The following is a 72,089-nucleotide window of genomic DNA, read 5'->3' as shown; positions in this document are numbered from 1 at the left end:
TTAGTTATTTATTATAACATAAGTATTAAAGTCTTTAACTCTTACAATACCAAATTACAAGTGGCAAGATCCAGGATTATCCTGTTTGTCTGATCTACTTGTAAGACATCCCAAATAACTAGCATGTGCCTTGTTGTGTCTATAAAAATCCTTGCCTAAAGTCACTTACTTCTAATAAAAGTTATTTCAGCTCTAACCTAGCAATATCAAATAGAGAGTAGTCACTGCTTTGTCCTTTCCATGGCAAGGGAAACAGAAGATTAAATTAGCTTTATAAACCAAAGTGGCTTTTTTCAAAAAAAAGAAAAACTTTCTTCACTTTGGTTCCCCAGGAAGTCTACCCTGCCCTTTCTGTACACATTAGCAGAGAAGAAAATTCTCAGTCTGCAGGTGAAATCTTTACTTTCCTCAAGGTGATGGCAAAATATCAACCAAATTAAGACTGTAGCTTCACTGTTGGCACTTACCAAGAAACAAGAGAGAAGCCCATAATGAACATCTCTGCCTTGAAAGTCCCTGTCTCTGACACCTGCATTTGGATGGCCATCTACTGAAGATACATGTCTTTGCCAGCTGCTTTGTATGACTGAGAGCAAGAAGCATCTTTTGCTAGAGACAAAAAAACTCCCACTAGTCCTTAGATGTCCTTGCTTTGATGCAGCAAACACTTTTGGGCTAGGAGTAGTGTGGTACTTGCTTGCAAAGTCTGGAAAAAGGAAAACCTGGGGGTAAAGCTAGAAAATTCCTCTTCAGCCCCTGAGCTTGAATGAGAAGGTAGAATAATTTTTCTTTTACAAATGCTCATGCCAGTTCAGAGGAGGTGTGGCCTAAAGGGCATGCTGATGACATTCAGTTTTATATTTCTACCTCAGAAAGCTTGATGGATGTGTTTGAGCACCTCAGGAAACCTCTTGTTGAGGAACTAGGTGAGAATGAAGTGACACAAAGGTAACTGAGAATTTGAGGAAGCATAAAAAGGACATGAAAAAAACAAAATTGTTTTATGTTGTCACAATTGCAGTCAGTCATCCTCCTAGTGCTGAGAATTCAGTTTTTGATCCTTGAAGCCACAGATTTCAGTGAATATTAGGGACCTGGTTGCCTTTTCGAGAGCCTGTTCTCTCCTGGCAGGTCCAAAACATATTCTTGCTTGGAGACCCTCACCACATGCCACAAAGTTTCCCTAAGAAGGACGCCTTGAGGACATCAGTAGTGAAGCTGTCTTGGTGTCCTTAAACTTTCTCCTGGCAACCCTTGCCCTGCCTGTTCGTTAACATTTGCTGCAATACCACCAAACTCAGCAGCTCCTTTTGACTGGATGCCCCAGATAACCCTTTCAGATTTCCTGCTTTAGCTCTACAGAAAGAAAGTGAGTGATGAACACTTTGTCATTCCTGCTGACAGTGGAGATGTCAGAAAAAATAAAAGATATCTTCACAGCAGCCATGTCATTTAAACTTTAATAAACCTTTTGTCTCTGCCATGCCCTGTGACAGACCCATGCGCGGCCGGAGCCGGGAGCGCAGCTGGGCTCAGAGCTGGGACTTGGGCACAGAGCGGGGACTTGGGCACAGAGCGGGGACTTCTGCTGCACACAGCACCAGGGCTCTCCAGGAGCCACAGGCACGCTGAGCAGCACCCAATAACAAAAAAACAAAGAAATGCAATAGTAAGGGATTAATGGATGAATGTGGAGTGAGTTGAAATGCTTTCCTTCCCATCAGCACATCGCTGCATTTCACTTCACAAAAACTGGTTTGGGGGTCAGACAAACATCTCTGAAAATACACTTTGGCCCTTATCTGGCAAATAATGGGGGTGGAAAAAAGTATTCCTCTGTTGCGGTAACCTTCTGGTCTAGATGCCTTGAAATGCCTTTATTATTGCATTACTAGACATCAAATTAAGTCTAAACTCTAAAGCCTATGGCAGTGTGTGGTGTTTGTGAGGGTCCCCAGGATGAGGTGAGAGATGAGAATCTGACTCCAAGTTCTCAGAAGGCTGATTTACTATTTTATGATATCATATTAAAGAAATTATATTCTAAGACTATACTAAAGAAAGAGAAAGGATACATCAGAAGGCTAGAAAAGAATGAATAAAAAAAACCTGTGACCCCTCAGAGCCTCAACACAGCTGGACCATGATTGGCCATTAAGAAAAAAACAATTCACATGGAACCAATCAAACATTCACCTGTTGGTAAACAATGATGTCCAAGCCACATTCCAAAGCAGCAAACACAGGAGCAGCAATCAGATAATTATTGTTTTCATTCCTCTCTGAGGCTTCTCAGCTTCCCAGGTGAAAATACTGGGCAAAGAGGATTTTTCAGAAAATATTATGGTGACAGTAGTGCTCACATGAAACAAAATGTCTTCCTCTGCAAGATAAATTCTGTAGACACAGAGAAACTTTTAGATTGCAAAGATTCCTCAGCAAAAATCACCTGGCAAGAAAAACTTGCTGATAAAGGAGAATATTCTTTATCAAATTGCTCTAAAAATTCTGTGACCAGTAGAAAAGAAATGCAGCCAACTGGGTAGAGGCAGAGATCCACAGGGAAGCAAGAACATGAATCTGACAGAAGCCTTGCATGGTCCCAGTTCTATTTGCTTTGAAATTGCACTTCATATTATTTCTGCTAAGCCAGAGTCAGATTACTGCCACTTTTTAGCATACCTGGTGCTGACAACTGTCAGCATCTCATTGATTCTTGCAATAGTTTATGGTTTATCTCTGGAAATATGTGACTCAGTGCCAATCTCAGCCCATTTTGTTAAGAGAAAAAAGGGCAGCCACAAGGTCCATCTCTAATGGTCATCCAAAAATTTAAGAATGTAACATTAATGCTTCTTACTACAGGGTTAGAAATCAGATAGTAAATATAATAAATCTCACCTTTCATTCAGTTACGTGAGTTTCAAGCCAGTCTCAATATTTGTAACTCCATGCATGACTTTGGGGATAGTCAATAATAAAGTCTCCTTGTCTTCTTTGACAAAAGGTGTAGCCCTTCTGTCCTTTTGATTCTTCTGAGGGCAATTTCTCTTCCAAGCTGGCAGAATCCTTGGCCTATGGGGCATTTAATGCAAAAACTACATTAGAAAGAATCTGGCAATTGCATAGGAGAGACACATTTTCCTTCTTCTGAATTGATTTCTTCTCTCTTCTTGCAGTTTCCTTCTTCTGGCAGTCAGGCAGCTCTGCTCACACACGAAGCCAGACCAGGATGAGTGGCCAGTTCTGCTGTGGTGGAGAAGGTCCTCATCCCATTCCTTCTGTCCATGCTCCTGCCCTTTGCAGCTGTGCAGATCCCTGCTCCAGGGCTGTGTAACATTTCCCTTTTGGGAGTGTTTTGCATGCCTTTAAATCTTCCTCACAAAACAGCTGATGATTAAGCTAATATTGGACACACCAGATTTAAATGAGGACTGGGAGAGACTGACATTTATGTTTACTGCAGACTGACAGCTATGATTCTGGATATTCATGAATAAATTCATTGCTACCTTTTTTTTGTATATGTCAATTTCATATGTTTGAATTACACATATTTACTAAAATTGGAATTTACCTGACCAATGAAGGACCGAGGAATGGCAGAATTAGTCATAAACTTTCTGAGAGGAATGGACAAATTCCTGACATGGATGCCATGGGCACAGCCAGACCATGTACTGGCAGGTCAGGAATTGAATGTCTTCAGGAACAAAAGCCAGCTCATTTTTTCCAGTAATGAAGTGCAGTTTTCCCTCTATTTTCTGGTGCACTTTCTGCCATGGAGATATTATGTGTAATTTTCCTTTCTGAGGATTGCATCAAATTGTACTCATTAGCACTTTGTATAATTCAGCATCTTTCAACATTTGAATTGAATCTCCTTTCTAAAATACCTTTTCTCCAGACTATTTCATCTTTCTGCTGTGTCAAATACTGTCTACAAGATTGTACAGAAGCTGCTTATTAGTTTCCTTTACACTTTCTATTACTTGGAGGGTCTGCCTTTCCATTTGCAGGTGTACCTGGAGAACAATAAACTGAGCAGGTATTTGCTCTGCTGGTGATGATGCTGCCCATTAATTATAACTACAAGGAGAGTGGCTGTCTCCTTATTTCTTATAATTTTTGATAACAAAGTAGAAAGCAAATTATCCCAATATAATTCTATTTTTATCATCACTGAGCACATGTTCAAGCTTCCTCACTTTTTGCACACATTGGCTGTTTCCTCTGGAAAAAAAAAGGCAAATCTCCTTGTTGGTGTGTGTGCATCATGCTGACTGCATCAGGAAAACCTTTGCTACAGCAGAGAATATGCAAATTCTTTGTGGTAACATCATTCCCCTAACATCAAAAAAGGAACGTTTTGTTGCCTGAGCAGTCTTGGATTTCATCAATGAAAAACACAACAAACACACAACAAGGGAGGATGCTCTTGAAACTGATCTCTTACAAGATCCTGTGTTCTAGGAAGTTTTATGTCCAAGCTGTGAGACTGACCAATTAAGAAATTTAATAGTATAAGGCTTTGAATATGAAAAAAAAAGCTGTTCATGATAAGACTTTCAAAATCTCAAATATGTGTTGGGAAGAATTATAAAAAGAACACATTCTATACCAAAATAAAACTTCAGAAAATTTCTCTGAGGTTTGTTTTTGTTGCTTGGGATTTTTTTTTAAATTTTAAATGAAAGAATGTAATGAAAGACATAAATGTACTAATTGACTGTGAGTGATTAAAATGGAAACCCTTGGAGTGTGCTTGCATGTCCCAAGATGTACAGACATGGTAGAGAGTTGGTGTTCACAGCATTCCTTCACTGAGGAATTCCCAGCAATGCAGGGAAGGACACACAGCCACTTCCAAAGCTGAACAATTTCAGGGGATGTAGCATGGTTACTTCCATGTCAGTCCATTCATGCCTTGAATATGACTTGCTTTATCCTGCTTCATGTACATAATTCAATACTTTTATATGTACAGGTGTATGTGTATGTGTGGGGGTTACATGGGAAAGGATGAAGGCAAACATTTTGTTTAAACATGCTATTTAAAACTGCATTGATGCAAACCAAGGAAAATTGAGGAAAGTCAGCATTCGCAGCATTATTTTATTGGCATTTACTGAGAAATCAGACCTAATACAGACAGCATGATGCACTCCTGCCAACTGTGGTCAACCAGAGCAAAAAAAATCATGTTCACTTCTTCCAAAAGACATTTTATCCTTGATAAAAGATTGTGTCACAGCAGCAAAACAAGCATAGGAGAGAAATCAGAATGACCAAACCCACAAATCAAAGCAGACAGTAATAAAACAAACAAACAAATGTAAACCCAGGAAAGATAGGGGTTTTTCATCTGCATGGGTATCATTGGCAAGGAATAGCCTGTCTGATTGGCACTTGAGCTGCTGGAGATCCCCACTGCAATGGGAGGGTTGTTCCACCCCCAGGATGTCAAACTGGCAGTGTGGTGCAAGGGCTCTGGCAATCATCAAGCAACAGTGATGGATGGACTGCTGCCTACAGATGACAGCAAGAAAATAACAAGGAGATACGGCAGAAAGCAGCAACTGAGGTTTGTAATGACAGAAGCTGCAGAAGCAAGGATGCCTCATTCCCATATATCATGAAGAAACAGGAATGAGGCTGGTGGCTCCATGGGACATGTTAATGTTGAGTGCTTATGCAGTGTCTTAAACCCATGCACACCAATTTTATGTAAATATATGCCAGCATAGATCAGATGAAGTTTAGAGTTCTGGATTAAGGGGGTTTTGAGTGTGGATTTAATTTCATGACAAAAATACAGGCTTTGAGGGAAAGCAGATATTTTCTGTGAATGTTTACGTTGCACTAGAAAGCTATTTTTTAAAAAAGGAGAGACATCAAGAAAGAATCTGCTCAGGACTGTTGAAAAAAAAATCAGGGGAGAAGATTATCTTGCAGATGCATTTCCTGTAGTGAACAAGGAACAGTTTTTGAAAACACATATTTGCATAGAGGAGACATGCAATAGAAGAAAAGTATGCTGACATCCAAGTTCAATTATTTTTCTTTTTCCAAGATTTCCAGCTATTACACATGTATTAATGCTTATTACACCAAAATGAGAACACCTCTGGAGGTATTGCACCTGCATTACAATACTGGAGCTTTATTGGAACTGTTGTGTATATTTTCAGAACTTTGATTGGAGAGGAAGGTGAAGCCAGACAAATTTTCCTTACACCAGCACATTATATTTTTTCTCCACTGCATTGCAGTATAACAACTGCTTTGGTTGGCAGAATGACATTTCATTACCCAGACATATGGGAATTGATTCAAAAAATGGCTAAAGAATTAAGGTATCCAATTAATAGCAATAGTTGAGCATTAATTCCCATTGAATGGCAACCATGGATGGACAGACAGACAGACAGAGGAGGAAAGCAGAGCCACAGAAAGGAACCTGGGGGTCCTGGTCAATGGCAAGTTGAACATGAGCCAGCAGCGCCCTGGCAGCCAGGAGGGCCAACCCTGTCCTGGGGACATCAGGGGCAGCATCACCAGCCAGGCAAGGGAGGGGATTGTCCTGCTCTGCTCTGCACTGGGGCAGCCTCACCCCAAGTGCTGAGGGAGTTTTGGGTGCCACAATATGAGAAAGACATTAAACTATTAGAGAATGTCCACATGAGGACAGTGAGGATGATGAAGGGCCTTGAGGGGAAGCCAGTGGGGAGCAGGTGAGGTCACTTGGTTTGTTCAGCCTGGAAAAGAGGAGCCTGAGGAGAGACCTCATTGCCGTGACAACTTCATCATGAGGGGAGCAGAGTGGGGAGAAGGGGCAGGCACTGATCTCTTCTCTGTGGTGACAGTGACAGAACCTGAGGGAATGGCCTAAAGTTGTGTCAGAGCAGGTTTATACTGAATATTAAAACAAAGGTTCTTCACCCAGAGGATGGTGGGCACTGGAACAGCTCCCCAGGGCAGTGGTCACAGCACCAATCCTGGCAGTCCAAGAACCATTTGGACAGCACTCTCAGGCACATGGAGTGACTCCTGGGGATGTCCTGGGCAGGGCCAGGATGGCCCTTGAGGGTCCCTTTCCAACTCAGCACATTCTGTGATTCTGTGAAATCTTTTCTAAGTATTGTAAGTATGAACTGAATATAAATCCATGCAGACAACCTAGCTAAACTCATCATATGAAGAGGTTTCTGATCTATTCTTTTTTATTGCTAAATCAGTATTTAGGCTTTTTTTTTACCTCTTAAAAGGAGATAAAATTTCTTTTCATGATGCAACATTCCTGCTGCAACTTCAGAAACAGCACAGGTCCCTGACAACCAGATTCCAGGAGTTTCCATTTTTCTGTGTACAGCTTTGAGCAGGAGGGCTCCATCTCAGGGAATTCTTAAAGGGAGCTGTCAGACCAGTATTTCAGATATTTTGAAGGGTAGGGAATAAGAAATTATTTCCCTAGCTAAAAGTGAATTTTCTTACTCCTTTCAAGTGTGTCTGTGGGGCTGGGAAAGTGAAAATAACGTTGAAAAAGAAAAGAGATCTTTTTCAGAAATTGGAGGAAAGAGGTTGGACAAATATATTAACAGCAGAAAAATAATTTTCTGTGCATCTGCCTTGAATTTGCATAATGTTATCTTAACTACTGTTCAAATCAAAGCCAGTTCAAGTAAACAGAAAAGTCCCTGATTGAACTAATTAGAAATTTCAGAGATTAGAAAGGCTAAGCAGCAAGTATTTGCAGGTTTACTTTGCAAGAGCACTGCAGCATATACCACAGAGCAGTGAAAAATATTCTATTCATGCATGGTTGTGTTATAATTGCCAAAATGGTTCAGTATCATTTTAGTTATTAAGGCACTAATGAACCTTTAAATGCATGCTGAGTCCCAGTGATGTTATAGATTTACTTGCAGGTTAAGGAGTGAAAACCTTTTGCGTGTTTGCTTTTCCCAGAATAGAAATGTTAAGATTTTAAGTAAGAATTAATATAATTTGACTTTAAAAATAAGGCATCTAGTCTAAGCTAACCTCTTCAGTGCCATATAACATCAGTGCAAACAGACAGAAATTCCAGAGGCGATTCAGGTTAATCTTTAATTTCAGCACAAATAAAGTTCTATTTTTCTCCTGTACTTTTTGTACAAATGAACCCTGGTCAGCAGAAAAATGTCTAGCATGTTATATGTCTCTATGCATTCAAAAAAATCTTACCAGATGTCTGGGAATCAATAGGAAGGTGCTGGATTCCACTGGAAGTATCCAGACACCTGAGTCTTCTTGTGGGATCTCAGTGGTCTATTCACAGATGGCTGTGTGAACCAACTTAAGATATCACTTTACAATTAATTCTGTTTTATTCTGACAGAAAGCTGAAGTCTTTTAGCAAATCACACAGGGTAAATAACAAGCAGGCCAGGTTTTTTTGTTATTATAATTAAAAATTGCATCAGCCTTCAAATTACAGTTGTTTTTAAAAGTGTACCTTTGTGTGGCTGTCTGCTGAATGAATCATGACCTGATCCTGGTGTCTTGGCAACTGCATCAGTTACTTCATACCTGGCAGCTCACACTGCTTGAGGAGATTGAAGTGATTTTCTCTCAATATCCAGGCTCATTTTCCAGCACCATTCTGATTGCCACATGTGTGGCACCTGTTGCTCCCATCACTGAACCTAACAATTGCAAGGACTTTATTTCTTGTTGCTGGTATTCTGAGATTTGGAGGAAAACTACCAGGAAACAAGGATTTGTTCTGTTAGGAAAAACATCCATCCATTCAAGGCACTGGGAGACAAAGATGAGTAAGTACAGTAGTGTCCGCAGTTTGTCATTTAAGAGGAGTGGAATTTTTAAAAAAGCAAATGAATAAAGAAAGAAAGAAAGAAAGAAAGAAAGAAAATATTTTTTTCCCCCCCAGTTCCAGGCAAAGCATCACCTCTGTCTCCAAATCACTCTCAAAACACTTTTCCTGCTGTCACCAGGAGAAAGAATTATTTGTCAAATACAGGTCTGAAACATCTCAGATCCACTTTTTTCTCTTCTAAATGATGAAGGCAGTAGAATGGAGATTAACTGCCTGCAGCTAAGAATCAGGCTGGAAGGGAAATAAGCAGCAAAAATCTAAGAAAAGCTTTATGTTTTAAAAAACATGCAGGGTTAACCTGCTATTAGTTTTCATGTGCAAATGGCAGTTCTGCAATTAATATTTAATTAAATCTGAGGAAGGGGCTCAAAGGTATTGACTTTATAATCCTATCTACTAATTAGCTCTTTCTGTCTACAAAATAGAAATACTTTCTTATCAAAGTTATATCTACTAATATTGGATTTGATCTAATGTTAGAGAAAATCTAATTGCTACCTAAATAATAGCTATGTCATCTCCTGGAAGAAAGTTAGAAGAAGGATTAAATAGTGTCATATCCACTCTGGAGATAATATGACTAAAGCAGACACAGAGAAGGAAAAGAAGAAAAACCATTTAGCCACAACACATCTGGACACAGTGCAGTGAATGTCTTCTCCCTTCTCTGACACTAAATGCTGAGATATGTTTATTTTTTCAAAGAGCTGAGTCCACACTGGTGATGCCTGTACTCATAAATGAATTTGTGCCAAAGGTTCCTGGAATGATAACCCATTCATTTATAGAGGCAAACTCTTAGAACCAATCTCTGGAATAATTTTGCCCAAAACCATTTCGCTCCTTTCTAAATATTTCCCAGGCAAGGTTCAAAAGTTGGCACGGCAAACATGGGCAATGTGCACTTGGCTAACCTGCCTTGGGACTGCTGAGTGCAGGTGACAGCAGACATAGGGACCTCAGGACTGGAGAATAGGCCTGGACATATTTAATTTACCTGTGTGGTCACAAACTCCTCAGGGAAACATGACATTCTCTAGAAATGAATGAATTATAAATTTGATGGATAGCATTAAGCAAGTTCAAGATCCTCTCACTCACTGCAGAAGCCACAGACACATGAGGGTGACAGAAAGGACCTATTTGTACTGGATCCCAATTAAACATCTCGTTGAAAGTGGGTGCCTATTTCTAAATGCCTTTTCTTGTAATGCTGCAGGTTTTCAGCAAGACAGAAACTGCTGTCAAAGATCTAGTTGCTTTTTTCTTTCCCATGCAGAATCCTTTTAGCCTTTGAGTCAAACAGTAAAGATGGTATTTTTCTATTGTCAAATACAATCCATTCTAAGTCTAGACCTGAATTTATTTTGTGACATGAAGAAAATTTATTAATTTTCCCTTTATCTCTGCTTCTGGAAATGTATCTCTTCTTAAATTAAAGTGTCTAAAATTTGCTAGCACCATTTGATTTATTCCTTTGGGAAGAGAAGAGGCACCCTGATACATTTTTAGATCTAACCACCACTGGAAGTGTTGAGTGCATAAAAAAACATGTGCAGAATGTGTAGAGAGAAGTAATAGGAATGTTGTGACTGGTGTGAATGGGAAATGAAAGGAAATGTCAAATCATGTTTTGAAGACACCTAGAGCTGAGCAGCTCATCACAATCCTAGCATGCAGCAAAGTGCAACTTCACATGTCACCCAGGTGGCAAAGGACTGTGAGTAAATCCTGACACCCGCAGAGGAGCTGAAGTGCAGACACAAAGGACCACCAGGCCCAAAGAAGTTCAGAAAGGCACACACACAGGTCAGCACAGGGTTCCCAAACCAGGAGACAAGATGAGGAATCAGTAGATGGTGTCCTGTCCTCCAGTAGGAACCCTGGACAGACCACTGGAATTCAGGGGTCTTTGATGCTGGACAGACCACCAGTGTATGTTGATTCTGGTGCTTGTGTGTGGAAGTGTGAGTGAAATCTGCAATGTTTTCATGTCAATCCCCTTCTAGTCCCATTTCCAGGGGCCAGCAAGAGCAGGGCAGCTCCATAAGCCAACAGGAGCTGGTAAAAGCAGCAAAAGTCCAAAGCAGCCATGTGAAATATGGGTCTCCTTGAGGCAGGGGTCATGAGCTCTTGGAGATCTATTTCACACCCAAGATAGCTCAGCTACCTTAGAAGGCATAAAATCAGCAGGATGGCTTCTGTGGTAGTGTTGGAAACAAAAAGGTTTTAATAAAGGACAAAATAACAAAATTCTTTACAGAAAATAACCGAGCCCGGTACAAAAGGTCCTTGCCCCTGGTAAAACACCTCACAAAAGCAATTAGTTTCTTTGTTCTATTCTTTTTCTATTAAATTGCTCAGGCAGGACTTTTTGGCTTCTGTCCAATTGGCCATCCTTAAGTTTGAGGTGAAGTCCCCCAGGTCCTATGAGATGTCTTTTCATCTAATTGAGGAGAGAAACTTCTGGGCTTATTTCCTTTTTAAGGGGACAAAGGACAGTTTTATCACTCCATCAACAGGGGACACACTCCTGTAGCCTGCCGTGGGCAATGGAATCTGTATATTTTCTTATACAGGCATTATGATAAAGCTCAGGGGAAACCTTATCACTCTCTGCAATTACTGGTCTCTGCAAGTGCCTGGGCACAAGTCACATCAATATGGCCACAAAGATGCTCAATGGATGGAGCAGCTCTGGGTGCAAGCTGAGGACAGCTGGGGTTGCTCAGCCTGGAGAAGCAAAGGCCTTGGTGAGACCTCACTGCAGCCTTACAGTATCTAAAGGGGGCTTGTAAAAGGGAAGAGGACTTTTTGTGTGGGCAGAGAGCGACAGGACAAGCGGCAGTGGTTTTAAACTGAATGAAAGCAGGTTTAGATTGGATATTAGGAAGAACACCTACTTACCATGAGGGTGTTGAAGCCCTGGAACAGGTTGCTGAGAGAAGTCAATGCCTGGAGTGAGTCCCCCTTGGGTAAGACATTCAGCATGACAGTGCTGCTCTTCCCAAGTCATTGTTCCATTTGTGGGAGCCCTGCTCTCCTGGAGCTGGCTGAACACCTGCCAGCCCATGGGAAGCACTGAATGAACTCCTTAGTTTGCTTTTGCTGCATCTGATAAATTGTTTTTATGTCAACCTCTGAGTTTTTTCACTTTGCCCATCTGATTCTCTCCCCATCCCACTGTGAGGGGAGTGGGTAAGAGGCTGCATGGTATTTAGTTGCCCTCTGGGCTTAAACCATGTGTCCGAACTCAATACATCCCTCCAGGTGTCCAGAGTTGCCAAAGACCTCATTGTGGGGCTCAGAAACTCTGGCATGCTGCCCAGAACACCTGGGGATTTGATTTTGACCCTCGGAGCAAGTTGCCAGCTTAGTATGAGGATGTGAAAGTCACACAGGTTTGAATGGTGTAATAACAAAATATTCACAGGGTGAAAATGTAGATTTTAGGATTTTTGGTATGGGGGTTATGGGGACAAGGTGGAGGGATCTGGACATGTCTAGCCTTTCTTCTTCTTCTTTTTCTTCTTCTTCTTCTTCTTCTTCTTGTTCTCCATTTTCTGCTGTGATGTTGGCACTTGGGGATTGGTTTAGAGTAGAAGTGCACTGTCTAACATAGGTGAGAGGTATTAGGAATTAAGAGTAAATATGATATACGTAGTTTGTAGTATAAAAGGACAACACCGCCATGGGGATGGTCAGAGTGCCTGTGGCTGCCCTGCAGAGCAGATCTCGGCTGGGCAGAAATAACAATTTTATAGATAAGAATTAATAAACAACCTCAAGACCAAAAAGTGAAGAGTCCAGACTCATTCCTCAGTTTCACGGGCCGAAGCAGAGACATCCTGCACATCTCAGGGCAGCAATTATCAACAGCAACCCGAAAAACCATGACAGCAAAACAAAGACCATCAGTTATAAGAGGAAAGCTTATTATTAGCAATGCCAGCAACAACAAAAAATCCCATAAAATAAGTAAGATGAAGATTAAAGAGCAAGCTATTATTACAGAGAAAATAGAAGTAAAATTCATCACAATTTTGTTCTGTTATCTATTTTAGAACTTGTATTTCCAATTCAGCAAATGTAGAAAAAAAATTCACCAATATACAGGGAAATGAATATAGAAAAAATATAATCAGAATTATAGTCAGAAACTGGGAGGGAACTGGAGACTTTAAAAAAGAGTAAAGAAAAAATCATGTACTGCAGCGTGTGAACATATGCTTACATACATTAACAGGCTGAGTGTGGGTGGTGGCTATGCCCATCGTAAACATGGATAAACAATATGCAAAGCAAAATAGGTTAAATCAGCACAAGATGTCTTAGCAAACAGAATAGTCACTTATTGTATAAGGCTTCAGTATAGGAATAACTCATAAAAATCCTATCCAGAAAGGTCAAGGTTATGAGGAAAAAAAAAGTACTATTGTACTTATATTAGCACATATTTTTATGGTTTTTTATGGAATATTTTTAGTAGCAATATTCAAGTTTTTATCAAATATTAATTCAGTCTTTGATATGTGAGGAGCTGTTAACATTCAAGCATAGTATTGAAATTACTAACATTTTTCCTTTTGATTTGTTTTAGGAAAATGAGTTTTCTTCTTTTTCTTTCCCTAGAATTCATTTACAAATCAGATATCACATCTGTCATTTTCTTGTACAAATTATTTTTACAATTTTTATTTAAAATTGATTATTTGGGCTGGGGTTTTAACTAGAACTATTCTTCACCTAAGATTTCAGTGAGGTGGCAAGAGAATTCATTCTGAGCATGAGCTCTGTAGAGTTCATTTCAATTTATTATTCATTTTAAGTGAACTAATCTAAATTAAAATCTCCTTGAATCAATACCTCATTTTTATCGTACAATATTCTGACTATATCACACAAATCATTCAACTGCTCCTGCATCTGGCAAAGGTAAAATGGCTTTGTGGTGAAGATGGGCTTTTTTCCACCAAGTGGACTTGCACTCTAATTCCACATGCCCAAGCTCTGTCTCTCTCACAACATTAGTTCTTTGTCTGCTCATCAGCCAGCATGCTCTTACCATTTATCTTTGCATCATTATAGGATTATTCAAATAAAATAGCAGCAAAACACTAATGATGTACATGAATTTATGCTTGACATGGAAAATAATTTTGTACCCTTTCAACTTCCCAATTTAGTTAGCAAAATGAAGAGCCAGTTTGTGTTGTTTGTGATCACCATCATCGTATTCATTTTGTGACAGATTCTAATGCTTTTCTTGTGGGGATAGAGTGAGAGAACATTCTGAACAGATTTTGTTCTAATATTGCATCTTTATGTGAAGATAATGACAGTTACAAAGTAAGGTGTGAGGGGCTGTTCTGACAAAGGCCATAAAAAACTCTTTGGAGACTAATTTGTATCTTGTTCTATTCATTATTCTTTTATGTTTTGCTTGTATTACATAGTCTACAGTCAATTCATAAAGTATAATAAAAAAACCTATTTTATACACACACAAATTGGCATGGCTGCACAAAATATTTGCTGCAGGTATTTTATGTCCAGAATCCTGAATTCCCTATGTATTTATTTCAGAGTTTATTTCTTGGCCTTCTCAGCTCTGCTTATGATTTTTCAAGTGTAAGGCACGTGAAAAAAAGTATTTCAAAATGCCCTCATTCAGAAAACACTTCAGGGTGGAGGTACATCATATAAATGGGTCCTTTGAAGTCCTTTGGGCTTACATGCTGAGCTGTTGAACTTTGTGTCAGTGCTGTGGGGAACAGAATCCTCTGTGCAGCAGCAAGACTTGAGCATGTGTTTAAGGGTAACTCTACTCTCTTTCCTGAAACCAAGCTCACACCTGGGGAGCCCAGAGGAACCAGAGGCTGATGCTGCAGCTCCATCTCTGCCATGAAAGTTTCTCCCAGGGTCTGGGCATGCCTAAGTGGGATCTTGCTGCATTGAGGAAAAGCCAGCCCCATCCTCGCTCCCACCTCATTCACCCCAGGAGGTGTTTTCTGACTGGTGAGAGGGCACAAAACCCTGCTCACATCAGCAGATAGACGTGGTCACAGCACTGAGTGCCAGTCATGTTGCTGTCAGACAATATGCAGCTGTTAGAACGAAAATAAACTGTGACACATGGATTCCCAGGCATGAGATTACACAGAGATTCACAGGGATTGGCCACAAAAGGCATGAGAATGAGGAGATCCCCACATGCAAGAACATTGAAGGCTTCATTTTCTAAAATGCCCCTGTGCAGCCCTGAGTCAGGCTCCTTGCAGAGTCACTGCTATATGGCTGTGCTTGTGCCTTCAGATCTGAGAAGGCAGTGCTCTGTAAATAGATGTGTGACTGTGGCCACATTTTTAAAAAATCACTTCAAAATAAATCAAAATAAATAGCCGAAAGATTTGATAATGTACCATTCATGTCCATGAAAGTGTCTTCACTCAAAAGCTATTGCACACTTTATCCCTTGAAGTACCATGTACAAAGTCTACTCTTTTAGATCAATTGCCTCAGTTTTTAACTCTTCCCTTTAAGTAGAGGAATGGACACTATAAACTAAATCATGCCATGGTGCTGGTGAGTACACAAGCCTTTAACTGTATTTTGTGTTTCACTGGTTCTCTTTCTTTCCCAAGAGCACATGGGTAGGCTATAAAAGAAAGACTACTCACAGCTTCATGGAGCTTGTTTTGAAAAAAATCATCAGTCTCAAACTGACAGGTTTTATAGGAACAAATCTGGATTTTCCAACACCTTCCACTTTTACAACTGTTCTTCCATACTGCCAAACTTGTCTACCTCCTCTAGAAGGGAAGAGCTATTAGAGCCCAAAATAGAAGCATTTCCACCAGGTTTCTAAACTGCAGTTCCTCCATGTAATTGCTGTTGCTGTAACAACTATAAAAATGTGACCAGTGACAACACTTGGCCACCAATCAAGCTGTATTTTAAATCTGAGAGAACAGGAGTAATGAAATATATGACAAACACCTTGTGTTGGTCCATGGGTATAAATCAGAAGTAAGACCTGGTAGGTCTGTTCCATCTCCAACTGCTGTTATGTTGTAACTAGGAGATTAAAATAAAGTGAAATTAGCACATCTCTGACACAGACCCTTTATGACAGAGCCTGGAAAGAACCACTCTGTGCACTCCACTCTGCTTGTCTCTACCTTGGCATTAAACAGAAGAGATCAAATTATTCAGACATGATATCATTAATATAGAAATAGTGAACAAGTTTGTATGAAGAGACCCTATAGTTCTCCTAAAACCAGCTATGCTTGTTTTCTCAGTCTCTGACTGAAATTCCTAATGCCTAAATTCCAGCCTCCTAAATGTATCAGGAAAAATACACAAAAAGAAAAAATAATATCCTGCAATTTCTAGTGAGTTAAAGAAGGGTGGAGAGATTCCACCTCACTGCTTTTCTCAGAGTAAGGGGAGGGAGCCAGACAAACATCAAATCTTTAGGAGATAAATATACTTGAAACTGGCTCTGCAGAAGGATAGGAATACAGCACATCATGTGAATTGCCACCAAGAACAGAATTCATAGGCATATAGGTTTCTATTTTATACTGTAAGATAAAAATGCTGGTTTATGCAGACATCAGATCCAGGCTCTTGCAGACAATTCACTCTTCTGAGAAAGAAGCCTGACTTAGATTTCCTTCCACATAAAGTTGCAAAAAATAGAATTAAACCTGCTGAGAAAGGTAGAAGTGTAATCTTTCATAACACATAAACCTTTGTCTGTAGCATTACAACTAAATCCTCTGAAGAGCAGATGATGGAGCGGACTGCAGTTTCTTTCTGTGACATGACACACATATTTACCTTTTTTCATAAGTCCTTCTCAAAACCTCTTGGATGATCTGATATGAAAAAGTAATTTATACCAAAGCAATGCATTAAGGAAAGCTCCTCTCCAGCATGGATAATCTACAAACAGGATGGGAAGCATCTTGATTAACTTCAGAGGACAGCTTTCAAAGGAAAGGCACTGTAGGTTACTGGAAAGGTAAGTTTAAAAGTGTTTCAGGTCCTGTGTGTTTAAATGAAGGGTGTCTTTCCTCTTTGGGAACAGAAAAGTTTGAAGATATCTCTATTTCTGTGGAAACCACCTTCACTTTCCTTTCAAAATGTAGTATTAAAAGCTGTCACACAGTGGGAAGAAAAGTGCTTTACAAAGTAAGAAACTGTTTCTCCCTCATCTGGCCTGAGGTAAAAAGAAATGTCAATACACATGTAACTGCCAGCTGAACCTTGAAAGGCTGGGAGCTCTGCTTTGGCAGCAGAATTACTCTAGTTCAAAGAGGCAAATATGTTGTGGCCTTATTGCTTTAGGCAGTCCTATTTATCAATGTTACTGATAGGATCACACGGAGAAACCGGGCAGGCCTTCAAGAATCAGCAAGACATTAACCATATCATCCAGTGGCTCCTGAGGAGCTGTAGATAGGGATCAGTTGTCCTTGCTGAATCTTCTGAGACCCTCCTTGTTCCCAACTGACCACTAAATACTTTGCCAGCTCTGCTCATGGATTGTATTTCTTGCTCTTTTTAAATCATCAGAGAGAACAAAGGTGTTGCTGTTGGGGCTTTGGTTTTATTCTACTGATGTTAGAGCAAAGTTCTGAAATGAAACACTTGACATTTCTGCTTGGTCTGGGAACAAAACCAGAGAGCAACCCAAAACCTATGATCTGAGCCAGCCTTGAGTATGAGCCTTCATCTGCATCAAGGATGGAGCAAAGTCATCACATGTGTGAGGGATGAGGGCTGAGGGCTGAAAGTAAACCTTGTGTTTTGGATGACAAAGTTCAGAAGTGCTCCCATAAGAGCTTTCAGCTCTCTTCTCAAAAGGAAAAAGATAAGGGGTGTAAATTTTCTGATATATCAGAGAAGCCTAAAACTGGTAATACCCTTTGATTATTTGAAATTTACACCTCCTCCATCAAGATGACACCAGAAAGCCAAGCCACCTCCCAGTTCCTCCATTCCAGCCAGAAACCCCAGACCCTGCCAGGGGCTCACACTTGTGCCACCCTTGCTCTATTGCCAATGGTGGCCCAGCCAGGCCACCAGATTTGTCCTATGCAGGACAAAGCCACAATGACAGTTCAGATGTGTGGTTTGTGGTTGTTCTTCCTTCTAGTCAAAATATTTCAACCTGTCTTCAGTGGATTTCAGTCCTAGATCGAGAATGAATAAACAGCCTGAAATTTTGTCTTACACCAAATGTTAAAGCAGAGTTTTTCTGTCACTGCTCTAGCTGTGTCAACACGGTTGATGCTTATTACAGTGCTATTTTTATATGGTTGTAGGCAAGGCATGTATTTCAACTGGACAAATCCTATCAATAGTCAAAATTCTGTATTCTATTCCTTCACCCATTATTCAGTACACATCACAAATCAGCCTCCCAAGTAATTGCAGCCAGACTTTATTTCTTACACAAAGTGTCACGAGTAAAGAACAACATTGTATTTTACTTGATATTCACTCCCTGCTTTGTTACTGACAATTTGCCTCACAGATTTTTTGGGACTGTAGCAAATTATACCAACATCCACTTCTGTGTTTATGTAAGTGAAATTGCTCAGGGACTGAGATGAGGATTGTCAATGGCTGAAATGCTTAAGGAATTGAAAATTATAGAGGAGGTATAAAAACACATTGTTTGTCCTTGAGATAGAGACAAGATGTCCAAGTGACTGACTCAACACACATCTTTCCTGTCTCTCACCTTCCGAAAGTAAGATTTAAGTGGGATTGGCATCAATATAAATCTGACCCTGTTTCTCAGGTTTTATGGGATTTAGAGGATATGTGTAGAGAATGAATGTGATACTCAGGTGATTCTGTCTATGACTCTGCATAGAAGACACCTTTTTTCATCCAAGAGGTTGTAGATGTGGAATTATTCTCCTCAGACAAAGATGGGAATGAAGTAAACATGTCTAGACCAAGTGACCTGAGCAAGGGCTTCCTCCTGCCATGTTTTATGTGAACACTTGATATCCAGCTATTATCCAAAAGGATATTTCAAGGCACTGGAGTATCTTTCTCTTTGGGTCCTCAGGGGGTTTGTGCATGAGCTGAGCCCCTCATCACACTGCAACTGAGAGCCCCAAGTGTAGAAATGCCTTGAGGAAAACTTTGAGCTCTCTAAGACAACCACCAATGACATATCAGTGCCCTCATGGTACATGGCTGCAGAGTCAGAGCTCTGAAGGTATTGACACTTTTGGCAGCGGTCAAGTGGGAATTTTGAGTCTAGCTGTTTTGCAGATGAATTGTCTGTTACAGATTCCTCATAACAAGCAGAACCAACATTTCCCAACCAACAGTTTCTCCTTTTTTTATGAGGACTCAGGAAAAGGCTGTCCTATCATTCTCCACCTTTTATAATTTCCCATGCTGCCACCCAAAGTAATGATGAAAAAGGCAGCTACAATGTATGGTAGGCCAAAGGCTCATCTGTGGTAAGCTAATTGTTTTTCCCCATCCACTGCCATATTTATTTTCTTTTTCGTCATCTCTGTAGCTGCATTTGAACCAGAGGCCATGGCAATCATGGCAACCACCCACACTGACAGCACATGCTTTTATTTTTCTTGGCAACAATTATTTATCCAACTTGTCAAGTTGCTGATGACATTGAAAGAGCATCTGTTTCTCACTGTCTGCATCATTTAATGCAGAAAGACACAGTTCTCTGGCCCATTTTATTGATTCTTGTGACATTTCCCTCTATTAAAGTTTCCTCTTCTTGGCATCTTATATTTTTCTTGGCCTTGGCTTGTTAACTGTATCCTTGTTCATTTTATTACCTTATTTGCTGCTGCTAAGTAACAATATACCAGTCTCCAAATCCCTCCATTGTTCCTTGTGCTGCCTTGGAGCTCTGCAATCTGCACATACTCCCCAGAGCAATGCTTTACTTGATCCGCAGTAAGTCTCTGATAAAACACAGAATCACTTGGAAAATCGTATCAGACTACTGTGCAAAAGACTCAGAACAGGAGATAGTTACCCAGCTGTACCTGGTGTTGCTCTGCTGAGAGGTGTGACCCAGGAACATCACTGTCATCACCTCCTTGTGTTCCAGAGGATCCCAAGAGAATGAGATTTTGTTTAGGCACTAAAGTCCTCTCCTAACAGAGACTGTTCAGTTCAGATGATAGTGCTGCATAACTTGATGCCCATCTCAATCTAAATCTTTTGGGATCTATATTTTTACCTGAAAGACAGTTTCAGGGAAGTGTAGGCAATTGGGCTCTGTGGTGGGCCACATCTTTGTTCCTCTTGGTTCTAGTTTTTTCCCCTAGGAGTTCAGCTTCTTGGAGAAGAGTCTACCTCAAATCCTTCCCAAAGGAAGAAAAAGTGGGAAGAAAATGTTTTCCTGTCCAGAAAAGTATATCAGCACTGATGCTGCAGAAGGGCATTGCTCCTTCCTCTAGTGGAATTGCTTCCCTCTGGGTTAAGTACATCAAAACATATAAACATATGAGTGAATGAATCTGGTTATCAAGGAGCTCACTGTGAAGATGGTGTGGAAGAATTCCTGGGTGTGTAATATAAGGAAAAAAACAACCTGACTGCAATGCACTTCCTGGAACATTTCACTGAAAAATTGCCATGTTACTGAATTTGATATATTTCATTGAGCACCACCTTTGGGACCAGAAGTCTTGTATTTCAGCTGTCTCCCTGTGGAGCACTGGCAATGCTCGTAGTTCCTGGATTTGGAATCCTTACTCATGTTGTCTGATGTAACCTCTAAGGCAGAAACACATTTCCTGAATTCCTGCTGGATCCATTGTATGACTGGACAGTCCCACTGGATTAGCAAATTTGCTTGTACTAACACAGAGTTGTTTGCAAATGTAAGACACTGCAGATGAAATTCTGTTTAGACCCAAACTCAGTTACCCCAGACATCTAGATGCCAATTTGCCTTTCAAACCATAACTTGAAAAATTAACTTTTGGTGTTTTAAACTAATCCATTCCCCTTCTAATGGGATTATATGCCTTAAATTGTCATAAGATAAATGCATTTTTATTCTTTGGAGGATTGCTAGCAGATTAATTTTTTTTTAAATATTAAGCAACAGATGACTAAAGACTAAAAATAAGTGGAATTCTTGCTGAGCTGCATTGTTCTTAGGGAGCAATATTATATAACTACTTGACCTCTGTTCTGCTTGATGTCAGTCCCATGTTCAGTGTGGCATTTAGTATGTGCCTAGAGCATCTGATATTGAACCTGCCACACTGTAAATCACATCCACGTGTGATTCTTGGTAAATTAATGAAATTTTTACTCGATTTTTCTTGAAAAAAATGGCAATGTCCTTGGACTTGCTAAAGAGGCTAGCCCTATTAAATATCAGTCAGAAGTGAGGTATACCACTCATTAATCAATATAATTTGGTAGATTTCTGTGATTAAAACGTAACAATCTCCTGAGCAAATTCCACCAAGAGAAGTGACTCTATTCCAACCCCCTTAGTACATGTCTGTGCAGGAAGGAGCACACTGAACCATACTCCCTCTGCTAACACTCTGAAATGGCCAGGTATAATCTAGCTTGGGTCCAAAGGCAGCATTTCTGTGGCACTGTGCCCAAGCTAGTGAGTCCTGCTGACAACATTAGGACCAGACACAGAAGCAGGCTGGTGCTATGCCAGCACTTTCCTCCCATGGGCTCACAGCTCTCTTCTCTCCAGGGATCTCCCCTTTGCTCCCACATTTTGGCCATCATGGCTGCCAGAGGCTGCGCATGGCTTGAATACTTTGGCAAGGAGCGTGGCCTCAATCCCTGGATTCTGGCTCATGGTGCATCCAGGCTGCTCTGCAGCTGGATGTGCAAGACCAGATTACCTGCATGTACCCAGTGTCACATCACACCCTGGCAGCTGTGTGTGGATGTTCTCTGTGAAGTCACACAGTCCATGCAGGCTGCCCAGTCATGTCTCACACCAGCCTGGCTGCAGCAGCACACAGGGAGCCTTCTCTCCCTCCCTCCCTCCCTCCTCCCAGCTGGCAGGTCCTGCACCAGCTTGCCTTCACTGGCAGGCAATTTTTACAGCTCATCTCCAAGACCAGACCTCCCCCCTGCCCAAAATTCTAACCAAGGTCCTTTGCCAGCAGAGAGAGGGAGCCAGGTGAAGTAGATATTACATGGCCTTTTTGTCACCTTTTTGTCACTATTTTGTCACTAGCACAAAGATAACATTCAAATTCATGAGTACACATATTTCACACAGGATCTGTCTTTAGTGGGAGAGAAAACCTTTTCCTTTCAGAGCCCAACATCAGTGATTTCTCAAGCTTTCCATCTCTGTTACTGCCAACAACTGGACCTTTCATTCCCACATGCTACAGTGCCAGGCTAAAGGGAAAAGAGCCAGGACCCCCAAGGAGCTTCCCCACTCCTGAGCCAGCTCATTGTCTGCTTGAGGCTGCTCTTGCCACCCTCTTTGTGTGCCTTCCCCTCTGCTGCATCCCCAGAGCCAGCCTGCCTTCCCAGCCTGGCATGCCTGCCCAGGGACCTTTTCCTGACAAGGACCTGCTGGGGAAGCACAGCCTGGCAGTGCAGGTATCCTCGTGAGTGCAGGTATCCTCGTCTGGCACTGTTTTCTCCAGATGCCTGCATGAGAGAGCTCCTCCATCAGGAGTTTCCTCAGGTGCAGTTATCCTGAGGACAATACCCCCTGAAACTTGCTGAAATATTGCAAAGCTGTGGCAACAAGCAAACCCCAGCTCTCTGAACCAGCGCCCACGCCTCCAGTGCCCAGCTGTACACACCCTTCCTCACCCTCTCCAAAAAATACAGCCCTGTTTCTCCAAGATTTTGGGTACTTTATGGTCATGCAAATGCTGTTCCTTGGGGACAGACTATGGGGTCTGTTTCTTGCCTGTGACCAGTGTGATTCACCTCACACACCAAGGTATTTATGTTCTTGTCAGGAATAAAGTACAAGTCCTGATTTTGGGCTGTCCACTCCTCCTTTAAGGCTCTTCAAGGTGAGGTTATTCCCCTGTGGGACATTGTATCATGAGGCCACAAAGTTCAAGATGGGAAACCAAGTTTTTGGATGAGGGGCTTCTGGGGTACACATTATGGCACAAGGTGCCCCAAGCATCGTGCCTGGAGCTGCCCTCAGTGCCTGGTGTTTGAACAGGGTAGAGGATTCTCAGGACTGCCCTGGCAAAGCAATGTAATCTGTGATTCTCAAAAATGTGAGATTCTCACAACTGTGATTCTCACAAATTCTAGTAAGAAAAGGGTCAGTTTTGACTAATGCTAGCTTCAATAAATTTAGGTTGAAAGATGTAGATTGTAATGAACTTTTCCAAGAAATCCTTTCTGTTTTTGGCAAATTCATACAACTTTTTGGACTTCTCTGACCACAGATAATTTTATTTTCTTATTATGGCTGTAGAATTAATTAGTTAACAGATATCCACGTACTTGTTTGAGAACAAGATATAATGTCAGGGATTCAGCAAGACCATTCTCCACACATTATGTGGTGAAAAAACAACTGGAGGGATGGGGGCTAGGAGGGAATCAGAAGAGACTGAAAAATGCATTTTAAGAGGCTGACTTGCTAATTTTGTTCAATGACACCGACTTTCCCCTTAGAAAATGAAGTATCAGGGCTTTCTGAGGTCAGAAAATGACCTGGCACCACGAACCCATTAGCTGGAGGCAGATTTTAAATGCATTGGATTGACATGAAGGTGAATCATTATGGTAAAGAAGAACACAGAATAAACTGTACACAAAATCTGAGCAGACACACACTGAACTCTGTGACTTAAAGTTACAAAGCTCCTTTACTGGATGGCAGGGATGGGATTAGCATTGCCACAGACACTGTTACTCTGCTGAGACTGGTGTTCTGGAAAGGGAACACAACAGTGGCAAGAAAACGGAGATGAGAGGAACAATTATGAGAGTAAGGAAAGAGTCCCTGAAACTGGTGTATGAAATTGGATGGCAATGATACATTATCTATCCTGGCAGTGTGGATATTTAAGCTGCCATAGACTTGAATAAACATTGGTCATGATATTTGCTGAAGTTGACTAAAGTCCTGTTATTAATTTCAGTGGCTCATGATTGATCACTGGGGCCAGTTCTGTGCAGAGGAATGTGAATAGAAGGTGCTATAAAAAGACATAAAATAAAACATACAGAAATTTTCTAAGTGCTTTGGCTCATGGGCCTGAGCATTAACTTTGCATCAGTTCTCCACCCACAAGCCTGGAGCCAGCCAGGCCCCTTTGGCCCCCCTCCTGGCAAACAAGGCTCAGTGTCTCATGGCACATGGAAGTTGAATCTGGCCCTCAGAAGGACATTCACTGTGTAATTCTCAGCCCAAATTAGGCCCCATGTTCTCCCTCTAGTTATGAAAAGCAAAAAGCTTCTCCACAGTTTACAGGAAACACCCAAACATAGATCCTGCTCTGTCCTGGAAGGTTTGTGGAAAGCATCCACACTTTGCACATGTGCTTCAAATATAGAATACAAAGAGCTTCTTTAGAGATTTCAGGCCCGTAATCTTTTGCAGAGGCTGCAATCTTTTGCATTGATAAAAAAGGCTGAAAATCCTTCTTATGTTGCATGGCATATATGCTGGTAGTGACTTCTGTGACATGAATGCTAAACACAGAAGAGCAGCATTTGGTTGGACCAGAGCTCTTCCTAGCCCAATATCTCCCTTTTAACAGCAGCCATAAACTGTGACAGTGTTCACAGGGGTCCAAGGATGAGGGAAGAGACAAGAATCTGACTCCATGTTTCAGAAGGCTTGATTTATTATTTTATTATATATATTATATTAAAACTATACTAAAAGAATAGAAGAAAGGATTTCATCAGAAGGCTAGCTAAGAATAGAAAAAGAAGGTATGATAACAAAAGCTTCTGTCTCTGACAGAGACTCCAAGCCAGCTGACTGTGATTGGCCATTAATTAGAAACAAGCACATGAGACCAATCACAGATGCACCTGCTGCATTCCACAGCAGCAGATAACCATTGGTTACATTTTGTTCCTGAGGCCTCTCAGCTTCTCAGGAGGAAAAATTCTAAGGAAAGGATTTTTCATAAAAGATGCCTGTGACAATAAACAGACCCCTGGGGATAAGTAAGACCACAGCAAGCATGTAAGGTATTTCCCACTATTATTCTGTCAGACTCCAGGCATTGTCAGCATAGAACATCCTAATACAAACATGGGTTTGCATGTGGTCCCTTTCTCTTCCATGAACATGTTGCATTCTCCCCAGAATCTAGAGTAATTAATGTTATACAACTATAAAATCAGCACTAGCTCTGCAGAGTGAAAATGTGTCAGATACTGCTCTGGCCAGGAAGCAAAGTTAAGTGGGGATAACTCTGAGCCTTATTACACAGACAATTGCTTATCTGTACTCAGCCTTTAAGACAGACTGTGAAAACCATGTGCTGGTCTACCTCTATCTGTATTGTAAATAACAGTGCTAGAAGAGAAAAATATCGATGTTGCTAGCCTGGGAAAACTGCAGTTCTTGTGAAAATGGATTCCTTTCCATGTCTTCCATCAGAGATGGGAAAGGGGGCCAGCTGGCTAAAGTAAGCAGGTAAAGAAGTAGATAAGGACCCTGTGATAGCTGGGAGTGAAGAGGTCTACGTTCAGACTGAGAAGCTTATTTCAGGAGATTGAACTTCTCTGGTAGCTTGCCAAGAGACTAAAAATCAGGAAATCTTGGAGAGTACTGAAACAAAGAGAAAAAAATCAGGTTACTTCCAGGTGATTGGATAGGGCCATATAAAAAGTACTGTATCAATCACAGATACACACAGCTGTTCCAGAATTCATTGCTTGATTGCCCTGGCTTCATTAATCCATAGTTCCCCATGGTTTGAAATATGAGGGTGTAAGAAATCAGAACAACTGACTCTTATTCTTAGTAATACAGAAGCCTGAAGAAGTGCCCAGCCCAAAATCTTGTAATTCCCTGGAACAAATGCTTTAGATCTTGCAAAGAATTCAAATAACAATAATTGCCAGCATAACAATTCACTTGCACAACTGTAGAAATAAGATAGCAGAGTTGTGCTGTGGTCACTTTGAAAACTAAACAAATTGCCAGTTACTTCACAAAGCTCTGAAATATGTATCAGGAAGGCACAACATATAAAAAAGCAATCCAGGTTTCCCATTAAAGCTTTTCTATCCATAAAGTGCCAGAGGCTAAACTGCATGAAATACTCACTGAAAATCCCCTCATCGGTCTTCTCTTTGTCATAGTCACAAGAACATTGAACTGCAACTGTTTTATTTGGCAAATAATATTAGAACTGGAAGTGAATTCGAAATATCTATCACTAAGACAATTCAAGTGATTGTAAATTGGAGCTGCATGAGCAGGCTGGAGAGAACACTCTGCTGCTGCTGCAGTAATTATTGTACACACGGGTTTCAGCAGGGTGTCAGCTCCACAGGCATGGCATCATTATCAGCCTCTCACTGGTATAGCTGACCTCCAGAACTTGTCACTGTCACTGGTCTATGGAAATAACAGACTTACATTATAAATAAACTTCCTTTTTTAATGAATAACTGCCCATTTTGGAATTCTAGATACATAGGGCTGAGACAGACCTTGAGGGGATCATTTTGTTTCTCCTCTTGCTCTGAGACAGACATGTCTGAAAGATATTTGTTTTAGCTGCTTTAAAAGATCTCCAGTAAATGGGATTTCACAATTCTTCCAGCATGTGAGGCTGCTCTGGCATTTAACTATTCCTATAATGGAACAGCATTTTTCTTAATACATCACTATCAAACTGTTTACTGATTAGAGATAGTCTACATGACTGCAAATTTATGCCACTGTGTCCTCCTGGGTTTATGCTGCCCTGAAGATTATGAAAGTTCCAAGCTGAAGTGTTTTTTTAATTGTCAATTTATGAAACTTGCCCCTAATTTCTGGAGGTCAGGCTGGAATCTTATAGTCACAGAAACTGTGACCACATTAGCATGCACAGTCTGGTGCCATATTGAGAAACCAAATTGGCAGGATGGGGGTTATGGATGATATTGCAAATCTGAGCAAAAGCTCAGTTCAGTTTTAAGATTGGAGACTGGGTTTTAGACTGGAGGGGAAAATCAGTGTTTGTAACACAGATGTAGAGAAAATTGGATGTTATTCAGTAACCTTCGGAGAAATCACTTCTACAAAGAAGAAAAACAGCTTCATGATTTAAAGTTTTTTAAATCCTTAGTTTATCCAAATAATCTCTCATAAGAATTTCTGGAAATATGACAAAAAAATAAGTGTATCAAATAATAAATTGGATAAAATTATCTTCAGCCACTGCATTCTCATCAGTTACAGCATAGGTGGCTTCATTTGCAAACTTCCTGAATACACCATTCTGAAAGTAATCAAAAATGTCCTGAGCAATGCTGCATGCTGTCACACAGGCCAGACCAAAAATAGAGAGCTGATTTCACAGCTTGAAAATAATTCACTTCAATAAGCAGTTTACACAACCATTTGACAAAGACTAACAAATCTGCTTTCCACAAGCACTGCTACTGGTGGCAAGCAGCTGATTACTAGACAACAAACAACCTAGTAACAACCAGCCCATTACTAGGTGTTAGGGACATGAGGAAAAAGCTTAATATTCAGTTGCTGGCTTGTTCTGGGACAAACTACAAGTTAAAGAATGTCTTTTAACTTCCATTTGATGACAGAAAGTAAATTTAATTATCTGTCTTCTTCCTCAGAAATGTTAGCATCTCTCTCACAAGGACAGGTTGAGAGAGTTGAGTCTGTTCATCCTCAGAAGGAGGAAACTGAGAGGGACCTCATCAATGTATGTAAGTATTTGAACAAAGCATGTGAAGATGATAGATTCAAGAACTGTCTGGACACAATCCTGTGCAATGTGCCCTAGGATGATCCTTCCTAAACAGGGAGGTTGGACCTGACCACCCACTGTGGTCTCTTTCAACCGTCCTGTGATTCTGTGACTCTGATGTGGCTGAAGGAATACTCTGTACATTGCTTTTATTCTCCAGAGAGATGGCAAGGTTTAAAGGTGTGCCTGCAGCGTACTGAGGCAGTGCATATATATGAACACAGGTTCTTAAATCTGTGTTCATAATCTCTCATATTGAGAATATGAACACAGCTTTAAGAAACTGCTGATCTAAAATAACAGAACTTTTACCACGTGAGACGTGGCATGAAGCACATGGTGCAGGGAGGAGCACTCACAGAGCTCCAGGCACTTGGTACAAACCAGCTCTTCCCCAGCACAACTGAGCACCCCTCTTGGCTGGAGCACAAGTGTGCAAACAGTGTTAAACAAAATATGGGCTGTGGGATTTTCCCCCTTGAGGAGGGGAATAAGAAAAGTGCCTACTAGCTTCATAGTTTTCTGTGTGATACTTCCTTCAAATTAGAATTCACCAATTTATTTTCTGTCCATAATCCAATGATACAAAAATCTCATATATTATGTGTTTTTGGCTTCTTACTTATTTTATTTCTTGAACAAGCAAGCAATGGTTAGCTAATTCTTGACCAAATAGGGTACCTGCAACTATATTCAAGTCCCATGATTTTTGGTCCTGTTACTTTTTCTAGAGGTAAAGGAATATTGTCTATGCATGAATGAGTGAGCCAGTCAGAGTTTTAAAATGGAAGCCATTCACCCAGGCTTCCATACAGTGCTAATTGCTCCTGATGGAAAGCATGAAAACATGGGACAAATTTCTATTAAGAAACTGCTGCAAAAACTACATTTTTGTCACTCCGAAATTTACTTTAGAAGACTAAAGTGATTGAGAAATAGTCATTCTTTTTATCCCTCCCTTCAAAACTCTCCATGCTGTACAGCCCAATTTATGTCAAAAGCTACCTTAGAAGGACCTCTAGAATATGCTACCAGGTATAGTGGACTTTGAAACCTCCCTTGGCAGAAACTGGTAAAAGTGATTAAAAACTGGGCTTTGTCATTTCATTTCTCTCTTTTTCTCTTCTATCTCACCAGAAGAAGACTGAATTAGAGATACATTTGTGCTGCTAATGAGGATGTCTACAGCTGTATTTAAAGGGATAATTATTTTTGACAGGAGATGAAAGAGCTCCTCTTTGGGGGTGGGGTTGGGGCTAATCTCACCACACTCTGGTGGGACCTGGATCTCCTTATGTGTTGATTCACATGGCATGGTTGAATTCTTTTGACCTGAAGCTCTGCAGTGCAAGCCTGATGAAATTTTACTGCTTTGCTTTAATGTATGCAGTTGCAAGTGAGTTTTCTTCTCCTTACAAATTAAAAAAAGAGAAAGATTGAATAGCAGTACGTGAAAATGGTATTGTGGATATCCATTCCTTGCAGACGTGTCTCACTATGTTATTTTGCATCATGCAGTTATTTGTCTTCTTTATAGTATCTGCCAAGTGATGAACAGATGGAAATCCACCTGTGACTTCATTGCTCTGGATTTCAAAAGGGGAAATCAAGGAAAATTAATGGAATTATTCCTAAAAAGAAAAGAGATTATTTCAAGTAAAAATATTCCCTATTTCTCATAGTACAATCAACCATTTCAACTGCACAAAAAATACAAATAAGTGATAGACAAGCAACATTTGATTACCTCTAGACAGGCCCTGCTTCAGCTGTCACTGAATTTAAGGGCAGTATTTTTTCTGGGTGACTTCAAATCAGGCATTGAAGACCTCTCCCCTCATTGAGACACCTCAGCATCTACCTGACCTACAGCAGGAATCTGCAGCTGTACTCAGCATCTTTGTAAACAGGAAAACATTGTCCACGCAGTCAAAAACATGCCAATACTTTAGAATACAATAGGACAGAATATTTCAATTGAAAAGGACCTAGAAGGACTCTCTAGTACAACTGCCTGACCAATTCAGGGCTCACCAAATTAAAGCCTGTTATTAAGGGCCATGGCCAAATGTCTCTTAAATATTGACAGCTTTGGGGCATCAACCACCTCTCCGCTGAAGTGTTTGACCTCTGAAACACTTCCTCTAAAGTGTTTGACCACACTTTTGGTAAAGAAATTGTTCCTAAGAGTATTATTATGTGGGTTACCTTAAAATAATAAATAAGTAATTTAAACAATTAAATTACTTGACTTTTCCCTGTTTCAATTTTCTTTTCCTGTCCTTCTAAAAAGTGTGTTGAGTACAGACTAAACGTTAACCAGTCCTTGTGACTGGGCTAATTCAGGATAATCTAGCAAAAAAAAAAATCCATTCTCCTGCCCCACTCTTGCATGTGCAAAGCATTCCCCATCACTTTAAAACCCAGAATTAACATAGGCACTCTGACTGAAGGAAATCAGAGTCATCAATTTTACCAGGTCAGCCATCAGGTATCTTGAATCCAATTTTGAACTATTTTCCATTCCCCTGCTCTACATCCAATAATTACACACGCTAACAAATAGCATGACCTTTAAATAGCCAAACTTAAACATGACTCAGCTTGAGCCTTTCTTTCCTTGCTCCCAAAGCAACCAGCTCATTGATTTTTAAAGCATATAAAATAAATGAAATTTTGTGAGGTTAATGCAAGATGCAGAAGGAATTGGCTCAGTTGCAGGAGCACTCACAGCCTCCTCTTCATGCTGTCAGTCAAGGCAATTTGATTCCAGTGCACAGGATTTGATTCCAGTTCTCACGTCCTGGATCCCCATGGGTCCCCTCTGTTCTGGCCACCAAAGGTGTCCATGTGTCCCCCAAGCTGGAGAGATTTTTGTTGATGTGGAAAATCTAGTGGCTTCCCCACACCCCAGCTATTCCTTCAGGGCATTGTCCTTCAAGCCAGATTATCAAACTAGGAGTTTTCTCCCAGCTGAGCACAATTCTGTCACTATGTGTATGGGATAGGAGTGTTGAAATGACCAGCAAAAGGTTATGTGTGTCCCACCTGGAGCTGCCTGTGGCTGGAGCCCTCATTTGAGATGCAGGAGATGAGGGTAGAAGTCCTTATTGTAGTGCCCACACCACAGTCTAATGTGAGCCAGAGTTCCAACATGAATTTTCTTTCTCACCCAGTGAACATTTAATTAATTTACAGATTCGCACATTTGCAAGAATAAAGGTTGTTAGTGAGGGCATTTCTCTGAGACACGGGATCAATCAACCAGAACAGAGATTTTAACCTGAATTTCCTGTGTGATTTAAAAACTAGGATGCTGATTGATCTCAGCAGCATTCTCCATCCTTTAACAAACCCCTCTTAGACATGTCTCAGAATTGATTCTTCAGTGCCTAAATAGCCTGGGAATTAGCCATTACAAAACTGCAATTAGGTTTTGACAAGGCCATTTAAAACTAACCTCCACTGAGAGCAGGGAGCAGGTAAAATGAGAAGAAAACAATGACGCCCCAGTGCTTCAATCAGGTTCAGTTTTAGCTCTAAAAGCTAAACGAATTTGCAGCATGAAGAGTTTTGCTCAAGCTGTTGCCCCTAAATTTCTTAGGCTTTTAAGCAATCCCTGTTTCCTACTTCTTTCTCTCTAAATTGTCTCCCGTGTTTCACTCCCTTGTGTATATTTCCGCAGGTGAAGGTTTGTTATAGAATAGAGTTCAAAACTGAATGCCATAACCAAATATTAATACAGGGAATGTCTACAAATTGTTGTCACAAGAGCTTTGGTTGACACACCATAAACAAGAGTTTTTCCCTTCTCTGTCATTACAGTTCTGACTCCATGTTGCAATCAGGTGTCACTTATACCACTTCCCATGAGTATTTCAACTATGATTCAAAACTTCTTTGGCACCCATGTCAGGAATTTTCAAGCAACTTCCATGTAGCCCTGCATAAATCACATTCTGTTCCACTTCACTGCAGTTTCTCAAGATTTTTCAGTCTCTAAGAACTAGGACTATTAATAGGTAATAGAATTTGCTACTTTAGTTAGCATAATTTTCCTTTGTTCATGTTTAACAAAGTCTCAAAGTTTTGTCTGACAAAAGAAGTTTTCTTTTGCCTGTTAGTCCACTTGAAGTCGGAATGAACAGATGTCCACTCCTGACACATTATGCTGTTTTATTGAGATTTCTTTTTTTCTTTCTGAAAAACGTATTCCTTATTTTACAGCCCCAAATTGGGCAGATGAGTCTGTAATTTGTCTGCATTAATCCTTTCCTGCAGTCCCAGTGGGGTGCTACAGAATCATTCACTACTGTAAACGTGGGGCTGTTCTGCAATCAGTCATTAATAGATCTCATTAACCCTGTTTGTGATAGGGCTGCAGAGCACTGCTACAACAGAGGGAAGTTTGGGAAGCTGTGTGAAGGGAAGTCTTGTGGAGCTACCTAACAAAGTGCTGTGATCAGAGGCAGCAGTGTTTGCAGAAGGGAGCCAGGAGCTCTGCTGAGGGCAGCCTGCATGGGCTCAGGGGTGGTGGTGCCTCACAAGGGATGCTCCCAGCAGTTGCCCGAGCATCTGAGCAGGGTCTTGGCACAGATGAAGCTCCCCAAGGAAGACACAGCCCTGCAGGGGCGCCTGGGGGCTGTTGCTAGGGCTGGATGGAAGGTGGGCTCATGGCCTGCAGCAGCTGTGGGCTGGTGGAGAACCTCTCTTCTCACCAAGAGAAGAGCTGTGGGAGCAGATCTGCAGACTGTGGAGTGGCAGAGGTGATAGAATGAAATTGTACAGATCTTCTCCAAGACTTTGCAGGTACAAGAGCCTGAACATTCAGCTGTACTGAAGGAGACACTGGGGCAGTCTGAGCTTGTCTGGTTGGGAAACGGAGACTCTCACAATGACCGATGCTGGAAGCTTCTGTTTTGAGCCCAAAGACATTGGGACTCAAACAGACTGAAGAAATGGGCTGACAGAGCATTGGCAGCCACTCAGGGGAGGTAATCTCTCTCTCAGCAGTGGTGAGAAACATCTGTATGCTCTGTCCCTCACTGGGCTCCCTGATACAACAGAGATGTGACTATTGTATTTGCCTTGCCCCAGATGAGAGAAGGAATGATGAATCTGTCTCTATATTCTCAGAAGGCTAATTTATTATTTTATGATGCTATATTATATTAAAGAATGCTATATTAAACTATACTAAACAATACAGAAAGGATACTTACAGAAGGTTAAAAATATAATAATGAAACTCATGATTCTTTCCAGAGTCTTGACAGCTTGACCCTGATTGGCCAAGAAGTCAAAACAATTCACAGCAGAAACCAATAAAACAATCACCTGTTGGATAAACAATCTCCAAACACATTCCAAAGCAGCAACACACAGGAGAAGCAAATCAGATAATTATTGTTTTCCTTTTTCTCTGAGGCTTCTCAGCTTCCCAGGAGAAAAATCCTGGGCAAAGTGATTTTTCCAGAAAATATGAATGTGACACGTGACAAACTGAAGTGAGTGCCACATAGGCCCATGATGCTCATTAAGGGAGAGTGGGGCATCTGCCACAGGCTGTGAGACTGGGAGGCAGAACTGGTCAGCCTGGAGAAGGGAATGCTCATGGGAGAAGTCTTACCCAAATACGTGATGGGGGACTAGAGGAGACAAAGTCAAGTTAATCTTGGTGGTGCTCAGTGAGAGGAAATGAGGCAAAAAGCTGAAATACAGAAAATTCTGCTTAGAATAAGGAAAAGTATTCTACTGTGAGAAAGACTGAGCATGAGAGAAAGTGGCCCAGAGAGGCTGGGGAGTCTCCATCCTTGGAGACCGAGCTGGACATGACCCTGAGAAACCCATCGTAGCTGGCCCTGCTTTGAGCAGGGCAATTGGACTAATGATCTCCAGAGCTGCCATCCAGCCTCAGCTGTCTTGAGGAAAGCTGTCTCTGTCCAAACACCTCAGAGCTGTTGAGAATGCTGATACACCAGCTTACCCTCCTGCTGAGCATTCCAGACTGGTCAGAGCCCAGGAAAACAGAACAACACACTTAAGCAGCATATTAGAAAAGAACCTCTAATTCATGGCTTTTATTTATGACTCACCTCAGGGTACTGTAGGGTTGCAAGCACAGTGGAAACTGTAAAAGTTTTCTAGTTTAAAAACTATTTTCTTTTAATAAATTCTGCTTATGTGGCACTCTAAGTACTAGTTTGTTTTTCAGGAGGCTGTTTGCATGCTGTGTACGACTGCCTGCAGCATCCCCAGGTGAAGAACCTCTGAAACTCAGAGACATGCAAATGACTCTGAGGATACAGTAGCCTGCCTACGAATACAGGAATCACAGATTGCTACCCAGGGTAGGTAATAATGAATTTTGACACATGAGAGAAGGTTATCAGGCAGAATAAGAAGTACTAGGTTGAGAGACCATCCCATCCTATAACAATGAAAAATTTATTGTTGTCGTCAACCACCAGAAGATAATAGGGAACTAAAGTTGTGTCAGACTTACAGATTATGCCAGTTACAGACCTTTTCTTTCCCGTTTTTGTGATTAAAAATATCTAAAGAATTTTAAGATACATTCATATATTTGACTATCACCCTAATTAGTTTTCAGGGCAATCTTTTCCTGCATAACCTTTAGAAGCAGCACCATAAGATCTTTATCCCACTTCTAATTGATATCTTGAGTCTTTAGAGCATCCTGAGTTATGCTCAGGCATGTATATAAATATGGACTGAATTTTGGCTCATGCAGAAGAGAAAAATGTTTTTTTCAATTTATCACATTTCTTCTGTGCAATAGAATCATGCTAATTTATTATAGTTTGGCCAACTTATAGAAAAAGCCACTATATCACTGTATTATTAAAAAAATTTTACAGTAAGCACAGACATGAAAGGTTTTTCATCCTGAACAAAGTCTCTTACCATAACCTCTTTAGACACCTGGTAGGTGCCTGCTGAGGGATACTAGAATGTTTAAAGATTAACTCAAATTTTGTAACAATGCAGCTTTTCATCAGAAGATGCATATTGACAGAGTAGGAAGGATTAATTGAAACATTTCTGGGTTTACAGACTTTCAGCAAATTCCTACTGGTCCATCCTCAAGTTAGGTATCTTAGAAGCTGCAGCATCACTGGTATGAGAATCCTCAATAAAACTAACAATCTTGACATTTTCATTGGAATTATTGTCTGCCAAATTCAAGCAGAACACCATCTTCACTAGACAGAGACCTACAAGGTCTGGGAAGGCACCTTTCACAGACATCTTGGGGATTTTATGTTTCTTTTCAAATGCAGCCTTGCAAAAACAAGCTTTTTATAATGCAGAAACACTGTTTTCTGACAAGCGCTAATACTTGACTGTACAGTGCACTGAACAGAGATCCTGTCCAGAAATCATGACCAGGATCTGCATTTAGTTCCCATTGATGCTGAGATTTTTCCTGAGTATAAAACTTAGCATTAAGCTGGGAAAAATATAACATGAATAAATCCAAATTAACACATCTCTGTAAGAACTATATTAACAATATATCTTGCATCCACAGATGTTTTAGGGGAAAATTGTCTCTGAGCTACAGCTTATCAGGTATTTCCCAGCTCTGGGATCCAAAACACCAAGGCCTAATTTCTAGTTGCAGCAATTGCTACTTTGTGCCTCTGTTTTCCTGCCAGAAAGACAGGATAATGAGCTCTTCTTCCTTTATAAAACATTTTAAGATCTGCTGGGGTTACACTGATTAAGAAACAAAGATATTTGGGGTTTGCTATTATTTAAAATAATGTAAATTAATAAGACATTGAATTAATGGGATTTTTCTCAACCTCCCCACATGGATTTCCTGTTTATTACATCAGGCCTCTATAGAATTACTTAATAATGTCATACATAAGCAATATACTTCTATCATGATTTTTTATTTTGGTCAATCCACAATAAATACAAGCTACGTCAAAAAACACACTGATGTGCTTAAACTGGAGAAGATCTAATACTCCTGAAAATACAGAATTGATCACCATGAGTTACAAATATGCCAAAAACTACTCTGACCTACTCACCAAGTCCAGCTCAAAGCATTTCTGCCCACAGACTCCTAGGAATAATATTGCCTATTGCTAATTACCATTTGCTGAGGTATAATTCTGCTTGGAGCTGCTCTAAATTTGGTATGGCAGCATCCCTGCAAGGAGCAAGCCCAGAAGCTGCTCCCTGGTTGTTCCTCCCATTTTTCCCATGCATATCCACCTTTTGACCCATAAATTCACATCCTCAAGAAGCTGGCAGGAGGGAAAAAAATTTTTTACGAGTTGGCTCACACTTATTTGTACTAGGCAAGAGGGCACGGAGCAGTTTGGCCCGCCTGAATTCAGTGTCAGTTTTTCAGTTGCAGCTCATCCTTGTATAATTTTCTTTATCACACCCCCAGCCCCTTCTTTATCTTTCAGCTATTGCTGTGCACCTCTGCTCAGAGTTCTCCATGACAACTTTTATGTCTCTCTCCTCAGAAAGACCTTGAAAATTCTGGGTCCATCAGTGTATCAGAGGCTTAGCCTATTTTTACTAATGTGCATTACCTGATGGTGCCCAATTATACTTTAATAGTCCCTATTGAGGGCTGTTATCAAAAAGTCTTTTGAAAATCCAAGTATGCTGTTTCCAGCAGGTCCCCTGCATTAACACTGAAAAGAGCTCAAACAAGGTAGAGAAGCACATTTTTCTTAGAGAAGCAGGGCTGCTTTGATCCTGAGGAGCTATACTTATCCAAGCATTGTGCACTGCCACCCCTAATTGAACCCTCAGTTGGGTTCCCTGCTATCATAATAAAGTTTACTGATCTGTGAAGCCTCAGATGCCCAGAGCTTCATTTTGAAGATAAGCATCATGCTAATGGGGTTTAAGTTTTCAGGCTCCCTTGCTGTAAAGACTATAATATATCCTTGTCAATGTTGCTCCTCTTTAATGCTTTGTTTGTTTTCAAATCCTTGGATGAGTATCAGTCAGTCCTTGTGATTTACTGCTCCTGGGTTTCACAAGTTGTACCAGACATTCAGTCTATTAAAGCCTATGATGTTATTTTAAATAAAAGTGCCCCTTAAATAGGATTTTCCCCATGTTCCACCATAAAGATTGATGCACAAATGTGCTTTAATTCCTCTGCTTATTTCTATTATAGCTGATAGAATGAAAAAAAAATCATAGGAGTGAAACTTTACTAAAAAATACTTTTTCAATGTGCCACTGTCCTAGCATATTACAAAACTCACTGTGAGAATTTGCTTAGCAGGACTGAAGCCAAAAGCATAAAACCATCCAGGTAATTTTCAGCACTTTGTTCTACAAGGGATAAAATGCACAGTTTGCCTGAATCCACTCAGCAAGTGCCTCCACTCTTCTGAGTGTAAGAAAAGCCCAAGGTAACTGTTGATGTTTTTCCTGGAGACAGGTTTCTGTAGAGGGCATCAAACCCACCCTTCTGTGTGGCAGCACTCAAGCCCCAGGACACCAATCAGCAAATGCAGAGCCTGAATTCCTTAAAAAAAAGAGGAGTATGAGAAATGTTAAAACCCCTCCAGAGCTTGATTTGGAGTTCCTCAGTCTACATCTGCTCTAAAGAGCATCTTTGTCGTCTGTAAGAGCCCACAGCTTTCCACCAGGTGTGGACCTGCCCAATGCACCTGTTAGATCAGTCCCTAAAACACATTCCTGAATATATGGGAAAATAGTGCTGTGTCCCAGTATTCTCCCCAGTTTTCCCAAGGCTGCTTTTTTTTTTTATTTCCTGGAAGACTCTTCTAATGTTGTTTAGTTGAACAACTGAACTCTTATAATGTTGTTCAGTTGTCATTATTTTTAAGCACACCTCAGTTTGTAACACTGTAAGTATGAGCTGAACCATTGACAATGCTTTTGAACACTGAGAGGAAGGAAGACATACTCTTTTGTGCATAAACAAAAATAAAAATTTGTTAGCTTTCTCTTTGAAAGCCTCTGGACATTCATACCTAGGAGAGAGGATGACAGAACAATAAGGAGAGGGGGAGAACTGACTGGAGATGGGGAGAGAACTGACTGGAGATGGTAATCCAGGCTGGTGCTTTTTCCTGTCTTAGGAAATATTTACTCAAAAAGGAGGATAAGACTGTAAGAAGTTATAATTTTTGCATGGTCAGGAAGGAGGTTGCTTGATTTTTGTTTTTTTAATATAATTGCCAAGAAGGCCTAGATGCAGTCAGTCTTCAACATAAGGACACAGACTGCTGAGCCCAGACACTGAGTACACTGGCTGGATGTTTTCTGGCCATGGATCAGAGTTGAGCAGTGGTAGAAACTGTGATTTGTCATGCCAACACCTCCCAACATCTGCAAACAAAGTGCACTGAACACAAGGGGACAGACTCACAGTCCCAGCACTGTCCCCCTCAGAAACCAGAGCAGCAGGTGGCACAGCCACAGGTCTCCAGTTGACCACTAAGCAAAAACTGCCCAGACCAGAAATTTCAGAGCCAGTAATGGTCTATTCTTCATTTTCTGGCTGGGTTAGCTTGCAGCATTGGGGCACTGATCTGTGTGCTTGCTGTGTCAGCTGAAATCAGCCATAGCTCTGATCAGAGCAAATTAACTACAGGTGCTCAAAATGTTGACACTTTACCCAAGTCGAAACACTGCAGAGGTGGCTTTAATGACCTTTACTCTGAGGTAAAACAGAACCTGTAGGTAGGGGCACAAGCCCAGCACAGCAGCAGGAGGGTCAAGCCCCACTCTGCCCGGCTCAGGGCAGTCACACACACATGAGAAGCTTTGCTGTGAAGCAGGAGGCTGGGCAGGGCCACCTGCCTGAGGCTCTGCTGACACTGGCACAGGCTGAATCTGTAAAAAAGAGCAGCTAGAACTGAGACCAGGGCCCAAATTGAAGGTTTCTCCAGGGTTACTGCCAGTCTGGTTTGCTGGCTGAATGTCTATCAGCAGGTTGGAAAGCACCAACTTGTGTCTTCCAAAGCACATCCTTTAGCCAAGTTTCACCCAAAACAAATTCATTCAATGAGGATGATAAAGTGCCACTTCAATTTATCTCTGACCAAAACTGAAACATTAATGTAGATGTACCCAGAGTCTCCAGCTTACCATGTTATGGTCTGACCAATAAGTATTATTATTGCTCCAATTTTGCCATAAAATTCAGAGTTCCCAATTCAGTGTAGATCAGAAATGAAATTAAAAATATCAAAAGGCTCTCTGCAACAGAGCTGTTGGCAAGTGAGTAGCTCTACTCAGAACACCATGCTGCTGCACACCATGAAGAAAGAACACTGTGCTGCCTCTCAAGTTGCCATGGAGAGTCATTGTCATGTTTGTTGCTCCTGAAATTTGCTTATCTGTTAATTAATAAAGGGTTGAAATTTAAGACAGTAGAAAATATTAATCCCTCCACATGTAAATAAGTTGTTTAATTTATGCACCCATTTGTGGCAGCTGAGGAGATGCTTCTAACTCTGCATGTCCATGTGCTTTAGGGCTCAGCATGTCAGCCCTGCTCTCACTCCAGGAAAGTTCTTGTCCTGCTGCTGCTATGGCCAGCAGCAGCTCTGCGGGTCGTGTTCTCAGAAACAGCCTGTCAATACCCTGAGCTAATTCCTCAGCAGGATGTCACTGAGAAAATAGAAGACTCAGACTGGTCTCTGGACTCTGAAAAGAAATTCTGAAAGTACAATACAGCTTTATTCAGGCTGATTTTTTCCTGGTGACAGGTTTCTGTAGAGGACATCAAACCCACCATTCTGTGTGGCTGCACTCAAGCCCCAGGACACCAATCAGAAAATGCAGAGCCTGAGTGCAGTTTCCAAAGACTTTTGTGGCTATCTCCAGCCCCAGACTCCCTCCCTCCAACCCTTACATGCTGCAATGGGCCAATTCAGGAAGAAGGTTGGTTCTGTGGAAATTACCATAATGGATGTTTGTTCAAACCAGAAAATGAAATCTTGGGAGGCTCAGCCAGGGAAGAGTTGCTTAAGTTAGCAAAGTGTAAGAACAAGGCAATGAACATATTTAAGTGTGAAATTAGAAATCTGTAATCTGAACAGGACTGAGCTTGAGGAGTCACAGATGCCAAATACCAGCCAGAACCCTCAGACCCCAACAACCTTCTGCAGGGTAGCAGCTGCAGGGTGCCCACAAGCAGAGCAGCAGATCAAAGGGGCCATCCTGTCTGTTTGCCAGCCTGGCTCTCACTGTGAGCACCAGGGCTCCCTTCCACAGCCATTGCTGATGGGTAGCGTGCCCTCCAGCCCTGCAAGGGGTTTGCTCACTCAGCATGTTATGTGCTTTCACAGCTTCTCAGAGGGAAGAGTGTTCTAAAATTGTCAAATGCTTCCAAAAAATACAGTATGTATTCTTTTCACAAACTCTCAGACTAATTCATGCCTCAAGTAGCAGCTATTCAAGTGTCCTCTAAATGTGAATGGGATTGAGGATTTTACTTTTATCACTACAGAGCACTAGGCATTTTATTAAACATTGGCCAAGCTGTCTGCAATGCAAAACTTTCCCCAGCAGAAATACAACACAAAGTACAAACTCCTTGGTCTACCTGTAGCTTTATGAGAATCTGAATAAAACTTAAAGAATCTACTGAATAAACTAAAATATTTGTGCACCCCACAAACTACCAAAAAAAAAAAAAAGCCAAAAAAACCACCCACTCACTTTTCCCTGAAATGCAAGGCTGGAGAAAATACCATGGATACACAACTATGAAGATAAGTCTGTCTGAAACTGGGTAGATACCTTGTGATTACCCAATTTCTAGTCTAATTTGGTCTAAAGTCTGGATCAGTTAAAAAACATGCAAGGATCTTCGGTTTTGATAAAAATAGGGCAAAGTTATTGACTCTATTTGTCACTTGAAGAATTGGCTAGCAGCCCTCAAACCTTGTGATGATGCATTGATTTAGTGCTTAGTGTGGTTGAAAAAATGTGAGATGCAATAGATAAACAATTCTGTCCCCTGTCATTAGCATTGGTATCTTGAGAACAAGGACGAGTGCTGTAAAAGCTGCAGAAGCAGGCAGAAAAAGTGACAGAAGCATCCTTCTAGACAGTAATGCTAATAACAGCTCCTTGAGGCACTAGGCTACCTTGAAAATTGTGCTGCCACATCCTTAGTGCTGCCTAGCCAGCTATATTGGGTATATCTGTCTTTACTGTAGTCACACATCTTATTGCAATACTTCTGGGAGTCTCCAAGTCACGTATTGAGGTCTTTTGCTTGAAATGCGAAATCTGCTGCTTGAAGTACAAATGAGAAATGTAAAGGATTAGAAAGAGATTAGAAAGAGAAGGCCAAGCAAGCAATCAGTCAGCATTCCTGGAAAAAGTAGGGACAAATCCCTGACAGGTTACCAGCATGGCTATGACAGGAGGCCCCAGTGGCTCCAGTCCCACTGAGTGCATGGGAGCCACCTGTGCCAGAGCTGGCACGTCTCTGAAATCACTTGGTTTTGCTACAAAAGAAAAGGAATCTCTGGAATTTCCTGGGACAACTTATGCTGCTTTTTACACAGCTAAACAGCTCCAGGTAGTTCACTACAGGATTTCCACTGAGACACCACCAAGGCTGTGATCTACAATCAATATTATTGACTGTTGCCTGGTTTTTGACACATGCCTGGGGTCCATGGAAGGAAGAAAGAACTGGTGGGAAAACACTATAATAAAAAGCCTATCCTTTGTAATTATTGCCAAAAGCAATTGATCTGGAGGAAGCAAAGATTTTTCTATACTTGTTTTCTTGCCACCCCATTGCAGATACCCAAAGCCCAGATGACTCATGGCCACCACAAATGTCTGGAGGCACATGGGGGGCTCCTGCAGTCTTGGGGAGTTATTTCAGGGTTCAAGTCCTTGGTTTATGTACCTAATACTAAGCAGAATCTCAAGAAGGACTGTGTTGTATCCCTGCAGCTGCCTCAAGGTTAGCACACGCCTGCCATATGGCGGACTGGAGATGCATCCAAGTATTTTGAGTACCATTTAATTGCTTTTAATCAGCAACCAGAAGCCAACATCAAAAGGCCTTCCTTTGAAACTGAATACTCTGAAATCTCAAATAAATTTCTTCCCAGACTGAGGAATAGGACTGCAGAACTAGAAATTGGACTTTTATCTAAATGTACTTATCTGGCACCATGCAAGCCTAAGCAGTTGGGTTTTCTCTCAAGGTGACTGTGCAGAGAGATCCTGATGAAGCTGTAACAGTATTCACTGGCACAGAAGTTAGCTATGTGTCAGGCATTAATACTGCTTAAACCTCAGATTTACAGAATGATTTTCTTCCATGTGCTTCAATGCCAGAATTTTCTTGTGTAACTGATTACAATAGGAGCTGCTGACAGTTCTTTCAGACAGAAAAGGACACTTGAAACTTTTCTGCACTATTTCTAAGTCAAAAATACCTTAAGATGGGTACTGCCCACCTACACAGAAGGTGAGATTTTATTTTTTAAAGGACTGCAGACTGACAATCACCTCCCAAGGGGTAGTCACACAGCCTCATAAAGGATGCAGCTCCCTGTGAAGTTTCAGGGGTGGCATTAACTGCTAACAGAAGTCATCCCAAACTCCATATATTGCCAGCTGCCAGAGCCTTTCACTTCACCTTTAAAAAAATAGCCGCAGTGTCATTTTGCAGAAAGATAAAAACTACATCCACGAGGAAATTTGTTCAGACACAGTTTGCCATCATGTCTGTGTGGCTGTAAAGCACAGATCATCTGGAGCAGCAATTAAAATTGGAGGAGGACGAAGAGGTCAGTGGACCAGTCAATAATCAGAGCACCTTCTCCCCACAGCTGGCACACAACCCCTCTGCAGCTTGTTGCTTAATTAAGATTTGGAGTTTTCTGCAGTGCACTTCTGCCATCTAGAGGTTTTCCTGCCCTGCTGGAACTTTCTTCCAGGAGGGATTTTTTTCCCTTCTGTATCCCAAACACTTCTAATCGGGTATCAAATCTCTGATTAAAGGATGGCAAAGACTAATATATGACTAAAATAGAATTAAGCATAAGTTGGAAATATGAAAGAGGTTTCTTTTGAATCACAGCTTTGGTGGACTGCAGATTTTATCACATAGCTATATTTCATAATAATCCCTCTGAAATAAACCATTTTGAAGCAGAAGGGATAATACAGAAGACCTAAATCAAAATCTAAGATAAACCATTCCAAATACTCCAGTGCAAGACACTGATATTTTTTACAGCGTCTGAGTCTGGAAAAGCTTTATGTTTATCACCCACAAAATAATTCAACTTATAATGAAGGTTGATCCATGATTAATACAAATCTTTTACAAACTGCATTGCTGAGATACTGCAGTTAAACATCCCTAAGCACATTAAAGTCAGGGGATTTACATAATGAATCCCTCCACTCACCCCATCACACAACAACCCACCCCAAATGGTTAAATCAGGCCTCCAAGGCATACACAGAACATCTTCTAAATCCCCAGCTATTGATGCAAGCAGGCAGACAGTCCCACTAGCTCAGCTACCTACTATCCTCTATGTTTTGAGCGCCTCTGTTATACTCAGCTCTCCTATTTAAAAACCAGAGTCTTTTCTTCCTCTCTCCTTAAGGAACTACCCATTGCTCCATTAGGAGAAAGAATGCACAGGAGAAAATGGAATGGGAGAGGCAAGGGTGAAAGCTCCAGGGCAGGGTGCAAATCTGGATTTAGGATCCGTGTTTGCACTGCAATGAGAGGGGCTGCTTCAAGGCTGCCTTTAACCCCACTCCCAATGCTTTAATGGCAAATGGGAAAGCACTCCCAGTGCTTTAATGGCTGAGCTCCAGGGGCAGCTGAGGGCTCTTCTGGACAGTGTCTGGCCTTGGAGCCAGGTACATCAGGCAGCTTGTTGTCAGGTGTACAGAGAGCTTGTGTTCAGGCTATGCACCAGGTAGTCTGAAGGCAAGTGGAGCACGAGCCAGAATGAGCCTAATTGCTCTTGTGTGTCCCTCAAATTCATCTCCCCATTAACTGCAATGTGGTGTACTCACTCAAATGTCAGCAGCCTCAGCCTAAAATAAAACCCCAAAATTCATGTTCAGGAGCTGACTGAAAGTTCACCAGAAAGATATGGATCAGCCTGCAGTGTCTGTAAATTCCTGCTTCTCCTGCAGCCCTGTTTGAACATCAAAGCTGCTGTGGAGCAGGTTCATATGCCCGCAGCCAATGGCCATGTTTGGAAGTACTTAACACACAACAACAGGATCAGCCTGCAAACAATGTATGGCTGCAGATATTTTTATATATTTTTTTAATAAAAGGGGTGGAGAAGATTATTTGAGCTTTCAATGTAGTGTTGATGTAATGTAAACTGCATGGTGCAAAGTGAAGGCTTGGGACATTGTCAACCCATTGCACACCTTCCTGAGAGCATGCTCTGAGTGTTGAAGAACAAAGCCCCTCAGCACCTGCACTTTGAAAGTCATCTCTGTTCTGCTTTTGAAAGAACAAAAACCCATGTTTGCTCTCAGGAGCAAATTCTGGGTCCTGGTAACCAGTGTGCCTCCTCACATGGGTCTGAGAGGGCAGATTTCAGTGACATCCCTGGGTTACGGATTCCTGCTAGCTTGTTCTGGTTTCCTCCTTTCTCTGCAGATGCTTCTTTCAATACATTTTCAATAACTGTTCAGGATTTATATACCTTAAACTGAACATTGGCTTCAACTCTGAAAGGTACCAAATAATCACTTAGAATTTAGGATGTGTTGACATAAAGGAAGTTTTTGTGACCAGCAGGAGTACTCTGAGCCTTTTGCCTATTTCTGCTGCCCAACAAACCAGATACAGTCATCAGGCATAAGCATTTTCCTAATGCTGGAAAGAGACCAAAAGAAAATATGGGAGGGAGAAAAGGAGCACAAGGCTGTCAGATTTTGAATTACTGGGGTGCTCTTACACCTCTGTTTTCATCGTGTGCCAGTGCCAAGCCAGCTCACAGTCATGAAGAAGCACAAGTGCCTGAGAAAGGCCTCACTGGTTTTGTGTGATAGTGGAGGCCAGGAAAGGCTTACCAGCACAAAGTGCATCTGTTCCAGCAGGCACAAGGAATGGAGTCCCTCAGATCTGTCTCTTTTGAAGACAGCAGGGACTACTCCAGTGAGTGGTTAAGCTCATCTACTTCGTCAGCTTTTAAAGGATTTGCTGTGGCATGGGGCTGCCGCCCAGTGGTCAGGTGTGACCCCACCGAGTGCTTTAAAGTTTTAGGAAAAATTGACTTGCATCTCAACCAGCTAAGCACTTCAGTTCTTCTGCCAAGCAGGAATCCCACTACTGGTGTCCCGGGAATAAAGGCCATAAACAAGCAATAGAAACATCCTGCAGAGTAGCCTTTTTGTTCAGTGCTCACAGAGGGGCTAACACAGTGGGATAGCAGCAACACAAATCATCATCATTATCATCCTGAAAGATGGAGGGAAAAATACCTAAAGGAACAAAATTGAAAAGAGAAGTATGCTTTCCAGGTCAGCTTTTAAACTAGAGGCTGTGCTCAAGTGAGTTGTGATTTAACTGTGGGAAGTTTTTATCCTCTGTGTGTTATAAAATACAGAGCAAGATGTGACTAAATTGATATAACTCCAATACAAACTCCTCCAGGGAAGCAGGAGAAAGGCACTGTGCTAGAAACAGCAGCTGAAGACAATGCATTTAATTTCAAGACCTGTATTCTGGGGTTTTAAGCATTGATTTATAGAATTACACTATTATCACCAGTGTTGATTTGAAACTACTAATTTCCTAAAAGTGATTGATTGGTGACAATGAAATAATTCAAAAATACAATATTAAAAATATTATATATTTAAAAATAATGAAATCTAAGTCTATGGACTCTTTAGTTATATATTTAAAATCAGTGCATGCCATCTCTGCAAGCAGCACTGACAAAACCCTGCTGGAAGGTCCCTTCTTGTCTGAGTTCAGCCAAGTTTTAATTGCATTCCCTGTGTGCTGGCTTCAGGTGCAGTAGAGTTAATTTTCTTAACATTGGCTAGTATGGGGCTAGTATGTTTTGGATTTGTGGACAGGTGACCCAAAGTGACCAGAGAGAAGACATCATGCTCAGCATATAAACTGGGGGGAAGAAGGAGGAAGAAGGGGACATTTGGCATGATGGTGTTTGTCTTCACAGGTCACCATCACATGTAATGGGGCCCTTCTCTTTTGGAGATGGCTGAACACCTGCCTGCCCCTGGGAAGCAGTGAATGAACTCCTTCTTTTTCTTTCCCTATTAAACTGGTTTTATCCCAACTCATGAGTTTTCTGGCTTTGCCCTTCTGATTCTCTCCCTGATCCCACTGGTGGGGGAGTGAGTGAGTGGCTGCCTGGAGCTTGGCTACTGGCTGGGGTTAAACAGCACAACTTTGTGAATGTCAGTCCAGTTGAAACACCATGTTTCTAGTCAGCCCCTTAGAATGGGTTGCCCTTGGTGGTGTCTTCCTCTGATTTCCTCCATACTGTACCATTTTTATCTGTGTGAAGAAAAAATTCTGACGTGTGGGGCCATTTCTCATTCACTGTCATGATGGTAGCTGAGGTCAGGCAGGGTGAGATGACTATACCTACATCCTACAACCTTTCTGACACTAAGCCTTAGCATCTACTGATGTCCCATCTGAGGTCTCATCTAAGGTCAAAACTTACCACCACCAGACTGGTGGGAGTCTGGCCAGGCACCCACCAGAGCCACTCTATCACTCAGCGTCCTCAGCTGGGCAGGGGACAGACAGCATAACTAAAGGCTTTTGGGTACACATAAGGACAGGGTTCTCCAAAGGGTCACAAGTCCCACCAGGAACCTGCTCCAGCATGGACTTCCCATGGACTCACAGCCTCCTTTCAGTGTCCCTCTGCCCCAGTGTGGGGTCCTGCAGGGGCTGCAGGTGGATCTCTGCTCCACTGTGGACCTCCATGGGCTCAGGGGCACAGCTGCATGCACATGGTCTTTACATGGGATGCAGGGAAATCTCTTTCCAGCACCTGGAACACCTCCTGGCCCTCCTTACTCACTGACACTGGTATCTGCAGGGTTCTTGTTCTCACATATTCTCACTCCTCTCTCTGCTGGTGTTTTTTCCCTTTCCTGAATACATTATCCCAGAGGCACTATCACTGTCACTGATGGCTCAGCCTTGGCTAGAGGCAGTTCTGCCTCAGAGCCAGCTGGCTCTGGTTCTGTTGGATGTGGGGAAGCTTCCAGCAGCTCATCACAGAAGCCATCCCAGTAGTACTCACCTTCTACCAAAATTTTGTCACACAAGCCCACTGCAGTGTCTTTGTGCTTCATGCCAGGGCCTCCCTAGAACAGCGTTGGAGCTGTAGAGAGCACTTGAACATCCAGGGGCTGTTGGCCTCTGGGGGAAAGCACTACCAGCAGAGGAGGCAGAACAGAGTTAACATCAAGTGGACTAGTGCAAAGAATGGTGAGTTTTATTCAGCACCACTGCTGGTTTTTCACATCCCTCACCTCATACCCAGTTCCCAGCCCCATGTCTGAAACTGGAGGTCCACGGAAAAGGCCAAGAGCGTCACTCTTCACGTGGCTGATGCCATTGGTTGATCCAAATTCAACAGCCAAAGCAGATATTATGATTTAAATGAACCTTGTGATGAGGAACAAATTACACTAGAAAATATATTACGGGTCTTGCTCTTACACTTGATGAACTGTATGTCTATTGATTTAAAAATATATTTTTCTTTCTTATTGTCACTTAAATGTATGGGATAGTAACTGATTCATGAAGCAGTAGGTATTGTTTCTTTTAACTCTGATGATAATTACTTTTATTTAATGAATAAGGTCCAGGTTCAATAAAAGACCCATCTGGCTTCATATAATAAATTGATTTTATGGGGCTGCTGTGAAGTGGAAGCCAGAGAGAGTTTTTATTGAATCTAGGCCCAAACACAATATATCACAACTCTCATTTTCAGCTTACTTCATCTATTAATAAAACTCCATTTAATATCCTTGGATATTTTTCAAAAGGTTTGTCCTTTATCCTCTTTGTCATAATTAGCACGGAGGGTAATTAGTTTTTACATAGGCGTTTTCCTTCATCTAGATAAAAGTCATCTAAATTGTTTTCATTTGCTTATGGAAATGAGAACACCACGTTTTATTTCTCCTTCAATTGCTCCCTGGCGATTACCTTAATTGGAATTACTATTTCTAAAGTCTGTGGTGGAGTTTAACCCTTTCAGGAACTGTCGTGGTGGACAAGGAGCCCAGAGCCTTTGGTAAATGAGAAATGAACTGTTTCTGCATGGACCTGAAGCCTTCAACTGCCATGTCAAGTACCCACAGCAAGATTTTGAAGGTCATGGGACCCCTGTGACTGTGGGGTGGTCTCTGGGGTGGAAGCACAGCCCCTGCATTTCCTCAGGGAGGCCACTGGGGTAACTTCCACTCTGTGGTGCCCACACTGGCATCCCAGGATTGCTCTCCTGAGTCCAACATGGGAAATCACCCCCCAGAACAACAATGGATTTGAGGCAGCCATTGCTCTGCCTGCCTCAAATCCCCTGCCCCAGAAGCTGCAGCCTTTGGGATGCCCCAGCTCACAGCACTGCACCTGTGCACAGAGCTGGAGGGAAAGGTGAGGGGAGGCACTGAGGCTTTACCCAGAGAAGGCTCAGCTACACCAGGGGCTCTGTTTGCATTCAAGGGACTCCCAAGGGACCTGTCTGCATCTCTGCTGAAATATTCTGTTTGTTTGTTTGCTCAGGAAGATTGTTGTAAAAATGAAAAATATATATATACATATATACCTGCAATAAAATTCATAGATTTTGAAATAGTTTCACATGTAAAACAGTGTCACATACAACTCTACTTGCATTTAATATCTCTTTTCTATAATGTCTTTTATTTCAGACAAAATATGCATGAAAATATAAGGTAAATTAAAATTGAATTATAAATTGCAATAAAAATTATTAGAAGATACTATTATTTATTTAGTAACAAGAATATTTAAATTTGCATTCCAGTTTCTGAATCAAATGGGCTAAAAGGAATTCAGGACTTAAATTTATTCCTATCTCTTTCTTTAAATATGAAAATTTCTATTTTATCAAAAATAATGTAAAGAATTTTTAGATTTCAAAAGTATTTTTCTTTTATTATGACAATTTTTAATTCATTACTAATATTCCAGGGACACCAATCTAAGGACTTTACTAAGTCCTTAAATTGTTCTTAGTAAAATTTTTTTTCTCTTTTGTGTTAATCTTCATAGTATTCTGCAAACTGCCATATCAGAGGCTCCAAGAGAGCAGAAAGGCATGTGGAAAACAGGAAAGATAAAACTGAAAAATATTGATTAAATTTTTTTCCCTCTTTAAAATAATAACTTGTTTTAAACAACACAAAATATTATGTGTGTGATAAATATAATCTCTGTCATTTCAGAAAATATATTATTTCATCTTAAATGTTTCCAGAACTTCTTGCTCTCACTCTTAATTTTGACAGCATTGCCTGTGATTTATCATAATCATATTTTTTTCTAAGTTTTGAACTCACATGGGATCTGTCAGGGCTTTCTAAACACTGGTTGCTTATTCAAGTATTTTGTTTAATTACTAAGCAGCAAGTAATTTTCTGTTCTTGTTGGATGATGCAGACAACAAAACATTACTTATTATGACTAGATATAACACCTATTTGATATCTTTATGTTATAGACTCATTGGTATCTTCTTTAAAATTAAGGTCATAAGAAATTCATATTAACCCTTCTCACATCAGGAAAAACACTTTCAAAGTTCATGCAGTAAAACCAGGAGTGCAAGAAAAAAAAAAAACATAAAAATTAGGCACAGAATTAAAAATCTGGGCAAGCACATTTGCTCAGAAATCAGTCCTGGTGTGTACTTAAGGGCATGTCTAAGAAAGGAAAAGATTTCCCAGCTGATAGCCTCTATTAACCCTTCACTACGGGACAAAGCTCGCTGTGATGAGTCTGCTCCATACTTGCACGTCCAATGAACAGAAACCAAGTTATAAATTATTGAATCCCATAAACTTTGCTGCTGGGGAAGAAGAAAGGATACAGATTTCAGATACTCCAATTTCAGATGTAACACTGAAGGTGAAAATAACACTTCTAAGCAGGTGAAAACTCAATAAGGAAACCCAAGAGATACAAAAATGCGGCATATGGAATAACAGCTCAGAGTCACCCCTCAGAGCCAGACTTCACTTTGGAGACTTGTCTGCTTATGATTTAAAACAAACAAAACCAAGTCAACCTCCAAAGTCTACCCTGCGTATCAAATATTTAAGCTGCGTGATCACTGGAATATCCCATTCTGGACTCCTGCACACTGCTTCAGGGACCAATTAAAGCACATCTTCATTCCAGTCCTGCAGGTTTCATCTGCTGGGAGTCAGGGGGTGCCAGCTGCCCATGGCACAAAGCCAAATACTGAATGGGATACCCACAGCAAGAAGAAGGCAGGAGAAGGAGGAAGTAAAGAAACCTGCTTGCTGCACTCATTCACACAAGTAAAGCACTTTAATATCCATCTTCCTGACTAGATTAGCTAGCAACATTCCCAGCAATGGCCCAGTGCAGCAAGAAATGAGGAAGGCCAGCACACAGGGCTAAAAGTGCTTCATCCCCTTGGGTAGGAATGGGTGCACTTGGAGTCATGGTGTGTAAGGAAGAGTTCAACTGAAAACAGCTCCCACGCTGTGATGAGACCTTTCTTTTTTTCATCCCATCTCTCGTTTTGCCACGGGCATTTTAATGGAGAAGCAGAGATTGGAGAGGACAAGCCAGTTGGCAACTAAGCAGGTAGTGCCCTTTGTACTGTGGTCATTGGGCACGGCAGCTTGAATGGGACAAGGTTTGCTAATGAGAAACCAAAGATAACACTTTTAGAGATAACTAAGGATGAGCAGCTAAAATAGGGTTCTCAATGGAAAGGAGGGATGACATCTGGAGGTACACTGTAGGCTTGGCACTTTAGAAGGAAGCTGACCTGGGGAAGCTGAAAATCTTTGAGGCTGGAGAAAGAAGCAAATCTGAGACAGCATCAATAGTGGCAGGGAATTTCTAGAGCTAAAGAGTTCATCTAGAGGTGATTGTTGGGACAGAATCTGAAGGAGTTATTGTTTGAAGGGCAGCTGAGTCTCTAAGAGTCCCTATTTGAGATGTCCCAGCAACTTGCATATAAAACTTTTTATTTCTTTTCTAATGGTTTTTGGGTTCCACAGAACTCCATTTCAAGGCCAGTTCTCTTTAGGATTTGCTCCTTCTATAATGCTTTGATAAATGATCTGGACAGAACAATCACATGTACATAACTATATTAGTTGACAGTGCTAAATTAGAAGGAGCTGTGGATTCCCTGAAGTGGAGAAGTGCAGGGAGATCTGCAGAGAGCTGGGCAATCACCAATCTTATGAAATTTCACAAGAGCAACTGCCAGATTCTCCACCAGGGATGGAGTAATCCTACACCCATGGAGAAAGTGGAGAATGAGAATCTGGGACTCTCAGTCTGCGGCAAGTTGAATATGAATTAACAGTGTGTCCTTGCAGCCAAAAGGGCCAAGAGTATCCTCAGGTACATCAGGTACTGCATGGCCAGCTGGTCACAGGAGGTGACTGTCCACTCTGCTCTGTGCTCGTGTGGCCTCACCTCGAGTGCTCTGTACAGTTTTGGGCACTGCAATAAAAGAAGTCTATAAAGGTACTGGGCTGTGTCCAGAGGACAGGGAGCAAAATTGAGAAATATCTTGAGGTGAACACTTATGAGGAGGGACTGGGGGGGGACTTGTTCTGTTCAAGCTCAGAAAAAGAAGAATGAGGGATGATTTAATCACAGTCTTCAACTTCGGAAAAGGTGGCAGCAGAGGGGCAGACACTGATCTCCTCTTTCTGGTGACCATTCAAAGGACCCAATGAAATGGAATGAAGTTGCATCAGGCAAAGTCCAGGCTGGACATCAGGAGAAAGTTCACTGGGAGGGTGGTTAGTCACTGGAACAGACTCCTCAGGAAAACGGTTGCTGCATTAAGCCTGTCAGAGTTCAGGGGGTGTCTGGACAATGCTTCTAGTCATATGGTTTTATTTCAGGAAGTACTGTGACGAATAAGGTGTTGGACTCTATGATACTTATGGATCCCTCCTAATTTGAGATGTTCTATGATTCTGGAAGAATCACGGGTAGAAGAGATAGAGAGACCAACTTGCTACCTATGGCACCTGCCTTGAGTCAGACAACCTGCATAAGGGGTTCTGTTACAGATACAGTAATGGATCATCAACTGTCAAGTATGTCATGTCTCAAACTCATGGGTTACTTCATAACTTTACCTTCAGGCAATTTACTTTCTGATATTTAGAAAAAGAAGCAAGTTATTTCAATAAATAACAAAAACAAATTTTACCCAAAGCCCATCCAACATCTACTACTTCCATTTATCGTTATGAAACTCCCTTCATGCTGCTGCATCTCTACATGCTTCATAACAAAAATCATTTTCCATGTCAGCATCTACTAATGAATCTCCTTTAATTGCTGACAGCAGAATACACATCAGTTTCTTCTATGAAGCCAAATCCAGCTCATGTTGCTCATTCTTCATAGCTGCTAAAGAAAATGGCAAGCACAGCAGCCACAATGATTTGGTACAGCAAGTTTAAGCTGATGTTCAAGGTAATTTTTCTGTAGTAGCTAATTTGGTATTTTCATGCTTGTGACTAAAGTCTGTTGTTCCCTAGAATTTTTTATGATAACCTCACTGTGTCAGGGATGTTCTAGATAGAGAGGGACCAAGACAAGGGGCACTGTGCAGTTTCTGTGGCATTTGTGCACGTACAGGAATAGCTGGATATGGAACCTTTAAAGCCTACCTCTGCTCCCAGACTGCTGCTCGATGCACCTAGCAAAAATACATGTACATAGCAGAAATGCAATTAATTGCTGCTGTGCAGGATGAGTTTGTTAAATAATAATAAAAAAAATTAAAGAAAAAAAAAGACCAGTACTTGGGTAAATTTAATGTAAAATTCATACAAGTAATGCAGGAACATATTTGAGTTACTACATTGTACAACAGTCATCTCCATGTTCTTTCAGACATGATCTTGTTCCTTCTCCACTCCTTTGCTAGTTCTATTTTTTTATCTCTCTGACCCATCTTTTAATTTCTTGTGATCCCCCCTTTTGTTTTACTGCTTTATGCCATTCAGCTTCCAGTTCTCCATGTAATTGCAACAACTCCCATTCCCACTTCCCCAGTTTTCTGCCATCAAGAATATGGATTTTCCATAGTTAAAGATGTTAAAAAATTTGGAGTACATTTCTTTTTTTCATTGTGCCATGCAAGTTTTAGAAAAGTAGAAAGAAAATTACTAAGAAGATTTTTCAGTCAATTAATTCAATATTGTTGAAGATTTCACTCCTTTGTCTTAACTTTTTCTAATATGTAACCATATAGAAAATATACATTTTGGGGAGCTTTGTAAAATATTTTTACTTTGCCAGTACATGATGTTTCAAAATTTTTTCATTAAAAAATCTAGCAACCAATACATCTAATTAGCATTTTTATTTCCTAAAATTAGCACTTTCTAATAGAAACGATTTGCCATGTCCAGTTATGTGTAATATTACCCTGTTGGAGAGTCGTCAATAGCAACAGTAATTTATTCTCTTTTAGACACTGCACCAGAACCTGAACACCAGGTGTTAAGCCTGGTTAACACCATGACCCAGCCAGTGCAAGCTGGAAAATACGGATGTTCTGTAATTCTCCAGGCCAAATCAAACCTCTCAGAAGTTTTGTGCTGTACTGGAGGAAGATCACAAAGTTCAGAGCTATTCTTATTTTTCTCAGCTGTTTGCTTGCTAATTGGTGTCAAGTCAGCTTTGTTTAAGATAAGATCTTGACATTGGAGAGTGGGAGGCAGGGATAATATCTGGAGATTTTCCTTGTTTTGAGGCTTGTATGCCCGTGTCTCATACAGATTTCAAATTAGTTAGGAAAATGTTTAACTCTTAAAAGCCTTTCATAGCTCTGGTCTGGAAGAAGCAGCTGCTGCTACCGAAAAGAAGAAATTAAACACAGAAGGTTTGGACTTCTGGACGGCAAGGGGATTTTTACTGCCTGCTGTTTTAGTGGATATATTTTCATTAGGCTGCTCTTGGGCTGATGGGCGAGTGTCCCCCGCCGTCCCTCGGTGCCCGGGGCATCCCCGCCCGTCCCGGTGCGGGCAGGGCTGGCACCAGGTGGCACCACCGGCCCGCGCTCCGCGTCCCAAACAGCGCCTCTGCTCCGGCAGCCTCGGGGCGGGGAATAAAATACACATTGCAGATAACTCGCAAGGACACAGCAGCAAATTGGACCTCAGGGTTATTTTTGTTGTCGTTATTTCTCTTGGTGCTACTGTTAGAGGTTCAGCCCTAAAGAAGAGAGAAAAGAGACACACTAACAGTTTTCATGTACATGAGAAATTCTTACAAGGCACTGTAAGAATTGAAATTCTTACAAGGCACTGAAATTCTTACATGGTCCTTTGCATTCACTGTGAATAGGACAAAAAGTAACATAAAGGGATATTTAGGTTAGATAATAAAGAAAGTGCTGTTAGAAAGAAGATTAAGGCACTAGAAATGATTGCACAAGGTGACTCTGGAGACCTCATGACATCGGTTTGGAGGAAAAAATGAGACTGGTTTAGGATGAAGAGCAGTGAAAGAAGGACTGGAGGACTTGTCAGGCTCCCTTCTAGAGCTGTTTTCTATAATTAGGTGAGATAAAGATTATACTCAGGTACTCAAACAGCATCTCGCCTTTGGTACAGGTTGCATAGAGTCTGATAAAATTTCCACAAACTCTCCTCAGATCCAAAGGCACTGATTGAAAAGCAAACTCTGGTGTATCAATATGGCAATCACCCCTTTTGATTGCAACCCATTCTCACCCTTAGATTTGACATTCAAAAGGGAGATGGAGGTATAGAAGCATCTCCTTCCTCTTGTAAAGAGTTTCTACCTTTCCCTTTGGAGATGTTTCTTTTTAAGATTTGAAAACAAATGTTTGCCTGCTTGTTTCTTCATGCCTTTCAAGCTTGGAAAAAGACTTTGTTGTAAATAAAAAAGAAAATAATCATATTTCATTAACAACATATTCTGACATCCCTATATACCACACATGGGGACATTTTTCATATATTGACAACACTGGAAATAGATAATTTTCTGAGATTAAGGAGGTAAAAGTATCTTCATTTTACTAAATGAATGTGATGTTTCTGGATTGGATAGAAATTCAAGATTAGCTGATAGATTTTGGTATTATTTAAAAGGGTGGGAGGAGGTGTGCATCTTCTTAAAACTTGGTAGAGCCTTCCAACTTGAGATTCTTCCCAGCTTTTTCTCATTGTTAATGACTTTTATTAAACAAGAGTCTGAATTTGCTTTTAGTGGAGAATCTTCTCTTTTAGCACAGTCACTTTCCAGCAGGAGTGTCTTTCCTCATGGAGAAACTCCCAGCCCTGTGATTCCCCTTCTTCTGTGAGAGCTGCTCCATGGTACCCCAGGAAGGAACCTCACATTGAGTATTTCTGTTTGCGACTGTCTTCTCCTTAAAAATGATGGAATAGGAGTGAGACAAAATGATATAATATGAAGTTGCAAATAGCAAAATTGTGTCTAGTTTAAGGCATTGGGAATTCTGGTACTTCCAAATGCATTCAAGATATTAACTAATCCACAGCAAAGTATATGACACAGGTAACTTCTCATTTACAAGTTGTAAGCCCCAGGGTACCTGGAGTAAAATAGTCACTACAGGCTCTGTGTGCTCTGCTCACACTATTTGGAGCTACAGTGAGCCCTAGAAATCATGCCTGGATCATGCCACCTTTCATTTCTGCTGTCATCTTGGCTGTGTGTCAAATTCCCTCTGACAAAGTGGAAATATCTCTGTTCCTCTTCATGATTTCTTTCCCTACAAACATATGCTAAAGATGCCTCATACTATGTTTCAGTTCTACACATTGGTTTTCTTGTGTCTCCTTCCAATTTCACCCAAGTAAACTGATCACCACTATGCCTTGCTAGGCTAGGAATCAGCTCCAGGTTGACTGGAAAGCTACAATAAGATAAAAAATAAAAGGCATTTACTTGTATTAAGAACAATAAATCTTTCATTAGAATGCCTCCCATCTCTCAGTTCCCTTCTGGATGGATTAACCATGTCATCCATGTAGTTTCCTGCTATGTTGTCTCTGATGTCTGAAGCAGGAAGAAATGGAATCAAGCAGTCCCAGGGAAGCACTTGACTACAGTCAAGAGGCAGATTACAGCCATCAGGAGATTTTCTCATCAGATATAGTAACCAGCCAACTTAAAAATAGTTAATAAAACAACTTGACAAGAAATCCACATTATTACTTAGATTTCACAGAAGCAAGCCCATTTGCCAGTATGCCTACAGACATTTTAGTCTTAATTCCAAAGTCCCCACATTATGGTATGCCCTCCTTCATGAACATTCTTGTATATTTTAAGAAAACCATCTCACTTCCTCACCTTTCTTAACACTGGTCATTCCAGTGATCACACATATAAAACTATAGCAAGTTTATACATTTTTATGTACTGTACAAGAAGATAAAGTTCCTTGGTGCACATTAAAAACATACTGGGAAAACCAATCTGGGTTATTCTGGGCTCAGGCAAAGGCAAAATCATCCATGGGATTGCTTTTGCTCACAAACTTGGGTGCACTTGGTGGGTAATACAGGAGGATGGGGAAACCTGGTGTGTGCCCAAGGGGAATTCAATTTTGGGTGAAAAACAAAAATTAATTAAATTGCATTATGATAATAATTATCCAACACTGTGTATTGCCACTTCAGTGCTGGCTACGTGTGCAACCTCTCACTGAGCACCTCATGGCATTGATCTTAACCAGAAGCATTCTGGGCATCCCTGTTGGACATCCCAGCCTGACTTGCCTCTGACTGAACAAACTCAGCTGCACTGAAATAACTGAGTCAAATGTGCAGCATGCCACAATCCAACACCTTACATCATCTTTCCTGCTTGAAAAACAGGCACCAAGGATAAAGGACAAAAGTCATGGACTAAAATAATTCAACAAACTCTCTGTGTGTGTGTGTGTGTGTGTGTGTGTGAACATTTTATGAACATTTGACACACACCTTCCATAGACTAAGGGAATGGTGTTTGTATATATATCAAAATAGATAAATAGGAAAGATGATGGGATATTGAGGAATGTGAAACTTGGCATGACATAAATGGCATGGAGTAAAGGGTGGATATTGTCCTGGTTTCAGCAAGGGTGGTGTTAATGTCTTCCCAGTAGCGGTTACAGGGCTGTGTTTTGCTTTTGGAATGAGAATGGTGTTGATAACACACTGATTTGGGTTCTCCTACATCATGTTTATCCTAAGTCAAGGACTCTTTTTTCCCTTTGTTTCATGCTCTGCCAGTGTGGAGGTACAAAAGACACTGGGAGGGAGCACAGGCAGGGCAGGGGATGCAAACTGACCAAAGGGATATTCCACACCACAGAACATCATGCCTGGGATATAAACTGGGGGGACTTTGCCAGAAGTGTGGCTGATCTGGGCTGGGGAAAGGGATCAGCCATCAGTCAGCTGGTGGTGAGCAATTGCATTGTGCTTCACTTGATTATTTCCTTATCATTATTTAACATTATTATTGAATTTTACTTAAATTTTAATTATTAAACTGCTCTTAACATATGAGTTTTATTTTAACTCTCCTCTCTGTTCCACCAGGGTAAAGAAGGAGAGGGGAGGGAGTTGAACAAGGGGCTGAGTAGTGTTTAATTTCCACCTGGGCTTAAATCACGACAACAGCACACCAGTGAAGATTTTTAAATAAGTAAAAGTTACCCATATCCATCACAAAATCAGTTTGCAAGGAGATGTAACAAGCTTTATTAGAGCAGACAGTGTAATTAACAAAAAAGAAGCCTGGGTACAATGTAAAAATTGAACATTTCTCATTTGGTGCAATAAATACATTAGTTTAACTTCTCGAATTACATTGACCCTTAAACAAATTCTGGAAAATTAGGATTGTCAAAACTGACAATAAATTTTTGATTTCACTGAAAAGAAAAGTGTTAGTGGACCAGAATAAAATATTTTTATTAATGGAAACTTTTTTAATTTGCCATTTTTATTCTGATTCGGAATGGAAAAATAAAATGCCTGGTAAATCAATTCCTGTAGAGCTCCTCCTATTCTAATTCAACAATGTCAGGAAATTTATATACAAAACCCACTAAAACTGAAAGGAAAATTATTTTGCTTTTCATTCTTAAAAACTAAATTATATTTCAGTTTACCTTGAAACAGAGTGATAGGTTGTTACTGCTTTTAAATGAAAGCATGAAAACTTAAGAAAATAATCAGTAAGAAAACTAAGGCCTGACAAACAGATTTTCAAACCTGTTTGTTGCACAAGGGCAGGAGAAGCTGCAGAGGGGGAGTAACAGTAATAATAAAGTGATAAGCCACATTCTAAGATCCAAGAGGTGAATCACTTTTGCTGTCAGTCAGCAAAGTGGTAAGGACAAACAAGACATTCAGTAGCACCAAACTTCTCTGAAAAGTTTGAAAGATCTGAAAATTGATGGTGCTCTGAGATTCAGGCTGTAGGAAACTGAGAATATTAAAAACAAACAAGAATAGAAGGTGGAGGAGTTTTGGCTGACATTTTCAGAAATGCATTTAGTATGGGAAACAGTCTCTTTGGAGTAGAAAATAACTAACATAACCTTTTAAAAAAAGAGTCAAGGGACTCAACAGGAAAATACAGAGCAGTCATATTCACAATCTACTTTCAGAGATCAAAAGGAAGAATAGTTAAAATAGCCAGACTTCTCTTGCTTCAAATGCATCCTTTGTTAAGACTTCTTTGAAGATCCCTCTGACATGCTGCTCATGAGAGATGCAGCCCTTAGCTAAGATGTCCTAGTGCACTTGATAACAGCCCACCAGCAACAAATGTCTAATGTGAAGAAAGGAGCATCAACAGATAAGGCAGAAAGTGGAACAATGGGATAAGAATAGCATGTAGTCATAAACAAATTCTTTGCCTGCTGAAAAGAATGTCTGCATACCTTAGAGATCAGCGTTAGAACTGGCTCATTGCTTCGTCAACAAGTAAAGAGAAAAATAAAGATTTAAATAGTTTATATGTCTTGTACAATAGCAGCAGAAAATGCACATTAAGACTGAAAAAAACCAAAGTATGTTAACAGTGATTTAGTCTCTGTTGTACCTGCCCTGGAAATTGTATGCAAGGCATATTTCACCTTCTTCTGCCAGATAAGTTATAAATAAACCCTAGTGACATCAGATAAAACAGCACAAATGTTTGCAATCTCCTCAGAACTCAGCTAAGGTAGATAGTTTGTGGGCCTCTAATTTTTACAGATCTTCAGGTGATATAAGCTGCCTCAGGTCTATTGAAGTCAAGATGCCAAAAGTTAAAGCTAAGCACATATAAGGACCCTGCTCTGCAGCACATGAATACACACTATGCACTGCTAAGGCTTGAGCAGAAGATCTGTTGAGGACTCAGCTGTTAAACCCAGCTCTCTGGGGCTGCAGTGCAAAGACTACCCCCAGTCACCAAAAAGGACATCCTTAAAGCCACCAGCATTGTATCTTTGCTGCTTCCATGATTCTATTCCTCTGCAGTGTTATTTGCCCCTACACTTGCATGGGTCCACTAATTTTTTATACATCACAGCAAACCAAACTAGCCACCATAAGTGCTCAATGGAGGGCTCTAACCTACTAATTTGTTAGTTAAGTGCTATGTATATCTTTAGTACTATATAAATAAATAATGAGGCTAACAAGACTCTATATATGGGTACTTAAAAGTCAGACAATCTCAACATTACCATCAATCTGACACTTTATTAGTAGCCAGTGAAGCTTGTGGATTCCTGGTCTAATGTGCATATGCCAACCAGTTTCAGTCAGCAGCTTAGCTGCAGGTGACAAAACATCTTTTTCTGACTTGCATAAAAATATGTGTGGAAGCAAAGAAAAAACCCAAGGAAATAATATCCACTATAAAGAAAAATTATACAGAACAACAAAGACATTTAGAAACTGGGAGGGGGGTGGTTTATAAAGTCCATGATGATTCAAAAGTGCAGAAAGATGTTGGGTTCAGTGATGCTGATAGTGATAGATTGGGCATTTGGCAACGTGTATCTCCTGCTGTTCCAAGTTGCTTGCCTGAATTCCTGTTGCCTTTGCTTTGTCTCTTTCATCTGAAATTATCTGTCAATACAGGGAGCATGGGAATGGAAACTGAATCCCTGACATGAACAGGACAGAAAGTGCATTGCCAGGAGAGGGAAGGGGCAGGACATGCAAGGGGTGTGCAGGCTTTGGCCAGGTGTATCAGTTAAATAATGAAAACATGTTAAAAAACACAAACTGAGTCCTTTGTTTAGCACCACATGAACTACAATCAGGGATCCTGTTTCAAACTTCAAAACTCATCAGACTCTCAGAGATGGTTTTTAGAATGACTGGATTTGAGGGCTTCCAGCCACTCGTATACAAAAAGTCAGTACATATAGAGGGAGCATTTGGCACCCCCTGAAAGAGATTTGAGTCTAGGTGTATGATCAGTGAATCCAATCACACCTTTAGACCCCTTGAGACATTCTTAAGACAAAGCATTTTATGATACAAGGCAGGGGAAGTGAAACAAAGGCTAGACAAGGTACTGGTGATGACACTGACACAAAGGAAATCCTCATTGAAAAAAACAGTTCCACAGAAAACAAAATTGAATGTAAGGACATGGCAAGGCAGACAGTACCAGAAAACAAATACAATTGTATCAAAGAAACTGCTCCTGTATAAAAATCAAATCTTACTCTGCTATAAATCTCATTAACCTCAGCTCGTGCAGGATTTTATGGATTTTCAGATGAAAGGAGGCTGCTGTAGACATTTCTGTAAATAGATTCTATTTCATCACAGATGAACTTAAAATGCTTTTACAATTCTTTTCCTTTTGTTACTCTTTTATTGACATTTTTATTTTTTGACATCTTCACTCTCCTTTGTCCTGCCTACAGCTCATTCTGAAAACAGAGACTAAGTAGCAAAGTGCCATTTTTCCTTTGGTATGACAGCCTTTCACCTTTGCAATCCTTTGAAGGACACCAAGTCCTATGTTTAAATTACTAATCCTCTTTGGATAAAGTCTCCGTTTCTGGGTGGTTTCATCAGTCAGACCCACAAAGCAACTCTTCTCAATTTATATTTTTCCAAATGACACTCCCCTTATCTGTCATTGTCATATGGCACAGTAGGACATCTTTGGAACACGAGGTGGACTGTCTGTTTTGTCACATTCAGCTCTGTGCTGCAATTAAAACCTGCTTGTCTGCTAACTAATCACACTTTCTCTGCCTCACAGCCACATTTTCACTTCTTCACTTTCCATACAGCCTTCATATTAATTTCAAACTTTGAAATGGATATGATTTCTCAAGATTGAGCTCCTGACCTAACTGATGAGCCCAGTTTTTCCTTAGCAGAAATCTTCCACTTTGATCCTTCTTAGTCATCAAACATTCATCTTTAAGCATAAAGAACAGCACTGCACACAAGACACAGGATTCTGGATACCTGCTTCCAATTTTTAGCTATGACAGAGCTGTCTCCAGGAGGTTTGCCTTTGGCACTGGGAATGGGGCTTGCCTTCCCTGACTCAGCTGTTCAGTCTAAGCTCTCTACAGTCATGACAGATGAATGACCAGCAGTTCTAGGGACTTCATTTGCTGCAAGGTAGCTTTCACTGCCCTTTGAAAAGTGGGACAGTCTGGACAACAGGGTCAGCCTCCACACCACAGCTTTCAGATGGCCAATATTTACAAAGAAACGCTATCCTTACCTGCTGTCCTCCCCAGATCTCTACTATGGTAACAAAACCCATGACCTTCCTCCACCTGTTACCAGCCATCCCTCTTCAGGATGCTATATAATGTTGTAACTCTAATATTCTGTGTTCAAAGAGTGCCCAGTGAGATGAAAGAGGGACTGTGCATGCTTCCATTGAAGGAAAGTTTGCAGCACCACTCCAGGTGCTGTCAGACATTAGGCCAAGAGAGTGTCGGTTTTCGGCTGTTTGAAGGGCCTGGAAAGGCCCGGAGTGGCCTTGGGGCAGCCCGCGTATCGAAGGACGAGAAGAGGCTTCAGTTCTTCTTTTGGTTTTTATGTTTATTAATTGTTTATCTAAAAGATGTTCTTTCAGCCCGACAGAGGTCTGCTCAGCAGTCAGCCATGAGCACACACTGTGCTGTCCTCCGGACAGCCACCTATCTTTATACCCATTTTTACGTGTACAATATTTATCATTTTTCCCCAATACAATTTATTCTTATTGTCGGGTGCACTTTTAGTAATAACCAATCCAAAAGTGCCACCATCACCAAAGAAGATGGAGGAGAGGGAAGAAGAAGAAGAAGGACAGGACACGCCCCAATTCCTCCATCTTACTTCTCTAAACCCCCCTGTACATAAATCCTAAACCCTGTGTCTCACCTTCTAATTAACTAATCCCTTCACCATTCACCCTGGTGAAGTCCTCCTGTCCTCATACAGGTGTCGTCTCCTGTGTAGGACCAAAGTCCAGCCACCAGACACTTCTGGCAACATTCCAGGACTCCCGAGCCCCCCAAGGGTGGTCTCGGTGGCCCGGCACCTCAGGACTGAGATCCTGAGATCCGACATCTCCCCCTTCTGTTTGCACCAAGAAAACCTCTTTTACAATCCGATTCATGGCACATGGGACGACAAGGATGAGGATTAGAAGAACTATCAAAACATAAAACCTTACCCTTAAAATTCTTCTCCAAATGGGAGAAATGTCAAAGAAATCTACCCTTAAAATTCCTCTCCAAATGGGAGAGATGTCAAAGAAATCTACCAGCTGATCAATCCATGATCCTTTGTTAGTTTTCTCTGTAATAGGTAAATTTACCCCATTGCCTATTGCAATGAATGAAAAGGATGATGCACATAAGCATCATGAAACTCATGACCTCACTTTTGTGCAAAACCCTTGCTATGTTTTTCATTCAAGACCCCAAAGAGAAAACCCCCAGAGTCTTTCGTTCTGAGTCGTCCTTTGCAGTCTGAGTCCCGACTTTTGTCTGAGTATTCGTCTCTTCTTATATCTTGTTGAGGAAAATCGCTGCATAGTTGCAGACTCGTTACGAGATGATACTGTGGCTCCGCCGAACCAATCCGGCATGTCATGCACTTCGGTCATTCCCCCACGAGGTGGCGCTGTCACCGGGTTCCATGGCTGGGATGACGTCATGAACACAACTGCCTCTCGTTCGGCTGATTGTCGTTGTTTGCAGGCTCACTTGAGACCGGGGCTACCTGGCTTTTAATTCAACTGACAATAGGGTTAGAACACACACGCCTCCCCAGGAGGGAAGAGGCTTGGACTCCGAGGGTTTTAACCAAAGGCACCAAGTCTGGAGAGGGCCCCTCCTCGCCCGAGACGTTACCGGGGGTCTGGCCCGCCCCCGCCCGGGCTCTATTCTCCGCGCATGCGTGCTCCCCGAGCCGCCCCCTGTCTCTCCCGAGGTAATTTCTCCCTCTCCCTTTTTGTTCCACCTCTGAAATTTCCCCCTCTCGGTCTGCCCCTGACTCTGTCTCCTCCTCCTCCGACGGTGTGTGTGCAGCCCCTCGTCGGTGTGTGCAGCCCGCCTCCCGCCGGCACCCGCCGCGATTCGGGCCGATCTGCGCACCGGGTTTTTGCGTCACAACCGTGCGCCTCCTACGTCTCCTCATGGCAGCCTTCTGGGACTGTGCAAATCCCCCAATTTCGCTGCTTGGGTCAGACGCCTGGGCGTTGGTTTGTGGTTCTCCCCCCGGGATTTCGCGATTTTCGTCCGTCGCGCGCGCTTCCGCATCCCTGCCGGCCGGGACCACCGCCGCCCCCGGCCCTGAACTAAGCAAAGCCGCACGAAAACACGTGTCCCTTGTTTTTTCTTCACCCGCGCTCCCCGCCTGCTCCGCCGCAGCCTGGCTTCCCTGCTCCGTCGCCACGGCGCCGCGAGAAAGCGCCCCCCCCCCCGATCCGTTCTTCCCCCCCTGCTCCCCCCCTTCTGCTCCTGAGTCCTCCATGCTCTCTGGAGTTTCCGGACGCTTTGGGGGTTTTCTGGGGTTTCTGGGTTTTGGGACCGGGTGTTTTAATAATATTCTTTGCTCTTTTTCTCCAAGAGCCTTTTCTTCCTGGCCTTTTAAGGCCAGAGCTAATTTTTTCCCGGAGTCGTGCTCCTCCCCCTCCTTTGAGGGTCCCCCAGATGTCTGCTGCATCTGTTGGTTTTCCTGGCATTTCGTTTGCATAGAAATACCTTCCAGCATTATTCTTGCAGGAGACAACAGCTTCAACGCTGTCTCATCCTTTTTAGTGGCTAAGAAATATAAATGTCTGTTTATCTCCTGCCAAAACCCCACTTCGAATAGCAGGCACGTTTCTGCCAGTGGGTAGTTTAGCCTTGCCCATAGCAATAATTGTTTTAATTCTTTCTTTGGAATTCCCTCTGTGTATGCTTGTGTCACGCCTTGTAAGGCGGACAAAATTTCCCGTTGTTCCTGGGAAAGTGTGCCCCCCATGTTCTTATATCTTGGCCTTCTTTCCAAATCTTTCGTCAGGGCAGTCTGGAGGTCTCGGTCTCTGTCCAGCAGATCACGAGAGGTGGTCCCAGGGCGCCTTTCTGGGTCCGGTCCGGGCTGTTCTGCTATGAATTGTCTTCGGCAGAAGCTGAGAGATGGGATTCTCAGTGACTGCTGTTTTTTGCAGACTCTGTTGGCTTTTTTTCTCTTCTTCTCTCTGGTCTTCAGGGCTTTGAGGCTGCTGCCCCCCCTGAAAGGTTGTAGTGGGGGTGCCCACCCAGGGAACGCCAGTTGTCGGTTTTTCGGCTGTTTGAAGGGCCTGGAAAGGCCCAAAGTGGCCTTGGGACAGCCCGCGTATCGAAGGACGAGAAGAGGCTTCAGTTCTTCTTTTGGTTTTTATGTTTATTAATTGTTTATCTAAAAGATGTTCTTTCAGCCCGACAGAGGTCTGCTCAGCAGTCAGCCATGAGCACACACTGTGCTGTCCTCCGGACAGCCACCTATCTTTATACCCATTTTTACGTGTACAATATTTATCATTTTTCCCCAATACAATTTATTCTTATTGTCGGGTGCACTTTTAGTAATAACCAATCCAAAAGTGCCACCATCACCAAAGAAGATGGAGGAGAGGGAAGAAGAAGAAGAAGGACAGGACACGCCCCAATTCCTCCATCTTACTTCTCTAAACCCCCCTGTACATAAATCCTAAACCCTGTGTCTCACCTTCTAATTAACTAATCCCTTCACCATTCACCCTGGTGAAGTCCTCCTGTCCTCATACAGGTGTCGTCTCCTGTGTAGGACCAAAGTCCAGCCACCAGACACTTCTGGCAACATTCCAGGACTCCCGAGCCCCCCAAGGGTGGTCTCGGTGGCCCGGCACCTCAGGACTGAGATCCTGAGATCCGACAAGAGAGGAGGACACATCCACCCTCCAAGGGCAGCTGGAGAGCTCTGCTTGGCCATGTCCATGCAGCTTTCTTCTGTCAGCCAGTAGGAAGGCTCCTTGAGAATGATTGTCAATGTCCTTTTGATTTGTCTATATTCAGCTTCTATTCTAATCTTTCATATTTACTAAATTTGTTTGAATCACAGCATTGATCCAGCATTCCAAATATGGAATTTTTCGGCCTGCTATGCTCAGATGTCACTCTCACCACTTTCACCTTTTAACCTCATATTTCCTCATCTTGACATAAAGATCTTGAGCAGAAGAAATCCACAAAGCTCTGAATGTTCAGAGACACTTGTAATTGAGCTTTTTAATTCCAACAATTATGAAAATTGAGGTTAAAAATGAAATTAATATCCACAACAGGTATCTGATTGTAAATATCCAAAATTCAGAACAGCCCAACAAACACATTATTGAGTTATTCAAGAGTTAGTTCCTAAGAAGAGATCCAAAATGCTTTGGATTTATCCACCATAGCTTAGACTTTCCCACTAGCTCCTGATTCCCCCTTTCAATCAGAGGGTAAGAAGGTAGGGTGGTCTAGTTCAGATCTTGTGACCTGTTAATGTCACAAGGATCAGGAGCCATGAGCAGTCTGGCCTGAGCTGATCTCCACTCTTGGTCCAGTGTTGGGAAGATTCAGGAATACAGAAAGAAGCAATTATCGCTGCAACAAAGTTTATGGCATCAGGAACAACATAATAAGGAGAGGCTGCTGAAGCAATGCACTCACTTTTTGCCAGAAAGACAATCTGTTCCTGGCTCATATGAAGGTTGTGCTCAAATTTAGGTCTAGCCTTATATGGTCAAATAAGGATTCTGTCTGTGCCTAAGGAACATTTCATCTGAAGCTATTTTCTACTCTTCCTTTCTCCTTTAGCTAAGGAACACTTAAATTCATTCTGAAAGTGTTCTCCCCATTATAAACACAACCAATATGCACTGGCATCTTCTCATGGTATACACATCACAGCACGGGCCTCACCAGAAGTAGCACAATTCCTACAGACCAATTATCCTTCTGACATTTAATAAATATCAACCAGACAAGACAAGAGCTGCTATCATTATCCTAGTCTGAGACAGATGGACAATTCTCAGAATTTCAGTCAAGCAATTGAAATACATGAGGTGTCAGAAAGCATTATTTGTTTCATCTACACTTTTAATACAATGGTTTACAACACACAGATTACAGGGCAGATGTGTACATTTCATATGGATACAGTTACATACAAGCAGATACAGATACACACATAGACACATTCAACATGCTATGCAAGAATGTGAAATATTAGTTTATATGGTTAATATGCTTTTATAAACATATTCTCCTAAATGTAGAATTTTGTACTGTAATATTACTAAAATATGGCATTCATATACATATAACTATTTTTCAATTTATTTATGTTGTCTATTTCTTCAGTTTTTTTCAGAAATCACTTCTGTCCTGAATGACTTTATAACATACCTTATTTAGTAGGTCAATACTAATCAAAATTTTATATCAACCTTGTATGGCAATTTCAATACGAAATTCAGTTATTATTTTTACAGCTCTCCAAAGTGTGATGTTAGTCTGGATTTGGAATGCCAATAAACCCAAAGCTAAGTATATACTTAAGTACTTGCCTGGATCAGAGCCAACAAAACCAGCTGAGATGGGGTTTCATTAAAGGCAGACCCATGAAATGTTAGCATGGAAATGGCCACGGAACATTTTTAAGTAGATTACACAGAGAGACTGGACACAAACAAAGAGAAGTCTGCTAATAACTGCCCCTGTAGGACATGGCAGGAAGCTGAGGCCAGGAGACAGATCTGCTAAAGGCATCCCAGTAAGAACCTGTCTCTGTTCTGTCACACCACATGTAATAGGAAGACTGCCACTGGTTTCTGCTGACCTTAATATGGCAGAAACAATGGGGAAAGGGCCAAGTGGGAGATTCAGATGCAGTCTTGCAGTTTTGGGGACTGCATATGTATTTCCACCACTTCTGTCCGTATTAAGGGACTGCAAAAACATTAGAATGTTAACAGAAACCAAGCCTGGTGTCACCTCAGAAAACAAAACCCACTGCAGATGTGCAGCTGGAGTGATGCAACAGCATCATCTATTAGTCAATATAAACAGTTTTGTAAATACATGGTGATATATTATCAACTATGTTCTTTAAACTGGTTTAACACATTAATTTTCTGATTGCATGTAGCATTATTTCAGTGTTTTCAGTACAATAACAGCCAGCACTGCCCTTAGTCTGGATTCCTGCTTTGTGCTTAGAGCTCCCATGTTCTTCCTGTTCTAAATTTACTGCAACATTAAAAAACCCAGAGTTAGAGATATGCAGATTTTGAAAATGGTGAAAGTGCTGGCAAATTGGGTGAACTAAAACATGCTCTTCCCATAGGATCTGTTCATATGAAACACAACTTCTTGGTATTTAAATTCTAAGGCTAAAGACTGAGGCATAGCAAACTACTGACTCCCATTATATTTACTCTATAAGGATGAAAGATTGTTGCTCCCTGTGGGATTACGAGTCTGAGAAGTGCTGTTGTTTCAGACCTGATGTTTAGGCCATTAGTGATTTAATGCAGCCTTTTCCTTTACTTCAGTAGTGGCAGTTCTGTCCCTAATGTCTTTTTTTCTCCCATTTAGCCTGAGGATTTGATGTGATTAACATCTGAAATGTATTACTTGGGTTGGTGTTAATTAATTCAGCTGAAATAGTACAACTTTTAAACTCTATTGGTCATGGAAGGCTGAATGATAAGGTTAATTAATTCTGAACAATTTTAACCATAAACAAAAGTATTTTAAAAATAAAAGAATGTAAAATCAGGGAAAGACTTTTCTCTGACATTCTTTATTAGGATCCCACCAGTGGCTCCGTGTCCTGTAAAGAATTATTCTCCCACTAACTTTGTGTTAGCTGGATAATATAGGAAGAATGTGCTCACAGTCTGGGATTCAAATAATTATCCCAGCAATGATATGCCTCTTAGAAATGGCCCTGTATTTACTGGAACTGGACCAAGTTCATCAAACCCATATTCCAAAATCTTCCACACTTAGGCTTCAATTCTGCAGCTCACATTTTGAGTCTGTGTGAATCAAATCTTTTTAAGTTTCTCCCTCATTAGTTTTCAGTCAGGATTGCCAGTTAATAAAATATAGGATGGCACAGATGCTCAACTCATGTAAATTTTCTCAACTCCTGCCACTTGATAGCTGTCTCTTTGACGTCAGTGGAACCATGACAATTGCCATCAACCCAATATTCATTTTTTTTCCCTCCTGTTACCCACTTCCCTGAAGACATGAATCACTAGATGCTGCCACTGCTGTCATAGAGTGCCATACAGACAAAAGATAAGTCACCTAGAAAACTTCACATTTCATGCTATCAGAGGATATGGATTTGAAAAACTAGTTTCACTCAAATGACAAATGATGAAACGCTGAACTGACCTTTTCTTCTTTTCATGCTTGAGTATAGGCTTTTAATTCTCATGCCTGCAGCTATTACTCAGCAGATATCAGCTGCTGAAAGGACCTCTCCTCACGCCCTCAATATGTATGTTTGCTCTGTCACTTCTGCTACTAATGGAAGCAGCACCCCTAAATACATTTTTATCATTAAATATTAAGATTAAGAAGAAAGGATGGCAGTGTGGCATCTCCAGTGGGAAGATGTGCACAGGTTGACAGAAGGAAAAAAATATTTGAAAGATGTATATTTACAGGTCCAAGAGAAGGACTGTCCTAAATTGCAGTCTTTCTACATAAACCTAAAAATTCCCTAATCTTATCTGTAGAAGTAGCAACAGGTCACAGATTTTATCTCTAAACATTCTTTCTAGACCCAGACTTTAATTCTCTAAGGGCTGCAAAAAGGATTTCAGAGATTTTTCTGAATTAAAAAAATATATTCCTTTCTGCATTATGTAACCTTTCTTTCTATACAGTAATCTGGCACCTGTACATGAAAAATAAAGACATTTGAATCTGAAGATCCTCAGCTGAAACAATGAAAGCTAAGGATAATACCTCTAGAAATTAAAAATAGGAAAAGAAGTCTACAAAGTCTACAATAACATTGCTTTCCTATTTTCTCTTTTACAGTGATGTATGGATTGTTATTATTGTTACCAGCCTTACACCAGGAAAGCATATTGAGTCCTTCATCTGTTGATGACACTTGGATGATATTTGCTAGTGCTTTCTTAAAGGGCATTGTCTAAAGAGCTAGTAATAGTTAAAACAATATATTTAAAAGTCACATTTTTTACCCCCCAAAGCTGCAATACTCTTCCCAATAATGCCCTTACAGCATTAAAATGGAATAATTTTCCGATTTTTAATTGCACAATAAATACTAAACTTGGGGGGTTTGGTTATCTTAGTTTGTTGTGGTTTCTTTGCTTAAAAAATCAAAAGGATTAGTCATATTCTCCTTTTCAGGCTACTACTTTCTGGTCTGTTTCACTTTTTTTCTTGTTATCACAGAGCCATGTGATATATCATTCAGATAGTGCTGGCCAGAAATTTTCTATCAAAAATGTTCAGTTAATTGAAACCTTCTATTCAGTTAAATGAAAACATCTGTAGCTAATCCTCATGTTATATATTAAAAGATGAACACTTTCAAAAATAAACTTCCCTCTTTCACATTCCAGAAGTAAAAAAAAAATATTCATTGAAAAACACACAAAAATAATTTTACCCATTTTACTGGAGTAATTGGGGATCAGATGGAAAGAGCTGAGAATGAGGAAAATATGGCTTTTTTAACAAATTCTGTTTCTATCACATGTGCAGTTCTCTCTAAATAATGAAAATACCTGGTGAAAATATTTTCGTTGGCTTTTGGCATATTTTGTTTTCTTAAGGCCTCCATTTAGGGCCTTTGCAATTGTTTAAATCTTTTTTTTTTCAATGGGGTCTTTTAAAATCCTGATCAAACCTTTCCATATTCCAGGAAGCAGGTAACTGCAGCTGAAGAGCCCCACAATGGCTGTTTTCAGTTTGATGAGGGAGGCACAGGAGGGTAGCTGCAACAGTCACAGTACACAGTGATGAAGCCAAGGTGATTTGTCAGCACTGCCAGTGCAAATAAAACCCATGTCATGCCACCTGCTAATGCAGCAAGATTACAGGCAGTTCTGCAGAGCAGCTGAAGACCCATTTGAAGGATTCAGTAGTAAGGCTTTACATGAGAGGGCTATTGTGCTTTTCTGTTTCTCCTTTTTTTTTGGCAATTCATTGCATTGGTTTAAAACAGTTGGATTTTCTCAGAATCCCTCAGTACAGTACCCATGTAATTTTAATGTATTCTGCCTCTCTACCCTTACAGTTTGTCTGCCTGCACTCTTGCTTTCCACATATCTGTAAAGACAGATGCAGCCATGAGAGTTTTCTCAGGTTTGAGGCAGCTCCTCTGCTGTGCCTGTCAAAGCAGCATAAGCCACAAGTCTGTGGCAGCTCCTTTCAAGTAACATCACTGCACTCCTCATCTGTAACAGCCTGATACAGCAGCAGAGACTGATATGGGAGCTCTGTGGGGCTGACATACCTTTCTTCCTCTTGTTAACATTATTTTTCAGCAAAAGCATTGCTACTAGCTATGGCCAAGTCTCTACTTACAGATGACTGGAAGTAAGACATCCAAAGCAGGAATTCTCCAAATTCTGCAAGCATTTCCATCTTTGGAGATCCTCATGCTGTCACATGACATCTCAGTATGTTCACTCTGCTAATAAGCCTTTTTGAGTTGTAACCTCAGAACACACTTAGATCACTAATTATCATTTTCATTCCAGGAAAAGCCTTGTTCCAGATACTGGCAAACCTGTGAAACTGAAATAACACCAGACTTCTCACTCACTTCACACAGTTCCTGGAGAAAGCACTGCTCATGTCACATTTCATATTAAAAAAGCCCCTATAACAATTAAAAAAACAAACAAGTTCACCAAATTCCATTATCCTCTTAAAAATGACATGGATTACAAGATTGTGAAGTTTCTTCTTTAGTAGCTTGCTTTTCCTCTATCTCATTTTGCATTTCAAAGTTACTGATCTTTAAAGCCAATTTTAAATTTTAACATTTTAAACATTTTAAACATTTTAAACATTTTAAATTTTAAATTTTTAACACTATTTGTTATAGTGTACATACTGGAAAGAATGCATTGCAAAAAGAAAACTAGACTACCATGGTCAGTAGCACTGTACCACCAACCATCTGGGAGGTACCAGGAGACAGCAATCCTTTCCAGCAGGCGGTGTGTGTGTGTTGCTGCACTTTCCCAAAGTTTAATGGAGTCAAATATTATTCATATAGACTGTTCAATGCCAACTGGCCTTGCAGCCAGAGAACAGCCTGATGAGGATTTAATTTATTAGTACAGTTGCAGTCATACAGAGTCTATTGAACATCTGCTTCACTACATACCATACCCTACAAGCTACAAAAAACTTTCCAACACACAGTAATGAAATTAGGATACATGATGTTTA

This window comes from Zonotrichia leucophrys, chromosome 2, assembly GCF_028769735.1.
Source record: "Zonotrichia leucophrys gambelii isolate GWCS_2022_RI chromosome 2, RI_Zleu_2.0, whole genome shotgun sequence".
In the NCBI taxonomy this organism is placed as follows: domain Eukaryota; kingdom Metazoa; phylum Chordata; class Aves; order Passeriformes; family Passerellidae; genus Zonotrichia; species Zonotrichia leucophrys.
Note: the sequence above shows the minus strand (reverse complement) of the source record.